This window comes from Meles meles, chromosome 20 (genome assembly GCF_922984935.1).
Source record: "Meles meles chromosome 20, mMelMel3.1 paternal haplotype, whole genome shotgun sequence".
Lineage (NCBI taxonomy): Eukaryota > Metazoa > Chordata > Mammalia > Carnivora > Mustelidae > Meles > Meles meles.
The window spans coordinates 2,021,154-2,074,551 of NC_060085.1; the positions used below are offsets into that span (position 1 = coordinate 2,021,154).

Genomic DNA, 53,398 nt, shown 5'->3' on the forward strand with positions numbered 1-53,398 from the left:
GGAAAATTTTTTCTGTACCCTTAAAGGTTCTTCTGGCCTGTCTTAGAATTACATTCACATGAGATCAACTAATAAGAGGAAATCAAATTTAATTCGGAACATTGGAACCCAGCATACAAGAGAAGTTCAGAGACAGGTAAAATGAGGTACCTACGCCATCCTGAGCATAGGAATGGGATAGGGACCTGGGGCTTCAGAGGGAGGAGGGCAGTTCACAGGCCCGTAAGAAGAACAGGTGTTTGTTAATCAGACATTTTCCCTGCCATGCAGATGGGTCAATCAGATAGAATTTATCTCTGGTAATAACTCTTATTCCGGGAAAGACCCCCAACTTGGATTTTCCTAGGTAGTTAAGGGAGGGACAACATTTTCTCTTGAACTCGCAGGGTCTCAACTGCCTTCATTTCAAAATAGTCCACATGCCGAAGTAACATGTTTTGGGGAGATTTGACCTGAACCCCTTCAGGAGTAAAATATGTTGGGTAAATCTAGGACAGCAGAACAAGGGCCTTGAGCCTCTGGGATGTCATCTGTCATCTCTGTAATGTCGGGAACGGGAAAATAAATGGCGAGAACCTACGCATCTAAAATTCCATAGTCAGTTGTTGAAGTTCGGTCATTGCCACCCAGTTTTAACCCGGCAGATAGGCTACTTCAGAGTGGGGTCGGTGGTAGACTCGTGACCCCAGCACTGAGCATATCTCTAACGGTCGGTGAAGGCCCTCTGTACCTTGCTCCAGCTGACACATGCTGCGTTTACTGGTCGCGTTGGCCGAGGCAGGTGATAACACCATTTGGCCTTCCCCATGGGTGATTAGAAGCATGACCCAGGCCGTCCTGTCTGTCGTGCCCGCAGCGACACTGTTAATTCGCATTTGTTACGTGGAGCCCTAGGGTTTCTGAAGAGTCCTGGTTCTGTGCAAGTCTGCCGGGGAACGGAAGTAGAACTCATCACCCCCAGTCCTGGAAGTGGCATACGGCGTGCTTGAGGGGCGGGGTGGCAGCCTCTTGTTGGGCTGTGTGGTCCGATCACACTGTTATCATCGCTGTGGCTGTCTCGTGCCTTTGTTTTGTTTTTGTTTTTAAATATTTTATTTATTTGACACAGAGAGAGAGAGATCACAAGTAGGCAGAGAGAGGGGGGAAGCCACAGAGAGCCCGATGTGGGGCTCGATCCCAGGACCCTGAGATCATGACCCGAGGCGCCCTTAAAGATTTTATTTATTAATTTGTCAAAGAGAGAGAGAGAGAGATGGAGAGAGAGCACAAGCAGGATGAGCAGCAGGCAGAGGGAGAAGCAGGCTCCCTTCAGGACTTGAACCCAGGACCCTGGGATTGTGACATGAGCCGAAGGCAGACGCTTAATGGACTGAGCCACCCAGGTGTCCCTGTCTCGTGCCTTTGTTCCTATATTCCTCTACTACTTTGTTTTGCATTAATATTTTCCAGTAAAGCATTTCAATTCGTTTAATTACATTTTTCAGTATTTTTTTAAGATTTTATTTATTCATTTGACAGACAGAGATCACAAACAGGCAGAGAGGCAGGCAGAGAGAGAGGGAGGAAGTCAGCTCCCTGCTGAGCAGAGAGCCCCATGTGGAGCTCGATCCCAGGACCCTGAGACCATGATCTGAGCCAAAGGCAGAGGCTTAACCCACTGAGCCACCCAGGCGCCCCATTTTTAAGTATTTTTTAAAAGATCTTTAAATTGGTTGCTTTAGGGTTATAAAATACCCCTGATCAATTAGCTTCAGATTTATGATTGCTTAATCCCAGTGCAGTACAGAAATTGTGCTCCAATGTAGTTTTATTCCCCCTTTGTAAGGCATTATTTCCCTGTATGTTACAAGTTAGTGTTGCAAAGCCAACCGTGCATGCTTTCATTGACGCTTTATCATCTCCGTCACTTCCGTCCCTCTCCCACCGCAGTGTTACTCCTACCCGCCTGCTTTGTGCCGTTACTGGGAATTAGTTTACAAATATTTTACGCCATAAGTTTTATATACCCAACAGTGCATTTTAGCACTATTTTACATCATTGCCTTTGGAATCAGTTAAGAAAATGAAGCAGAAAAATATGCACTATGTCATTTTTTAAAAAGATTTTATTTATTTATTTGACAGAGATCACAAGTAGGCAGAGAGGTAGGGAGAGAGAGAGGGAGGAAGCAGGCTCCCCGCTGAGCAGAGAGCCCGATGCGGGGCTCGATCGTAGGACCCTGGGATCGTGACCTGAGCTGAAAGCAGAGGCTTTAACCCTCTGAGCCACCCAGGCGCCCCAAGATACGCATTATGTCATTATCTTTGCCATTGTTCTTTGCTTTTTCACGTGGATTCAACTTTCCTTCTGGAAAAAATTGCTATCAGTTTTTTTTTTTTAATTAAAATTCCCGTTAACATACGGTGTAATATTAGTTTCAAGTGTGTAATTTAGTGATTCATCCCTTATACACCCCGTGCTCATCACAAGTGTCCTAGTTAATACCTATCATCTGTTGCCCCACCCGGCCCCCTCCCCCCGTCTTCTCACCATCAGTTCATTCTCTGCACTTGCAAGTCTGCTCCTGGTTTCTTGCTTTTCCCCCCACCCTTGTTCACCTGTTTGTTTTCTCTTTAATCCCACATGAGGGAAATCATACGGTGTTTGTTTTTCTTTGACTGACTTATTTTGCTTAGCATGATACACTCTAGCTCCATCCACATTGTTGCAAATGGTGAGATTCGATTCTTTTTTATTCCTAAGCAATATTCCAGTGTGTGTGTGTGTGTGTGTGTGTGTCACAGCTTCCTTATCCATTCATCCGTTGATGGATATTTATGCCCTTTCCATAATCCGGCTATTGTTGATAACACTGCTGTAAACATTGGAGGCATGTGTCCCTTCAAATCCGCATTTTTGTATCCTTTGAGTAAATATCTAATGGTGCAGTTGCTAGGTCCTAGGGCAGCTCTATCTTTAACCTTTTAAGGAACCTACACACTGTTTTCCAGAGCGGCTCAGCAGCTCGCCACCAGTAGTATGGGAGGGCTCCCGCTTCTCCACATCCTCAACCACACTTGTTCCCTGTGTTAATTTCAGCCATTCTGACAGAGGTGAGGTGATACCTCATTATCCTTTTGATTTGCATTCCCTGATGAGCGATGCTGAGCATTTCTTCATGTGTCCGTTAGCCATCTGTCTGTATGTCTCCTTTGAAAAATGCCATTCGTGTCTTCTGCCCATTTTTTTAAACTGGATTATTTATTTTCTGGGTGTTGAGTTTGGTAAGTTCTTTATGTACTTGGGATACTAACCCTTTCTTCATCAGTTAAATCATTTGCAGGTATCTTCTCCCATTCCAGAGGTTGCCTGTTAGTTTTATTGATTGTTTGCTTTGCTGTGCAGAAGCATTTTATCTTAATGAACTTTCAGTAGTTTATTTTTGCTTGTGTTTCCCTTGCCTCAGGAGACATACCTAGAAAAAAGCAGTTGCGGCTGAGGGCAGAGAGGTTGCTGGCTCTGTTCTCTAGGGTTTTGATGGTTTCCTATCTCACATTTAGGTCTTTCATCCATTTTGACTTTATTTTTGTGTGTGGCATACGAAAGTCCTCCAGGTTCATTCTTCTGCATGTTGCTGTCCAGTTTTCCCGACACCATTTTTTGAAGAGGCTGTTTTTTCTCCGTTGGATATTCTTTCTTGCTTTGTTGATGATTAGTTAACGAGATAGCTGTGGGTTCATTTCTGGGTTTTCTGTGTCTATTTTTGTGCCACTACCATACCGTTGTGATGATTACTGCTTTGTAATACAGCTTAAAGTCTGGAATTATGATTCCTCCAGCTTTTCCTTTCTTTTGCAGGATTGCTTTGACTGTTTGGGGTCTTTTGTGGTTCCATACAGATTTTAGCAGTATTTGTTCTAGCTCTGTGAAAAATGCTGGTGATATTTTGATAGGAACTGCGTTAAATGTGTAGATTGCTTTGGATAGTATAGACATTTTAGTAATGTTTGTCCTTCTAATCCATGTTCCATTTCTTTGTGTCATCTTCAGTTTCTTTCATCACTGTTTTATAGTTTTCAGAGCACAGATCTTTTACCTCTTTGGTTAGGTTTATTCCTCAGTATCTTACGGTTTTTGTTGCAATTGTAAATGGGATATACTCTTGATTTCTCTTTCTGATGCCTCAGTATTGGTGTATAGAAATGCAATACATTGCTGTACACTGATTTTGTTTCCTGCAATTTTACTGAATTTTGTGTATCAATTCTAGCAATATTTTGGTGGAGGTTTTTGGATTTTCTGTATAGAGTATCATGTCATCTGCAAATAGGGAAAATTTTACTTCTTTCTTGCCAATTTGGATGCCTTTTATTTCTTTTTGATGTCTGACTGCTGAGGCTAGAACTTCTAATACTATGTTAAATTACAGCGGTGAGAGTGGACATCCCTGCCTTGTTCCCAACTGTAGAAGAAGAGCAGTGAGACTTTCCCCATTGAGGATGATATTAGCTGTGGGTTTTTCATATATGGCCTTTATTATGTTGAGGTATGTTCCCTCTGACCCTACTTGGTTGAAGGATTTTATCTTGAATGAATGCTGTATTTTGTCAAATGCTTTTTCTTTTTTTTTTTTTTAAGATTTTATTTTTATTTATTTATTTGACAGAGATCACAAGTAGGCAGAGAGGCAGGCAAAGAGAGAGGGAGAAGCAGACTCCCCGCTGAGCAGAGAGCCCGATGTGGGGCTTGATCCCAGGACCCTGAGATCATAACCTGAGCTGAAAGCAGAGGCTTAACCCACTGAGCCACCCAGGCGCCCCTCAAATGCATTTTCTGCCTCTGTTGAAAGGATCATATGGTTCTTATTCTTTCTTTTATTAGTGTCATGTATCATGTTGACTGAGTTGTGAATATTGAACCACTCTTGCAGCCCAGGAATGAATCCCACTTGATTGCAGTGAATGATTCTTTTAGTGTTAAATTTGATTTGCTAGTATTTTGTTAAGAATTTTCACATCCCCCCCGAAAAAAATGTTTGCAACCTTGTTCATCAGGGATATTGGCCTGTAGTTCTCTTTTTTAATGGAATCTTTGTCTGGTTTTGGAATCGGGGTAATGCTGGCCTTGTAGAACGTTTTCTTCCATTTCTTCCTTTCTTTTTCTTGCTTTTTTTTTTTTTTTTGGACCAGTTGGGGAAGAATGGGTATTAACTTCTTTAAATGTTTGGTAGCATTCACCTGGGAGGCCATCTGGCCCTGGACTTTGTTTGTTGTGAGATTTTTGATTAGTGATTCAATTTCTTTGCTGGTTATGGGTCTGTTCGAGTTTTCTATTCTTCCTGTTTCAGTTTAGGTAGTTTATATGTTTTTAGGAATTTACCCATTTCTTCCAGATTGTCCAATTTGGTGGCATATAATTTGTCATAATATTTTCATAATTGTTTGTATTTCTGTGTTGTTACTTCTTTTCTCTCATTTGTGATTTTATTTATTTGAATCCTTTCTCTTTTTTTAATGGTTTTATCTACTCATTTGACAGAGAGAGACACAGTGAGAGAGGGAGCACAAGCAGGTGGAGCGGCAGAGGGAGAAGGAGCAGCTTCCTGAACAGGGAGCCCGATGCAGGGCTGGATCCCAGGACCCTGGGATCATGACCTGAGCGGAAGGCAGAGGCTTAACAACTGAGCCACCCAGGCGCCCCTCTCTTTTCTTTATAATATGTCTGACTAGGGGTTTATCAATTTTATTAGGTTTTTTTCAGAGAATCAGCTCCTGGTTTCATTGAACCTTTCCACTGTTTTTATTTTGTTTCTTGTTTTTTTTAGTTTTGTATTATTTATTTCTGCTCTGATCTTTTTTATTTCCCTTTTCCTGCTAGCTTTAGGCTTCATTTGTAGTTCTTTTTCCAACTCCTTTAGGTGTAAGATTAGGTTGTTTTTCTCTGAGATTTTTCTTGCTTCTTGAAGTAGGGCTATATTGCTACAGACTTTCCTCTTATGACCACTTTTGCTGCATCTCAATTTTGTTTCCATGGATTTTTAAAGTTTTTTTTTTAATTTCCTGGTCGACCCATTCATTCTCTAGTAGGATGTTCTTTAATCTCTATGTACTTGTGGTCTTTCCAATTTTTTTCTTGTGGTTGACATCAAGTTTCATAGTGTTGTGTTCATAAAATTTGCCTGGTATGGTCTCAGTCTTTTTGTAATTGTTGAGGCCCGATATGTGACCCAGTGTGTGACCTGGGTCACACCCAGTGAGGCCTGATGAATGTTGCCTGTACACTCAAAGGGAATGCATACCCTGCTACTTCAGGTTGAAATGTTCTGAGCGTATCTGTTAAGTCCATCTGGTCCACTGTGTCATTCAAAGCCATTGCTTCCTTATTGATTTTCTGCTTAGGTGATCTGTCCATTTCTGTAAATGGGATGTTAAAGTCGCCTACTATTCTTGTACTATTATCAATGAGTTTTTTTAAGTTCGTTATTGTTTTATATATTTAGGTCCTCCCAAGTTGAGGGCATAAATATTTACAATTGTTAGATCTTCTCATTGGCACTCCCCTTTATTATGACATAGTGCCCTTCTTTATCTCTTGTTAAGACTTTGCTTTAAAACCTAGTTTGTCTGATACAGGTATTGCTACTCTGGCTTTCTTTTGATGTTGTTAGCATGATAAATTTTTTCTCCATCCTCTCACTTTCAATTTGCAGGCCTCTTTAGGTCCAAAATTAGTATCTTGTAGGCAGCATGTGGAGGGTTTTTTTTTTTTAATATTTATTTGACAGAGACACAGTGATAGAGGGGACTCAACCAGGGGGAGTGAGAGAGGGAGTAGCAGGCTCCCCACTGAGCAGGGAGCCCGATGCGGGGCTCAATCCCAGTACCTGAGGAACATGACCTAAGCTGAAGGCAGACGCTTAATGACTGAGCCACCCAGGCACCCCAGGGTTTTGTTTTTTTTATCCATTCTGACACCCTGTCTTTGATTAGAGCCATTAGTCCACTTACATTCAGCATAATTGTTGATAGGTATACATTTAATGCCATTTAATTACTTGTTTTATCATTGTTTCTGGAGTTTTTTGGTTTTTTTATTTCTTTCTAGTCTCTGTTACTTTGGGTCTGTTTTCCCCCTCCAAATAAGTCCTCTTTAATATTTCTTGTAGGGCTCATTTAGTGGTCATGAACTTTAGTTTTTGTTTTTCTGGCAAATTCTTTCTCTCTCCTATTCTGAATGATAGCCTTGCTGCATAGGGTATTCTGGGCTGCAGATTTTTCCCATTCAGCATGTTGAATATATCTTGCCACTCCCTTCTGGCTTCCCAAGTTTCTGTGGAGAGATAGCTGCTATCCTTATTTGTCTTCCCTTGTAAGTTAGGGACTTCCTTTCTTTTGCTGCCTTTAGGATTTTTTCTTTATCATGGTATTTTACAAACTTAAATACAATATGTCTTGGTGTTAGCCCACTTTTGTTGATTTTGATGGGAGTTCTCTGTACATCCTGGATTTGGATGTCTGTTTCCTTACCCAGCTTAGGGAAGTTTTCAGCTATTATTTTTTCCCTTAAATTCTGTTTCTTTTTCTCTCTCTTTTTCTGGAACTCCTATGATACGAATGTTATTTTGTTTGATGGAGTCACTGAGTTCCCTAAGTCTGCTTTCATGATCCATTATTCTTTCTCTATTGTGTACAGCTTTATTATTTTAAATAATTTTATCTTCTAAGGGCACCTGGGTGGCTCAGTGGGTTAAAGCCTCTGCCTTCAATTCAGCTCATGATCCCAGGGTCCTGGGATCGAGACCCATATCAGGCTTTCTGCTCAGCGGGATTCCCTCTCTCTCTCTGCCTGTCTCTCTGTCTACTTGTGATCTCTGTCTGTCAAATAAATAGATAAAATCTTTTAAAAAAATAAATTATCTTCTAGGTAAATTATTCATTCCTTCGTTTCTTCCATTTTTGTGGTCATTACATCCACTTGATTTCAAATCTCACATTGTTGGTTGTTGTTTTTTTAAGATTTTATTTGACAGAGACACAGCGAGAGAGGGAACACAATCAGGGGGAGTGGGAGAGGGAGAAGCGGGCTTCCTGCCAAGCAGGGAGCCTAATGTGAGACTCGATCCCAGGACTCTGGGATCATGACCTGAGCCAAAGGCAGACACTCAATGACTGAGCCACCCAGGAGCCCCCAGCCTATTTTTAGCTCTTTTATATCTGTGGTGTCTCCCTCATGTCTTCCACGCTTTTCTCAAGCCCAACGTATCCTCATGATTGTTGTTTTAAATTCAGCATCAAGCATATTACTTGTATCTGTTTCAATTAGATCTCTTACCATGACCTTTTCTTGTTCTTTCTTTTGGGGTGAATTTCTCTGTGTTGGCATTTTGTCTAGGTATCGATCTTCTTCTGTGTATTAGGAAAGCCTCTTATGTTTCCTGCTTCTGAGAGTAATGGCTTTATGAAGAGTCATATAATGTTTAGGGCCTGGTGTTTCAGGAATTGTCTCTGGTATGTGTTGCATGCACTGACTGTTGTGTTTTGGCTGCTCTGTCCCTCAGTTCAGTCATTTAGGGAGGCTCTCCTTGCCTGCAGTGGGGCAGTTTGGACCTTGGCCAGAGTTGGGTGAGATTCAACTAGGTGTGCTCTGGTCTGCTTGTTAAATGAGACCTGATGCTATTTCCACGAGAACTGGAGCTTTGCAGGAACTATTGTCAGTAGACATAGTGTGTGCATTGGGTGGGGGCCTTATGCTGGTCTTCGGGGAGAGGGGCCCGCTGTGCTGTCCTTAGCTGCACTTGTCAGAAAAGCCGTACCTGCAGAGTGCAGGGAGGCAGGACTTGGTGTAAGCAGATTAAGTCAGTGTGGCTGCTGTGCCATTTACTGCGGTTGGTCTGTGCTGAGGAGCAGAGTCGGGAATGGCACCAGGCAGCTCCTCTGTCCCAAGAGGGGAGTCTGTGCTTGTGCTCTCAGGGAAGCCCTCAAAGAAGAGCGAAAAATTCCCCCCATGTATCCTAGGTGTTTTTCAGATTGCTGTTTTGTTTTTTTTAAAGATTTTATTCATTTATTTGACAGACAGAGATCATAAGCACGCAGAGAGAGAGGAGGAAGCAGGCTCCCCTCCGAGCAGAGAGCCCAACCCAGGGCTCGATCCCAGGACCCCGGGCTCATGACCTGAGCCGAAGGCAGAGGCTTTAACCCACTGAGCCACCCAAGTGCTCCAGATTGCTGTTTTCAAACTGTGTCCATGTTGATAGCATGAAGTAGTGCAACATATCGGGCTGAGCTGTCTGATTTTTAAAACTCCAAACTTCAGGGACCTGGTGTGGAGGGGATCTGTGGTGGTCCTCTAGGAAAGAATCTCACTGTGCTGGGAGTGATGCTGGTGTGATCCAAAAGGGCCGTCATACCAGATCACAGGGGTGTGGGATTATGAGCAAGCAGGCTAAACAACCAGTTTCCAGCTTAGGGGCTCTCAGCAGGTGTCTCTGCTTCCATGCCAAGGGGCAGGAGAGGGAAATTGCACCCGCAGGCTCTTTTGTCCCTTGGGAGGCAACTCTGTGAGCATCACCTCTCACAGAAGCACTTCGAGAAGAGTGACCAGGGGCGCCTGGGGGGCTCAGTGGGTTGAGCCTCTGCCTTCGGCTGAGGTCACGATCTCAGGGTCCTGGGATCGAGTCCCGCATCGGGCTCTCTGCTCCGCGGGGAGCCTGCTTCCTTCTCTCTCTCTCTCCGCCTGCCTCTCTGCCTGCTTGTGATCTCTCTCTGTCAAATAAATAAATAAATTCTTAAAAAAAAAAAGGAAGAGTGAACAGCCTCTCCCTGTGCCCATTGGATGATCTTCAGATCACACTGTCTACCCTGGCATGTTTGCATGCCTTCGTTGCGGGAGTAGGGCAGTGCTCTGAGGACTGTATCCCAGTCAAGCCTGCCAACTTCTTTAACTCCAGTATTTGAGCTGCGCTGGTTGCAAAAACTCGGGAAAATCAGCCTGTCTCATTTTCCCAGCCAGTGGCTTTGGGGAAGTGTTCTTGTGCGTTCCCATGTGTTCTCATCTCACCTTTCTCTGCAACCATGGCTCCCTTCCCTCTGTAGCACCTGCAATCTGCTTCCCCCAAACTATAGCTTCACATGTCCTACCTTCCTCGGCGTGGCCTCTTTTCTCCTTGTACTTGTGCACCTGGTTACTACAGACTGATTTCTTGGGTATTCAGAATGATTTGATACTATCCAGCTGTGCTCTCGGGATGAGCCAGACTGGAATCCTCCTGTGTTGTCATCGAAGCTCCCCGCCTCAGTTGCTGTCAGTTTCAAGAATTTTCTTGGGGCGCCTGGGTGGCTCAGTGGGTTAAAGCCTCTGCCCTCGGCTCAGGTCATGATCCCAGGGTCCTGGGATTGAGCCCCACATCAGGCTCTCTGCTCCGCGGGGAGCCTGCTTCCTCCTCTCTCTGCCTGCCTCTCTGCCTAGTTGTGATTTCTCTCTGTCAAATAAATAAAATATTTTTTTTAAAAAAAGAATTTTCTTAGTATTTTCTTATATTGTGCTTCTTCTGGAAAAAAAAAATTCTCAGATTTTGTTACCTGGGAATGTATTCGTTTTGCCTTCACTTTCAAAAGTAGCTTTTGGGATGTAGATTCTTTATTGGCAGTTACTCATGCTCTCAGCATTCTGAATACATTACCCCGTTACCTCTGACCTCTGCTGTCTCTGCTGAGAATCAGCTCTTGTCTTATTGTGGTTCCCTTTTAGGTGACAGGTTTTCCTCTTGCTGCTTTCAGTATTTCTCATCTGGCTTCCACAGTTTTCACTACCATGTATCTGTTCTTGGACCTCTTTGTGGTTTTATTCTTTGAGGTCCATTAAGCATCTGGACGTGTAGCTGATCTTGAACAAATTTAGGATGTTTCTAATCATGATCTCTGGAGTATTTGTTGTGTTCCCTCCTCTCCCAATCCCATATTGCCAGCACATGTGTGTTGGTACACCAGACAGCACCCTACATTTCTTCTCTTTTCATTTTTGTTCTCTCTGTTCTTCAGATTGCATAACCAGTCTCTCTTCACGTTCCCTAATTCTGTATCTTGGCAGTTTCAATCTGCTGCTAGCCCCTGTAGTGAACTACTTTATATCCGAGGGAGTTGGTGGTGCTCAGTGTAAGGGGTCTCCAAGACCAACCTCGGATGTGAGGACTCACTACAGGGGCTCACAGAAATGTTTATTCCAGACGGATTTATTTCAGAAAAACTGTCACACACAGCACTCCGCTTGCTCTGGGGAAAGGGTCTGTATTAAAATTAGTGACTAGTAAAGGAACATGAAGCAGAATCCAGGAGAAATCAGGATCAAGCTCCAAGTCATCTCCTCTTGATGCAGTTGTACAGACAGAGCTTAATGTGTGACAACTTCTATAAAATATTTCTAGCCAGGGGAGCTCACCCAGGTCTCAGACTCTGGGGTTTTACTGAGGGTTAGTCATGGACACTCCTGTGTGAGTGGTCTTAGCTTCTCAGCATCCAGCTCCTCTGGAAGTCTGATACTGTGTGTCTTATGGCTCAAGGCCCCACCCATATACACAGACACTTGTCAGTGCATGTGTTCTGAGAGCTTGCAGATTTCCTCCCAGGGGCGGGTCAAGGGCTAGTCCTACAGAATATTCAGGGTTTGGACAACTGAGGTCGGTTACCCTTTTACTGCAGACTTTCCAACAGAAGTATTTACTTAATGTGCATGGCATATCTCCCTGGGCACTGGTGATAGAAAGGAGTAAGATGAGCGCGGTCATGATAAATGTTGTATTACAGTTGACTCCTTAGTGGTGCAGGTAAGCCTGTTGGAGTCCGAGCACATATTGTGAGACCAGAAGGTTGGATTTGAACTTTCTCCCAGTGCTTTTGGACTCACCTTCCTACTGCATGCATTTGTATGTTTCAGGACTTGGTGGTCTTTGAGGATGTGGCTGTGGACTTCACCCTGGAGGAGTGGGCTTTGCTGAATTCTATGCAGAAGAACCTCTACAGAAATGTGATGCTGGAAACTTTCCAGAATCTGGTCTCAGTGGGTAAGAATGGCTGCAGGCCTTCACTTAGTCATTTAGTAAACAAGTACCTCTTGTCAGTGCTTTTCCACAATTTGAAATGTGGAAAAGGAATGCACTGGAAAGTAAAACAGACATGGTCACAGCCATCACGGACCTGCAACATAGTAATGTCTCCGTGACAGTGGAAATGTGTGCATTACACTGAGGTTTTATTTTTGTCTTCGTTCAGACTTGAAGCTCCCTTGGCTTATCGGTAGTGGGGGACTGGTTTCATCTGTGGTTTTGGTTCACAGGGAAGTTTCTTGGAAAACTTGTGATAGTTAGTAAATTGCCTGCCCTTCTGGCCCCTCCTGCCTGCCACTGATGAAGTGCTGAAAGCACTAAAGTCCTCAGAGTCTTTCTTTACTCATAAGTTCCTTCTTCCTTTCATAGTTCATTCACCTTTTTGTTTCAGATTATGAAACACTGTTTAAAGCCAGTGGGTTGGTTTCTCAACAGGATACACTTAAGAAAAAAAATCTATTGAACAGAAAATGAAAAAATTCACAAGAAATCATTCTTGTGCCTACATTTTAGAAAAAAATTGGGACGACCACAGCATTAAAGATCAACATGGAAACCATGCAAGACATCGGAGGTGAGTTGTGTTCATAAGATAAAGCAGTATTAATCCTAGGACAGAGTTTTGGTATGTCATGAAATTTAAAAAACTAAAAACCAAGCTCCAAATCTATTTTAGGGAGAGAGGACAAGTAGGGTGGGAGAGGGACAGAGGGAGAGAATGAAGCATGACACAGGGCTTGATCCAGGACCCTGAGATCATGACCTGAGCTGACAGCAGGCGGTTAACTGACTGAGCCAACCAGGTGCCCCCAAATCTATTTCACATTCTAGGAAGGTTTTTTAAAAACTTGACCGAGACATTGAGTGTTTGAAGCATAATTCAGTTAGACACTCTTTTAGGAAGACCCCGTACATGATCTAAACAGTATGAACAGTGAATATGATAGAGGTCTCTTCTAGGGCATTTAGTTAACTTTAAGACAATCCGCAGAGTGTGGAAAAACTTCTGGATACTAAAATGCAGTTTGCCATCTGGTTCTAATACTTACTGGTTGCTAATAACAAATCATTAATAAACATAATATTGATAAAGTGTTTCTGACTCTTAACAGAAATCCTGCAACAGACAGATTCTGTGAAAGTAAAGAAAGAAATCAACACAGAGAAACGTGCAGCCGGCTTCCCCATTTTAATTTCTGCAAGAATATTTCCACTGGAGTAAAACTCTATGAATGCACCAAATGTGGGAAAGGCTTCATGCATCTTTCTTCCCTTAAAAGGCACGTCAGCTCTCACTGTGGACAAAACCCACACCTGTGTCAGGAACACCAGCAGGCTTGCATTTGTGGCACACGCCTGAGAACTCACACTGGAGAGAAACCCTACGGATGTAAGTTATGTGGGAAAACCTTTCCTTATTTCTGCTCTCTCACACAGCATATCAGGATTCACACTCCGGAGAGAAACTATGAATGCAAGCAGTGTGGGAAAACCTTCCAAGAGTTCTCTAGTCTTACTAGACACGTGAAAACACACACTGGGGAAAAGCCATATAAGTGTAAGGAATGTGGGAAAGCCTTCATTTATCCCTCAATCTTTCAAAGACACGTGGTAACACACACAGAGGAGAGGCCCTATGAGTGTAAGTTATGCGGAAAAGCCTTCCACCATTCTTACTCTCTCACTCAACATATGAAGATTCACACTTCAGAGAAAACCTATGACTGCAGGCAGTGTGGGAAAACCTTCCATGAGTTCTCCAGTTTTACCGGGCATGTGCGAACTCACACTGGAGAAAAGCCATACAAGTGTAAGGAATGTGGGAAAGTCTTTATTTATCCCTCCGTCTTTCAAAGGCACATGATAACGCATACTGGGGAGAAGCCCTATGAATGTAAGTTATGTGGGAAAACTTTTCGACATCCGTACTCCCTTGCTCAGCATAAAAAGAGTCACACGGCAGAGAAAACCTACGGATGCAAGCAGTGCGGCACAGCCTTCCACGAGTTTGCCAGTCTTACTAGACACGAGAGAACCCACACTGGGGAGAAGCCACATAAGTGTAAGGAATGTGGGAAAGCCTTCATTTACCCTTCAACCTTTCGAAGACACATGATAACACACACTGGAGAGAAGCCCTATAAGTGCAGACAGTGTGGGAAAACCTTCAGTTATCCCCAGTCTTTCCAACGGCATGAAAAGACACACACTGGGGAGAAGCCCTATGAATGTGAGGAATGTGGGAAAGTCTTCAGTTGGCCTGAAACCTTCCGAGTACATGTGAGGGTTCACACTGGGGAGAAGCTGTATAACTGTGAGTTCTGTGGGAAAGCTTTCAGTTCCCCCAAGTCCTTCCAGGGGCACGTGAGAACCCACACTGGGGAGAAACCTTACGAGTGTAAACAGTGTGGGAAAGCCTTCAGCTGGCCCTCAACCTTTCGAGAACATGTGAGAAGCCACACTGAGGAGAAACTGTATAAATGTGAGAATTGCGGGAGAGCCTTCACTTCTTCCAGATCCTTCCAAGGCCACGTGCGGACTCACACTGGAGAGAAGTCTTATGAATGTGCACAGTGTGGGAAAGCCTTTAGTTGGTCCTCATCGTTACAAAAGCACGTGAGGATGCACACTGGCGAGAAACCCCATAAATGTGAACAGTGTGGGAAAGCCTTCAGGTGGCCCTCATCCTTTCGAAACCACGTGAGGGTGCACACTGGGTAGCAGCCCCAGAAATGCATGTGACGTTGGAAGAATCTTTGTTAGGCCATGCTTTCTGGAGAGAGATTCGGTAATTGTAAGCAATGTTGGAATGTCTTGCGCTAATTCACATATCATACTCTGGGAAGGAAATACAGAAGTTATAAACATGGTATTGTGTTTGTCTTTACCTCATTTAACACTGGCCCCCTAAATAGTGAATTTCCGGTTCTTTCACAAATAAGTGCGCATGTAAGCAATCAAAGTCCTCTTTCAGCGAGGGTGTGGAAGTTTGACAAGTGTTCTGGTTTTTTGCCCGATTTTTCAGTTAATACCATTTTCTTTCTTGGTAGTTTATTTGTGCTACAGTAATGTGAAGTGTGCTTTTATGTGACACAGAGTTTAACTCTTACGTAGTGTATTGTAGTGTAAGTGCGTGACAGTGAGCGTCAGATGGTAACGTTGCACCGGACAGCGTTGGACTGCTGTGGCTTCTGTGTCAGAGACCTCCGTGTGGACTAAACATAGTTGGCTGTGGACTGCAGCTACTGGCAGAGCCACCCAGTACAGAAGCAGGCCACCCTCCACCAGTGAAGTTCTTACTAATCAACCTGCAAAACCCTGGGCATCCCACCCTTGACCCCTGAATAGGCAGAACACCAGGTCTGCAGTCACGCTCTTACAGCCTTGCTGTGTGGCCCCAGATGTGCTGTGGACGTCCCAGGACTTGCGAGTAATAAACCTTGTCCTTCTAGGTTCCGTGATGGCTACTGCTGAGGTGCATCTTCCAATTCTAGTAAAAACCACAGGGAGTGGAGGTGGGAGTATGCTTCAAGCTTCATTTCTTGATGGTTAAAAGGTTTAGGCCACGCAGTATGCACTTAGGACTAAATGGCCATCATGGAGCAGGGCTTTCCAGTGCTTTGCACACGGGTGTGGGTGTTTGAACGTCCTGGTAGCAGAATTCCAGGCTGCGTTCGTGACCAGCTCTGGCTGCAGCGGGCCACTCCACTGGCCTCTCTCGCATTCCAGCTGGGATCTTGATTGGCGGCCGTAATGTTAACACCGTAAATGCTGACTTTACTACTAGGGGTCTGAGTAAATTTTCAGTGATTAAGAAAAGTGGGTTTAGCAGTCTTTGTTTGTGCCCCTTGCACCAGGACGGATGGAGTAAATGGACATAAATGTTGAGCGTTTACAGTTATCATAAACACTACGGCAGTCATCGGATACAGACTGTTGTATTGCTGACTTGTAATTCCCACCCAAAGCTGTCTGGGGAGAGCTCAGCTCAGGCACAGTGGCCTCTCCACCCACTCCTGACATCGGGCTCAACCCCCTGCGGAGTTGTGCTCTGCTTCCTGGCAGGCTGAGCCGCCTTCCCTCCCCTTTCTCCTGGAGCAGACACTCTACTAAGGTGATGGAGACATCTCCAGAAACATCGTCATCTCTGGGCCACATCAGGACAAAGTGAACGAAAGGCAGTACAGATCTATTTTTGAAGACTTAACATTTCATCTTAAATGGGATGTGTCTGGGAAAGTGGTAGGAAAACATTTTTCTGTGGAAATGCTTTTATTCCTCTTCCATACAGCCCTTCCACAGGAAAGGTCTGGATGAGAGTGGGGGCTTGTGTCTTGCTTTCCCAGCGTGGGCTCACGGGCCTATTCCTCTTATCCTTTCCCTGTGAGAAATCTTGGCAATGATTGTGACCATGTGCTGAGTCCTGTACTTTGGGAATGCTGTGGCTACAAGACAAAAGACCAGCCAGTCTTCCCAGGGGGACCCTGTTTGGGGCATTGATCCTTGGGCACCAGCCGGGTGTCCGTCCAGCGCCCGGCCTGAGATCTCTCCCAGCTCTGAAGTTCCCACCTCAAGAACAGATGTGTCCTCCTCCTGAGAAGCGCCGTAGGAGATGCACACCTGCTCCCATTAGGGAGCAGGTCTCTAAGGCTGGAAACAGTGGCAGGATCCATGTCACAAGCCACCACAATCCCCAGAGCCAGACGGTCAGCTCAACACATGCACAATCACATACAACAGTGTCAAAACTACCAAGGATATCACAAAGGTACATCATGTGCCCAGCCACCCAGTGTCCCTCAGTCACCCACTACTGCTTCTCTTGCACACCCCAGCCTGACCGCTTTCTTTGTAAAACACCAAAGAGAAACATACGTGGGGAGAACATAAAAACTACTCATTCTCCAGTTTCAACTTAAATACTCTTTGAAACATTATTATTTTCTCATTATTTAAGTATTTCAAATTGTTACCACCTTTTTCAAACTCAGAGATGTGCACGGATGGACGTGGTACCTTTTTAATGGCACAAACTTTAACCTCATCATCATCCTTAACAGCATATGGTTCCCCTCAGCAGCGCCTTGTCTTGGACAGTAACAGTAATTATCATACTTTAAAGTAATCCGGCGCATGAAAAAAGGCATCCCAAGGGGAACTTAAAGGTACTTGAGAGAAATGAAAAGGAAAATAAAACTTACCAAAACATACAGAGTGCAGCAACAGCATTGCTAAGGGAGAATTTATCATCTACAGATACTTATATTAAAAAACAAGAAAAGGGGCGCCTGGGTGGCTCAATGGGTTAAGCCTCTGCCTTCGGCTCAGGTCATGATCCCAGGGTCCTGGGATCGAGCTCCGCATCAGGCTCTCCGCTCAGCAGGGAGCCTGCTTCCTCCTCTCTCTCTGCCTTCCTCTCTGCCTACTTGTGACCTCTGTCAAATAATAAAATCCTTTTAAAAATGACATCATTAGTCATTAGGGAAATGCAAATTAAAATTACAATATGACACCACTTCGAACACAATGGGGTTGCTTCTAAAAGCAAACCAGAAACAAGTGTTGATGAGGATGTGGAGAAACTGGAACGCTTGTACACTGTTGATAAAATGGGAAAGCCGCTGTGCAAAATACTATGGTAGTTGCTGAAAAATGTAAAAAAGGAGTTACTGTCTGATCCAGCAATTCCACTTCTGGGTATATACCCAACAGAACTAACAGCAGAATCTTGAAGAGATACTGGTACACTCGTGTTCATATCAGCGTTATCCACAATACCTAAAATGTGCAAGCAACTCACATGTCCACGGATGAATGAACAGGTAAGCCAGATGGAGGCTATACATTTAACGGGCTATTTTTCAACCTTAAAAAGGAAGGAAATTGCAATGTGTGGTGAGACAGATGGATCTTGAGGACATTATCCTAAGTGAAATAAACCCATGAGACACAAATACCATATGATTCTACATGTATGACTAAGAGTGTCAAAATCATATTGACATGTAGTAACATGGTGGAGGCTGGGGTCTGGGGGAGGGGAGGGAAGGAGAGTGGGGAGTCAGTGTTTAGTGGGAACACTTTCAGTTTTACCCGAAGAAGAGTTCCGGAGATGGATGGTAGTGATGTTTGCAAGACAGTGTGAATGTATTTAATACTTCTGAACTTTACACTTTAAAATATCATTTTATGCATCTTTTACTGCAATAAAAAATGGGGAAGGTCAGCTGAAGGGCATAATAGAACTATATATCCATGTCCTGCTTTTACCTCATTTGTCAGGTTTTATATCCACCCCCTCATTTTTCACCAGATAATTTTGAAGAAACTGATACTACTATTTAATCCATGAATATTTTGGAATACAATTTTTCAGCATAACCCAAAGGCCATTATCACACCTAAAAATTAGCAGTTTTCCCTTACATGTACAGGAATTTCACTAATCATCTCCATAAGGATATAAGATCTGTACATTATCAATTTACTGAAGTTCTTTTATCTGATAAGGGTCTAGAATTCAGAATAAAAAAGCTTTCAATTCAAGCCAACCCTGTTCAAAAATGTTCATTCCAGTAGGTCATTTATGAAGTGCAAATCAAAACCATGAGCCATCACTTCACACCAACCACGATGGCTGCTGTTTAGTAAGAAATGAAAAATAGGTTTTGGCAAAGATGCAGAGAGACAGGAACCGTCACACGCTGGTGGGAACGTAAACGTACCTCAGTGCTGAAAACACAGTGTTTTCTCCGAGTTAATCACAAGTGTTACCATATGACCCAGAACTTCACTCCGGGGTGTGTACCTTTGTGAAAATAAAAGGAAACCTCCTTTAGCATAACGTTGGGAAGCCAACGTGGGACGGTGGGGGCTCTCATCACTTCCCAATCCTAGACCAAATTGGGGGAGAGGGAACTTAAGTGCAGACACTCTACCCCAGCTTGAGGGAGCAGGTTTTCTTCCTCCCTAGCAACAGCCCAGCCAATGGGAGGCCATCACAGCTCAGCCAACGAGAAGCTACTACAGCGGAACTCCCTTCATTCCCACCAGATTTCCTGCACTTGCCTACACTGCTTGTCCCTGCTTGCAATCCTGTGCTATTTCCAAATAAACCCACTGTTTTGCTGGTAAGGTAGCTAGCACTTTTATATTTTAAGTTTCCATTATTTGGTGATCAGAATTGGGACCAGTAGACCCCGAGAGACTCTGAGCCTGGTGAGCAAACCACGAACTCACAGAGCCTACTAGGCTCACTGCCTTCTCTCCCAGCCTGGAGACTGATAGTAAGTTTTCTTCTGGACTTTGAGCGCTGCTCCCCTTGTGTTTCACCTCTCGGGCTTTCTTCAGGATCTTCAGGTTTTACGGCCTTGTCCTTTCTCGGGAGTACCTGCAGCCTGTGGAGGTTGGTAACAATGTGATGTGTCGCTCGGAGATCCCAGACAAACTATCCTTGACCACTGGGTTTTGTCACAGGTAAAATAATAAGAGTTTCTCAGAAACGAATGCAAGGGATAATGAGGCCTTGAGCCTTAGAATCTTCTTTTATGCTTTGATGCCTTGAAGAGCTGCTTTATTTACAGGGTATTGATTAATTCTGGGAAGAATTTTTTTTTAAGATTTATTTATTTGCGAGAGTGCGGAGCGTGAGGGGCAGCGGGAGAGGGAGAGAGACTAAAGCAGACTCTGCTGAGTGCAGAGCCTGACCTGGGGCTCCGTCTCACAACCCTGAGACCACGACCTGAGCCAAAACCAGAAGTCACCGAACTGACAGTGCCACCAAAGTGCCCCTTCTGGGGGGAACTTTTGAGGGATCTATTTGAATCTTGATGGGAGGCACACTGTGGAGTCTATCAGTATCAGTTGAAAATTTTGCTCAGAAAGGACGGTAGGGGATCTATCCCGTAAGAACAAATGGTCAGGGGCGCCGGGTGGCTCAGTGGGTTAAAGCCTCTGCCTTCGGCTCAGGTCATGGTCTCAGGGTCCTGGGATCGAGCCCCACATTGGGCTCTCTGCTCTGCAGGGAGCCTGCTTCCTCCTCTCTCTCTGCCTGCCTCTCTGCCTACTTGTGATCTCTCTCTCTGTCAAATAAATAAGTAAAATCTTAAAAAAAAAAAATGCAGTGCAGCTGAAACCAGGAGTAGAGAGGCACCAGGCACATCAGCTAGAGGCAGGGAGTATTTGCTGGTTTTCACAGATTGGACTCTTTTTTAGCCTCTTCCTGACAGGACCTTGACATGATCATCACATGCCTTGACTCACCCCTGACAAAGAAGTGCCTCGTCTGAGGACAGGTGGGTGGAACTGACTCTGCTTAATGAACACTTGCTCCTCAGCAAACTCTTTAAGGCAGATACTGGTTTTTTTTTTTAAGATTTTATTTATTTATTTGACAGACAGAGATCACAAGTAGGCAGAGGCAGGCAGAGAGAGAGGAGGAAGCAGGCTTCCCACTGAGCAGAGCGCCCGATATGGGACTCGATCCCAGGACCTGGAGATCATGATCCGAGCTGAAGGCAGAGACTTTAACCCACTGAGCCACCCAGGCGCCCCGTGGCAGATACTGTTTTTATCTCCTTGTATGAGCTACCTGGGGCCTGCAGAGGCAGGTGATTTTTCAAAGGCCACTGAGCGAGAAAGGAACCACGTCAGGATCATGATTCAAATTGAGCCTTTCTTTCCCAGACCCTATGTTCAGTTTCAGGGGCAAAATACTGAGCGTCCCTCGTGGGCTACGCACTCAGCTCAAGGCAATCAGTGGCAGTCCACATCGGTCTAGACACTGCAGGCACTTGCCCACGTCCTCACGCGCACTGCTTCCCACCCTCCCATTCCTGCTTGCTCCCTTGGTGCTCCCCAAGTCACCCCTTCTTTATAAGTAGTGACTGTTCCTCTAGGACCTGAGTCTAATCACCTGCCTCCCTGGACCTTCCTATGTCCCCGGTTTGGCCACCCATGACTGGCCAACCACTAAGGGACACAGGACAGGTATGGATTCAGAGCCTGCAAAAAGCATCACGCGGGCACCCCTGGACTTTGCTCTGAGAACTGGAAGCAAAAGCAGCACAAAGTCACAAGGAAAACTACCTCTGGGTACGTGGGAAGGTTAACAATTTGTAAAAAATTCGAAACAGGATTTCATGGTCCTGCTATGAAAAAGAGTTTCCATGGAAAATGTCACATACGGACTCTTTCCCACCGGTGGTGACATCAAAACGTGGTTGCGACGCACACCTTCCATGCTCTCCAGTTCGGTGCAGCTGTATGGACCCTTATTAGTGCGTGGGAGCCGCACGGTCACTGGTCATCCTGGTGAACTGAGGACAGTAGAGAGGAAAGCCCACTCCGCCAGCGGCTGGGATAACTAGAGGCACTGCTCTCTGCACTGTCCGGAGTCTTTGTTGTGCGTTCACACTGCCACGTTCCTGTCCGGTTCCTTCCCCTAGTCCCAGCGGGGCTGCTCACGCCACACACCCCCTCAGACATGAAGCCCGACCAGCTCCACCCAACATACAACCATACTTGCACCATGCCCAGGGCCAGAGGGGCATCGGAGGGCCATCTGATGGAGACAGACTGGCCTGTGTCCACTGGGGGCAGATCAACAGAACCACGAGTGGTCTGAAGCAAAGAGAAAGGCACGGCCCATCCTTCCTCCACCGCCGTTCGTACAAGGAGACGCCCCTGGGTGAAGCATGACCAACCTCTTACCCATCCGTCATGGGAAGAAACGTCTTGTTGAGCACAATTCAGCACAATTCCCCTCCATTCTAGTGTGGACTTTCATGTAAACGCCTCAGAGCTATTTGGACGACAAACACTGAGCGGCAGCATTTCCAGAAATTGGGAATTTCCTCAAGGTGCCTATGCCTGGAGCACCAAGTCGTAAAGTCATCCCCACAGCTACGACTCCCCTCACCACGAATGTGGTTTGTTTAGCTGTTAACAAGTAGGGAAGCGGCGTGAGTCTGGCTCCCTCTCCCGCACCCCTGAGCTGCGAGACCATGACTGCTGGTGTTCTCTGCCAGGGACCGTGACGTAGGCAACATTAAGGATTTCACCACTGGGAGTAAATAATCTTTTCAGAATACTTCTTTGAGAGAGACAGAGCGCGTGCGTGAGGTGGGGGAGGAGCAGAGGAAGAGGAAGAGATTCTCAGAGGTTCCATGCTCGGCGTGGAGCCCAAGTCGGGGCTTGATGCCACAACCCGGAGACCACGACCCGAGCTGAAACCCAGAATCGGAACTGAACAGACTGCAACACCCAGGTGCTCCAGGAGTAAGTCATTTTATTTTATTTTAAAGATTTTATTTATTTATTTGACAGACCGAGATCACAAGCAGGCAGAGAGGCAAGCAGGGGTGGGGGAGAGCAGGCCCCCCACTGAGAGCCCGATGCGGGGCTCGATCCCAGGACCCTGAGACCATGACCTGAGCTGAAGGCAGAGGCTTTAACCCCCTGAGCCCCCAGGCGCCCCAGCAGTAAGTTATTTTAATGAGACAGTGACAGCAGCTGCCTGGGTATTGAAGAAACACACACCAGAAGGAAAACGTCAACTGTACTTGGTCCTATTCACCCAGAATAGGTATTTTTTTTTTTTTAAACAGACACAATCAAGAAAAAGTTAATCCTGTAGAACGGGATATTTTAAAAGAACTCAGTTGTGAGGGGCGGCTGGGCAGCTGAGTCGGTTAAGCGTCTGCCTTCGGCTCAGGTCATGATCTCGGGGTCCTGGGATCGAGCCCCGCATCGGGCTCCCTGCTCCGTGGGGAGTCCGCATCCTGCTCATGCTCACTCTTTCTTGCTCAAATAAATAAAATCTTAAAAAATAATTAATAGAGGACACAAAACATCCTATCATTTGCAAGTATGCCACAGATTTGAAAACCTCAGTAATGTGGTTTCCATGAAGCAATGCGGAGAACCACATTTGACAAAACAAAGAAAAAACCATTGTTTTGAATTACATGTTAAAAAAACCAACAACCCTGGGAAATTACATGTACCAACAGAAAGGAATGAACATGCTGGGACTTCCTCTGAGATAGCGGTCAGCTAGTGAGCTGTGGGGGACAATTGCCACAATCTGCCATACACTCACAAGGGCTTATTCCAATTATAGCAACATCCAGAAGGAAGAAATACGGGGTTACTGGAGCCTCTCTACAGTGCAACAAGGGAAGGAGGCTCCCCGCGTCTGAGGCTGCAGCATCAATTCTGTCGGGGAGGCACGACACGGATCTATCCTGAGACGGACATGACGCTTACCACAGATCACGTGGTAGAAAAAGCATGGGAGATGAAAGGGTGCGGGGATGAGAGATCCCTACACACGATGGCCGGAAGAGGTGGCCTCACGGACACAAGGAGCCACAGGGCAGCGCCCGGAACCATGTGGACCTGAAAGCCGAGCTGGTCCATGACAGGAGAGTTGTGGAAAAGTCTCTGGAGTACGCCACCTCACAAAAACTGATGTCCAACTTGTTGGGTCGGAGGCTGTTCCAGACGACAGATCAGTAATCAGGAAAATGCGCTGTGACCCGAGCCCATGCGGGTCCCCACGCATCTGTGTCTCCTGCCGGAAAAGCACGGCTTCTTCACGCAGTTTCTTTCCTCATGGCCTTCACCTCAGAACCACAGAGAGAAGGACTCTGGGACACATGGTCTCCCACCTCACCACGCTCACAACGAAATTCAGTAGAACCAGCCAGACGCCAGCTTTCCTCTTCATGCCACAGGGTTTCTCTTCTTCATGCATCATGACTGATGAACCACCAAGATGACGGGCGATCAGCAGAGGCCAAAATAGGAACGTAATTGGGGGAGACTGTCCTCTTTCGACATCCCTGCACATTTACTCATTGCTGTGGGCCGCAGAGGTGTGGTAGACAGCAGCGATACGCATCCAGTCGTGAAGACCGAGAGGAAGGGTAGCTAAGGAGTCGGAATTTCCAGTGTCCCCAAGAGAGGACGAGATATAAATACAATCACTTATCGCCCCTGGGCCCAAAGACACTGTCATGGAAATGAGAAATTTCAAACAACTATACAATTTTCATGTGTGCAGTAACAAAACAGATCTCATACAAAGCGCACAGAGAGGACTATCTGATCTCAGGGGTTCCTCCTGGCAACATGCGGTGGAAATCAGTATGGCTGGGATCCCTGTCGCGGACGAGGCACTTACAAGGCACAACCATGTTTGTAACAAAGAACGACTGCTGTCCAGCCCTGAGTTGTTACGTACAAAACAAAGGAGGAGCTCTACCTGAAGGATTCCCACCGATCTCTACATTCATCAGACTTCCTGCCAGTGTGTCGGATTGGACTTACAAGATTTTAAGGACAAATGAAGGCTTTCCCACGGTGCTTCCAGTCAGAGTTTCTCCCCAGTGTGCGTCCTCACGTGGGCTCGCAGGTTTGTTGGGTACCTGAAGGCTTTCCCGCACTGCGGACACTCGTACGGTCTCTCCCCGGTGTGCGTCCTCACGTGGGCTCGCAGGTTGGCCGGATACCTGAAGGCTTTCCCGCACTGCGGACACTCGTACGGTCTCTCCCCCGTGTGCGTCCTCACATGGACCCGCAGGTTTGCGGGGCACCGGTAGGCCTTCCCGCACTCCTTACACTCGTACGGTCTCTCCCCCGTGTGCGTCCTCACGTGTGCCCGCAGGTTCACGGGGTACCAGAAGGCCTTCCCGCACTCCTTGCATTCGTAGGGTTTCACCCCGCCGTGCTTCCTCACGTGCACCTGAAGAGAGGAGTGACAGCTGAAGGCTTTCCCACAGTGCGGACACTCGTAGGGTCTCTCCTCGGTGTGCGTCTTCACGTGGGCTCGCAGGTTGGCTGGGTACCAGAAGGCTTTGCCACACTGCTGACATTCATAGGGTTTCTCTTCGCTGTGCGTCCTCACGTGCTTCTGTAAGGACGAGGACCAACGGAAGGCCTTCCCGCACTGTGCACACTCGTAACGTTTCTCCAAACTGTGTGCCCTCACGTGTCCTTGAAGGGAGGAGTGACGAGTGAAGGCCTTCCCGCACTGCGGACACGCGAAGGGCCTCTCCCCGGTGTGCGTCCTCACGTGCTCCTGCAGCGATGTGGAGCTACTGTACGCTTTCCCACACTCCTTACACGCGTAGGGTTTCACGCCGCTGTGCATCCTCACGTGTCTTTGGAAATATCGGGGATGTCTGAAGGCCTTCCCACACTGCTGACATTCGTAGGGTCGCTCTTCACTGTGCGTCCTGACGTGCTCTCGAAGGGATAAGGAACAACTGTAGGCTTTCCCACATAACGTACATTCATAGGGTTTCAGTCCACTGTGCGTTCTGACGTGTCTCCTGAAGTATTTGGGACAACTGAAGGCTTTCCCACACTGCTGACAGAGATACGGTCTCTCTCCAGTGTGTGTCATCATGTGTCCTTGCAAGGACGCAGGATACTTGAACGTCTTCCCACACTGCTTACATTCATAGGGTTTCTCTCCACTGTGCGTTCTCACATGTTCTCGAAAATATGAGAGGCAGCTGTAGGCTTTCCCACACTCCACACACTCATAGGGCCTCTCCCCAGTGTGAGTTCTCATGTGACGTGTAAGGTAGGACTGATACATAAAGGCTTTCCCACACACGTCACAGGCATGGACTCTCTGTCCACAGCGATCCTTCACGTGACCCCGAAAGGACGACACGCAAGTGAAAGTTTCTCCACATTTCTTGCACTCTAAAGATTTTTTACTACCACGACTCTTCGAGTCTCTCTTCGATGCTCCCCCAGTGTCCTGAGGTTCATAAGGTTTCTCTACAAGGCCTGTGTCCACGTGAGGGCTGAGGCTCGAGACACAGCTGCAGGCCGGCCCACATCCCTCACAGGGACTAGGTTTGTGTCCAGGGTGGGGTCTTTGTGGATTCTCAGGGAAAGACCCATCTGTGACGGCTTCTCTACACTTAGTGCACTGACAGGACTTGTCTCCAGTAGGACGATCCTCACGCACGGGAAGACTTGTCCTCTGCCTTCTGGTTTCTCCACATCGATTATCTTCATTGCTTTCCCAGACCCGCTCCACCAAATGACTTCTGTTCAAAACGGGAAGGCACACTGTTATGGAATAATGATTTTAACTGATCTCTTTATTAATTATCTACGGATCCATATTAATGATTACTCGATACATAATGACCGCTTCCGAGGAACCGGCACGTTTGGGTCACTGTCCACACTGCTATGACGTAGAAGCCAAATGCTCAGAATAAGGGCCCAGTAATAGCCGTAACTGTCAAACTTTCTTACATGTGGGTTTTCCTGATAAATGTCTGGGGCTGAATTATACATCTGCTGATCAATACCACATCACATTTATGAAGAACCTGTGCGATTCCGAGCGCGCAACTGCTGAGCTACGTTTATAACTTTACGCCTTCTTTAATTCCAAGTTAGTCTAACAATTTGCCCAGATCCCCCTTTCTCCTCTGGGGGAGAGAGGCACTCACCTCAAACACCTCTCCTGGGATTGGGACTGATCTCCGATGTGATGAAACACCCAGTTTTCTCCAAAAAGTGCCCAGGGGTCATTTCTTGTAAATGTTACTATTTTACCTTCACTGGGTAGTTCGTTCTCCAAGATACTCAGCTGAGTGCCAGATCCGCAAGGGTTAACTCGAGTGCAACAATCTGCAAGAATTGGAAGAAAAATTTAATTTCTTGGGAATGACCTGATGTTTAAAGGTAAGAAAATTCAGTAAACAGATCATATGGGGATTTCTCTTCATATACTGATCCCCAATGTAAATGAAGTTCATCAGGAAGAAAGAACATGTGACCACAGAAAAATTCTAAGGAGCTTAGTGCTTTGGGACTTTGGCAATAAGAGGAAAAGCGTACGAAAAGGCAGCCTGTTTATGCAGAAACGCTTTAAACTCAATGGCGACTAATGTGGACATAGTATTATCGGAAAAGTAAAGTAGGAAGGAACTGGGCAAAATCCTCACATCCACACACTACCTCTGTAAGAACACAGAAAGGCTTGCCACGTGGGTGAGGATGGATGAAATGTCCGACAGGGAGGCCAGGTGAATGACAAAATCACCTTCTCAAAAGAAGGATGGAGTCACATTTCCAAAGGGCATGTGCAATGCCATTCCCTTCTCCAGAACCTGGTCCGACTGAGGGCTGCTGGACTGTTCTGATGGCACCGAGGCCCTTGGTGGAACCTGCCTGCACTGCCCCAGCTGCCACGGGGAGGTCGGATGGTGGGTGCGCCTGCCACCCAGCTCCCTGAGAAGAGCCCAGCAGGAGGGAGGATTTGAAGGGCCACAGGCAGTCTGGAAGATGGGCTGTTGATTTGGTCTTCAAGGTCACTAAAGAGGACAGAGTGCGAGTTTAACCGCAGCGTGATTACCAGGAGAAATGGCCGTTGACCACGGCGCACCTTTCGCAGAACTGAAAACCACAAAGGAGCCTCCTCACACTATAAAATTAGGGAGTCTCAGACTTTGATTGAAGCAATAGTCAATTTAACACATGAAACTTTGTATTCACCAAAAGGTGTGTGACCCTTGGTAGTTTCCATGAAAGCTTGGACCACGTCTGTCTCCTCTCCAGCGTATTCCCAGTCCTCGGCCCCAGGAAGATCAGACACGTGTACGAAACACTCGTTCCCTACAACTCCAGAGACGGGGTGGAGCCACGCTTACCCAGGGAGGCCAGGTTCCTGCAGGTCTCCAGCATCACGTCCCTGTAGAGCCGCCTCTGACCACGATCCAGCAAAGCCCACTCTTCCGGGGTGAAGTTCACAGCCACATCCTCAAAGACCACCGCGTCCTGGAACATCCACATGTTCTGTTGCAGCATCGCTCCTTCCTCACCCTTGTGTGTGTGTGGGGGGGAGATTGGGGGGGGCCGATGCACAGGGAACTGCATTCCACTCCTAGGACCCCAGTCACACCCGTGTGGGAAGTGACAACACGGAAACACATCCACGGCGGTGCCCTCAGTGACGGGAAGGGCTGGGGGATCCCGAAGCAGAGGGCGATGACGACAGCTCGTACGGACGTACGTACACCCAAATACAGCCTGTTTGTGCTGGAAATGAGCAGATCTGAGGACATTTGTAGGGTAAAGAATGAAAAATCAGACAATACATCTCTGACTTGCTCAAAGACAATTACTGCCTTGTCAGCCCCAAGAACTGGAACCAGATGTCAGGATGCTGTGAGCACGGATTCCAGTGCTGCTCTCACTGGAAGGAAACAAGGTCAAGGAGCCTAGCACAGTCCCCTCCATCCCGGCAGAGGCAGACACCACCCTGTCCCTGGGTGAGGTGGACAGTGAGCACGGACACAGGGCCCAGGAGCCTGGCACAGGTACTGCGTAAGAGGAGCTCCAGTTCCTGAAGAGTCACGGAAATCAGCAGGGCCTCGACCATATACCCCAGTGCCCAGAATGCAAGCAGAAGGGCGCCAGAAAGGAGCCCCTCAGAGACTGATGGTAACAGCCTCTGGCGACTTTAGCAGAGAAAGAAAACAAGGCTAATCCGTACCATCAGAGCAAGAAGGGACGCCGCCGCACTCATGAAATGCAGAGTTTAAAAATCTTTTTTTTTTTTTTTTTCCAAAAAATCTGAGATTGTCCAAACAAAAACTATGTTCTCAGGACTTAAAGGAAAAAAAATCCCAAATGCCACCCATGTCACTGAATAAGAAGATCGATTCTACCTCAACTGTGGTTACTGCGGTTTGCTTATCACACACCCGGTAACTCCTGTAATTGAAACATGTTTTAAAATCCATATGACAACCATGAAAAATAAAAAACAATAATATAAAAAAAATAATGCGATCAAATCATGGGGAATGAGTATGAGCAGGTACCTTTCTAAGAAGATATGCCCGCGGCCAGCAGGTTCCGGCAAGATGCTAGATGTCCGTTATCAGGGGAACGGATGTCAAATGATAAGCGGAAACCCCGTCAGACCCCCTGGAGCGGCTATGACGAAACAAGTAAGTGCTGGTGAGGACCTGAGAAAGGGGGACTGTCTGCGTCTGAGAAAGAGCACAAGCAGGCGGAGCAGCAGATGCAGAGAGCAGCAGGCCCCCCGCCAAGCAGGGAGCCCAGTGCGGAAGTGGATCCTGGGAGCCCAACAGAGGACTCGATCCCGGGACCCCGGGGCCACTACCCGAGCCAAAGGCAGATGCTCCACCAGCTGGGCCACCCGGGTGCCCTTCTCCTGCATTTCTGCTGCGGGGGATGCAAAACGGCACAACCCGGGAGGAGCCCGGCGCGTCCTCAAAACGGTGACCGTCCAGTTACCGTGCAATATAGCAATTCCACTCCCACGATCGCTCTACCCAAGGCAAGTGAAGGTGAGCACCCAACTATTTCCACACGCTCGCAGCAGCTTGACAGCAAGTGAAAACCACCCGAGAGCCTGCCAACTCTCTGCAAGCGAATAAAGGAGAGATGACTCCAGTGAAACAGGAAGACCACAGGGGACGCTCCCACAGTGCCTCCGGGCAAGAGACCATCTTGGACACATTACTGCCCCAGCAGGACAAAGGAAGGAAGGTTTTTCTCCTCCCCTGGCAACAGCCCAGCCAATGAGAGGCAGTCACAGCCTACCCTACGAGAAGACAGTGGGGCTGGAACCCCAAGTTTGCTCCCGTGGATGCCATGTGGAACAGCCCCTCCCAACATCCCTTTCTCCTGGATGAAAGAGACGTCCTCCCTACAGAACAGAACTGCTAATCTCGGGGCGCCTGGGTGGCTCAGTCCACTGAGCAACTGCTTTTTGTGCAGGTCATGATCCCAGAGTCCTGAGACTGAGTCCCAAATTGGGCACCCTGCCCAGCGGGAGCCTGCCTCTCCCCCTCTCTCTTTCTTTCTAACAAATAAATAAAATCTTTTTTTTAAAAGATTTTATTTATTTATTTGACAGACAGAGATCACAAGTAGGCAGAGAGGCAGGCAGAGAGAGAGAGGGGGAAGCAGGCTCCCCAGCGAGCAGAGAGCCCGATGCGGGACTCGATCCCAGGACCCTGAGATCATGACCTGAGCCGAAGGCAGCGGCTTAAGCCACTGAGCCACCCAGGCGCCCAGTAAATAAAATCTTTAAAAAAAAAAAGAAAAAAGACTTGTAAATCTCTGCTATTACCAAGTAAACGCATTTTTGCTAGTACAGTAACTGACAGGTCACACTTAGCCACCCAGGTGTCCCCGGCAGGTTGGCTTTAAAAGTTAACATCACATGATCATCAGCCTTTCCACGACGATTACAGACCAGCTCCAAATTGTCTTTATAGAAAAGTCTGGTCTTCCTTTAGGTGTGGAATTCACCCAGGTAGCACTCAAGTCTATGTTTGTTAAAGACCAGAACAAGTATCTCTTTAGTCATAAGGACCAGGATAGAATGTGAAATACGTCCACTGCAGGTAAATTTGACAAACCAGTCACACACATCCTAGGTGAGTCACCTAAAAGAAAAACTGCTAAAATTCTTTTTTTTTTAACTTACTTTTTTTTTTTAAGTAGGCTCTGTGCCCAAGGTGGGGCTCGAACTCACGACCCTGAGATCAATCACAAGCTCTACTCACTGAGCCACTGGAATTCCTAATTCTCAAATCTGGCAAATGGAGGTTCCTAAACAAAACCAAAACCTGACTCGTTTATCCTATTCTTGCAGAGGACCAGGGCACTGGAAAAAAGATTGTTATCAACTTAAAGTGCTCCCGCATTTGCTTCCCTGCAGCCAGGCTTCCCAAAGTCCTCCTCCCTCCCAATGATCGAGCTGCAGGGAACCACAGGGACCCTTCCCAGTCTTCCCTTGTAATCAGCTCAAAGAAACCACTCCCCACACTGGGAATGAAATCTCTGTCCTTGTTGACACGTGCCCAGCCCCTTGCTGTACAGGACCCCCCAGCTAAGAGGACTACAATACAAATAGTATTTAGAGGTCCCTAACGAACCTCAACCAATTCCCGTGTCTGAACCCACTCCCTTCTGTTTAGGTCCTTTGAGAGACACACCATTTTCTACTTAGTTCCTATGCCCCATTCATTTCATTGGGCAGATATTTTTTAAATAACTGTCTCTGTCCCAGAAAAGGGAAATAATTCTAGAATTTGAGAACAGTAATCAACATAAAAGCAAAGAAAATAAATGACCCTTCCACATCTTTCATCTGCTCCATCTCTGACACACAACAGTAGAGTCTGGAGACACGGATCATTTGTCTTGATTGGATCACCTGCATCCTCTTCCTGCGCAAAAACCTCAACTCATATCGGCAGGGTCCACAGTGTGCCTCCCACCAAGATTAAAATAGAAATCTCAGGGGCGCCTGGGTGGCTCAGTGGGTTAAGCCTCTGCTTTCAGCTCAGGTCATGATCTCAGGGTCCTGGGATCGAGCCCTGCATCGGGCTCTCTGCTTGACAGGGAGCCTGCTTCCTCCTCTCTGTCTGCCTGCTTCTCTGCCTACTTATGACCTCCATCTGTCAAATAAATAAATAAATAATCCTTAAAAAAAAAAGAAAATTACAATTTCAGAGATTAAGCAGACTTAGGAGACATTATAAACTAGCTGTGGAGAAAGATTTTTAAGATTTTTAAAAAATGTATTTGAGAGAGCGAACAAGTAGGGGAGGAGCAGAGTGAGAGGGAGAAGGAGATTCCCCGCTGCGTGCAGAGGCCAGTCCCGCAACCCCAAGATCAGAACCGGAGCCAAAACCAAGAGTCAGATGCTCAACTGACTGAGCCACCCAACGTCCTGATTTTTAAGTAGGCACCAGGCCCAGCACGGAGACCAATGCAGGGCTAGAACTCACGACCCTGAGATCAAGACCTGAGCTCAGATCAAGCGTTGGATGCTTAACCGACTGAGCCACCCAGGTGCCCCACAACGAGAGGTGTTTTAGAATAAAGGAATAAATTTATACAAACTGGTAACATACCTGAGGTGACGCAAGGTAACAGAACATCGAAGGACGGACGTCCTTGGTCGTCGTTAAGGAAGCAAAATCAGTAGATTCAAATATCCCCACACTTGAAAGGCATCTCAAACAGTGCATAGGGCAGGTACCAAGCATTTATTATTTATTTTTTTAAAGATTTGTATTTATTTATTCGACAGAGATCACAAGCAGGCAGAGAGGCAGGCGGGGGGGGGGCGGGGGGAGCAGGCTCCCTGCTGAGCAGAGAACCCAATGTGGGACTCGATCCCAGGACCCTGAGATCATGACCTGAGCCGAAGGCAGAGGCTTAACCCACTGAGCCACCCAGGCGCCCCGGTGCCAAGCATTTAAACACTGGTGATTTCCAAATGTAGAAAGGGATCACAAAGCATCAGCAAGATGGGAAAAGGATGATTCACACAGTTTTGAAAGGCAACAGTCATAAATATAAAGGCAAATCTAATGTACGAGATTTCCTTCCTGCCTAGAAGAAAATCTTATACGTAAATGTACAAACATCAGAAGACAAAACCAAGTCTGTTCTCTTCTAGAAATGGATTCGATATTGACGCTTCATGAACATAATCTGCGCCACTGGTGGAAACAAGACAAACGAACCACAGGCTTCCAGTCCGTACCCGCTGAGGACATGCCTGTCTCACGTCCCCGTGCGCTGACCCGGCCGACTCAGAGACCGGATGGAAACAAGCACCATGAGGAAGAAGCCGTGTCTGGACGGAACCGAGAGCCGATTCCCCACGTGGCCGGTTCCCTCCGAGATCGGGAACAAGCAGCTGCGGAGTCGAACGGACAACTCCACATCCGTGACGGCCCGACCGGTGCGGCAACAGAAAACAAGAAAGATTAAAAAACGGATCATCAGCAGATTGGACGCAGAGTTCAGAAATCCCAGAATCCTACAGACAAATTATGAGAATGTGCAGATGAGCCCAGCCACCACCTAAGTAGTGTCTGCATCCGGCAAGGACAGTTCCCGGAGAAGCACTTCCCATGGGTCCTGCGACATTCCGAAGCGGGACGGTCAGAGCCCATCAGGTCAGGAAGGAGACAAGAACAACTTACAAAGCTGCGGCGCCGCGTGCCAGCAGAGGGAAGGGTCAGCAGCGAGAGCCCCAAGAACGGGCGTGCTGATGGGGGCGCGGCCTTGCAGAGCGGCACCTACGCTTGTCTCTCTTCCTGCTGCGCACCCCTGTGCCTCCCCGCCGTTTCTTCCCTCCGTGTCTCCTCCGCCTCCCCGGAGAACTGTGCCTCTGTCATCTGTCACCCAGACCCACAGAGCGCCGCGGAACACCAGCTGAGGGCTGTACCTGGACACTCACCCTGAGGCTGCCGACCTGGAGTCCGGGTCGGATCCCACATGTCAGCGCTCGGCCCCACGAGACTGTCCCCATCCCAAACCCACACGCGGTTCAGACGCCAGGCACAGGCCCAGCCATCACCCGCACCTCTGACCGACGGCAGGACAGCAGGGTCCCGAGCCCCCACCTTCGTCCCAGTGCCTTGCTGCAGGGGCTCAGAGAACTCAGGGAAACACTGACCTATGCTTTCCAGTGTAGGGAAGGACGGGTACAGGGTACAGAGGAGCAGCCGGGAAACAGAGGGGAGGGATGGGAAAGGAGTGTCCGTACGTTCTCTGGGTGCCCCACCCTTCCCGCACCCCGTGGTTACAAACCCCCTTCTACTGGGATTTCTTTGGAGGCTTCACCTCGTTGGCCTGATGGACCACTAACCCCACTTTCAGCCCTTCCCCTCCTCCAGGGAATGGGGCAGGACAGAAGCTCCAGCTTCTAATCACCGCGGGTCTTCCCGGGGACCGGCCCCCACCGGGAGCCACCAGGAGCCCACCCAGAGTCACCTGATGCGACAGAACATGCTCCTATCCCCCAGCAAGGACAAGGGTTTCGGGGGCCCTGGATCAGGAACCGGGGGCAGAGACCAACACGTACTTCCTCGTCTCACCAGCCCGAACACACAGCTGGCACCCCAGGCGAGGAATGTCATCGGGCCTGGAGACGAGGAAAGGGAGACCACGAGTCAACCGAGCCCAGCATCTCTCAGGATCCGTTCCTGGCCTGAAGGGGGCTTCCTGCCAAACAGCATCATTTCTCAGGCAAGAAACATTGAGAGCGCACGGTTCGCGAAGAGATGTGACTGTATTAGGTTACTTTCACAGACCCGCCTTAATACAAGAGGAACATGTCACTCTACTTGCATTTTTTCCAAAGCCCGCTGAGCTCTGAAAGCGGACACATACGGAGAAGAGCACATAACCAGTATGATCTTACTGTAGCGCACGTGGTGAGTTTTCAGAGACTGGTTGCGTCCATTTCCATCGCTCGTCTCAATGGAGCAAACACGAAGTGAACGATCATTGCGCTACATTTTCCGAGTCTCCGAGTAACAGAGCTCTCGTACCACAGAAAGCCTCATCTTGTCTTTCTCGTGATCCCTGGAGCACAGATTGCTACAGAGACAGTGAACCAGCAGCTTGGGCTTTGCATATAAATCCTCCTTATGGTTCTTTCTGAGTCTTCAACAGTGGACTGCCTCTCCCCAGTAAACAGATACGTGTCTACACTTGTCTCGTTTGGGTCAACACGCGCGTGCTCGGGAGAGCTTTGCCAGCGTGTGGGACGGGCCAATCTAGAAAACAGTCTGCCGAACACACCTGACGGGAAGGCCGGGTCCCGTTTCACACGTGTCTCTGCTGCATACAGCGGGCTGGGAGCAAAAGACCCCTTCACACGTCACTCTGCATTGTTAGGGACAACAAGTTTAATAACTCCCTCTTTATCTTCTCCTCTGTGTTTTTAAAGATTTTATTTATTTATTTGACAGAGACACAGCGAGAGAGGGAACAACATGGGAGGTGGGAGAGGGAGAAGCAGGCTGCCCGCCGAGTAGGGAGCCCGATGGGGGGCTCCATCCCAGAACCCTGGAATCAGGACCTGAGCCAAAAGCAGCTACTTAATGACTGAGTCACCCACACGCCCCTTCTCTGTGTTCTTAGCTGTTAGATAAGTTAGCTTTTCTTTTTTTTTTAATATCTTATTTATTTGACAGAGAGAAATTACAACTAGGCAGAGAGGCAGGCAGAGAGAGAGGAGGAAGCAGGCTCCCTGCTGAGCAGAGAGCCCGATGTGGGGCTTGATCCCAGGACCCCGAGACCATGACCTGAGCCAAAGGCAGAGGCTTTAACCCACTGAGCCACCCAGGCGCCCCTAAGTTAGCTTTTCTAAATGGATCAACATAAACCACATTTCTAGTCTTATTTCTTTCAGGTCTTTTCAAGCCTCCAAATGTACTTTTCACCCCGAGCAGCTAACCAGGAAAGACAGACACAGACATCTCTCTACTGCGGAAATGTAGTACGTGCTTGTAGAGAAAACTAATGATGTAGTTTTAGCTAAAGAAATACTGTAACTGAAAAACATTTTCCTTTACTCCTAAGTCGAATGATTTTGCAGGTCATGTCCAAAAAGACTAGAAAGATAATCATAGAATCAGATGTTTAGTAAGTTTCCAGAATGCAAACTCACAAATCTCAGGGTGCACTTAATCACCAGAACCAAGCAGTTGAAAATTAAATATTAAAAAGACTTTTTAAAAGACTTATTTAAAAAAAATAAAATAAAATAAAATAAAAGACTTACTTATTTAAGAGAGAAAAGAACGCAAGTTCGTGGGAAGGGCAGAGGGAGAGGGAAAAGCAGACGCTCTGCTGAGTGGGAGCCCGATGTGGGGCTCGATCCCGGACCCTGAGATCATGACCTGAGCCAAAGGCAGTGGTTTAACTGACTGAGCCACCCAGGCGCCCCCAAAAAGAGACTTTTTAACATTGACCTTTATAACTACTACCTAGCTAATTATCCTTATGTCTGAAAATATGTCTAATGGAGGATATAAATTGATTTAACGGAAAACCTACAAAAAGTTATTCAATGACACACAACATAAGGAAATAAACGGAGAGACCAAATTGAGACCATGATGTCTCTCAAAAGGCCAAGAGTTTGGGGCACCTGGGTGGCTCAGTGGATTAAGCAGCTGCCTTCGGCTCGGGTCATGGTCTCAGGGTCCTGGGATCGAGCCCCACATCAGGCTCTCTGCTCCATGGGGAGCCTGCTTCCTCCTCTCTCTCTCTGCCTGCCTCTCTGCCTACTTGTGATCTCTCTCTGTCAAATAAATAAATAAAATCTTAAAAAAAAAAAAAGGCCAAGAGTTTTAAGAAAATTTCACTGAATGTACAACCGGGTTTCTCTGGGGTATTGTTATGCGATTTGTTCATTTCTGTTCTGTTTGAACTCAAACTACTACTTTTTTCATTTTTGATAAAGATTTTAAGTCATCTCTATGCCCAACGCAGCTGCAACTTATAACCCCAAGACCAAGAGTCGCATGCCGGACCGTCTGAGCCAGCCAGGCAGGACTTCTCTGCTGAAATGTAAGAAACGTGGAGAAGAATAGCAGAGATGCGTTACAGAACAAGCTGGTGGGATTTTACCTAATGGAAGTCAAGGCTTTTGAAGTGCATTAATATGAAATTACAAGAAAAACTCCTTAGAAGTGAGTGGGGAGGCCGGCAGGGGAAGTTCTCAATCCCCAAACTTCAGACCAGCACCTTGCAAGTCTATACTTCAGGTACACTGCAGCCCCAGGAAGACCATGGAGGAAGGTTTCCTCCCGCCCCGGTAACAGCGCAACCAATGAGATGGTAACAGCTCAGCCAATGAGAGACACTCACAGCTCAGCCAATGAGAGACACTCACAGCCCAGCCAATGAGAGACACTCACAGCCCAGCCAATGAGAAACAGTCAGAGCATGCCAATGAGACGGTCACAGCTCAGCCAATGAGAGACACAGCCCAGACGGTGAGAGACAGTCACAACTCAGCCAATGAGAAGCCACGACACGTGGAACCCCAGCTTGCTCCAACCAACACTGACGTTGGAACGGCCCCGCCCACGTCCTTTCTCTATAAAAGAGCGGTGCTTCCTTCCTTCGCCACACCTGCCTGTGGTTTGGTCGTGGCGTTGGTGTCCCCTGTTATGATTCTCCGCTATTCCCAGATGAACCCAGTTTTGCTGAAAAGTAACTGGCGGTTTTATTTTTAGGGTCAAGTTCCCCGGTGATCATGCATGGGCCCAGAGAAGACCCCACGTCCCACCTGCTGGGCAAACAGGTGCGGGTCCCACAGAGCCCGCTGCGCTCGCTGCCTTCTCCCCCACCCTGAGCGGGAGCGTCTGTTTTGTCCTGGGATCAGAGCCCCGCGGCCTGTCTGCGCTCTGCAGGGCCTACGGGGTCCTGTGTTAGGGGCTTCCCGTCTCTGACAACTCACTGGCTTTTGTTCCTGCTCCTTTTCAGAACCGGCTGTTCCTCTGGGATCCGTGCCTGCTGGCAGTGTGCTGGCCTCTGCTCTGATTTCTTCTGTAAGGAGGCTACTCCTGTAGAAACAGGATCAGGGGCGCCTGGGTGGCTCAGTGGGTTAAAGCCTCTGCCTTCGGCTCAGGTCATGATCCCAAGGTTCTGGGATCGAGCCCCACATCAGGCTCTCTGCTCAGTAGGGAGCCTGCTTCCCTTCCCCTCTCTGCCTGCCTCTCTGCCTACTTGTGATCTCTGTCAAATAAATAAGTAAAATCTTTCCCAAAAAATCTTAAAAAAATATACATTAAAAAGAAACCAGGGATTGGAAATTCTTATCCAGAAATGGATTACAGTCACTACAATGCTATGAGAGGGTGTGCAACGGGGACCCTGGCCACTCTCAGGTTCCCAAACCACAGTGGCAGGACACCTGGGCAGCTCCCCTAATCAGCTGACTCCTGGCTTTGGCTCAGGTCACCGGACTGAGCCCTGGTGAGGCTCCGTGCAGGGCCTGGAGTCCGCCTGACATTCTTGCTCTCCCTCTGCCCCTCCCCTCCTCCACCAAGGCCAGCCAGGGCCTTCTCCAAAAACAAAACAAAAACAAAACCAAAAACACAGTCTCTCCTCAAACGCACTGCCAACAATTTAACCAAACGGATGTAAGTCAGAGCTGCAATGGCCTGTATGGGAACTTCCGGGCTCAATCTCCCAAACTTGTTTTACTGATCATTAAACCTGCAGGTCACGATCCCAAAACACAGAATCTGATACACATGTTAACGGGTCCCTTGAGACTCCCGAATCTTCAGGAAGTTGAGGGAGGCTCCTTACCGAAGACTCATTGGAATTAACTGAGGCAAACGACGAAGGAAGACAAATGACCTCAGACACGCCTTCTCGGCCGCTTTGGGGGCCACCGACCCGCGCAGCCCCCTGTACCGCGGCCCCCCAACAACCACCGGCTGGAAACTCCGCGGACCTTCGCTGCTCTGACCCGGTCCTGGCTCCCTGCTGACCTGGTGCAGGAGCCGTCTCAAGCTCTCACCCCCAAACGCCTCCTGTCCCCCGCACTGAGGCACGAGCGTCCCGAGGGACTGAGACCCCCACGATCCTGCCAAAGCACATGACACGGCTTTTTGACTGGCCCAACGGGTCCCCAGACTCACACCAACTCTCCCACGGGCGTGCGGGTGCAGGCCAGGCCACGCGTGGGGCAACACCGACCTGGAGAGGGACAGACGCCTCACGTCTGTAAAGACACCACGACACGCGCTGGAAACCCCTTCCGAGCAGCCACAGCCACGGCCCTGGCGCTGGGGGGAACAGCGGCCAGTCGCCCCCTGGGAGCCGGTCACCTGCAGGCCGAGCACAAAGGACCGTGGCGAATGCGCAGGACTCGGGGTCTTCGTCCCACGCGGCCCCCAGCCGGGCCGGGCGGACGGCTGAGCGGGGCCGCCCTTCGGACTCAGCGCACGGGGATGGGACGGGACCCCGCGCCCGCGGTTCCGCTGGCTTGAGCTCGCTCCGGCCCACGAGGAGGACGGACAGCGGAGGCTCCGCACGGTCACGGCGCCGCCAAAGGCCCGAGAACGCCAGAGCCCGCCGGTCCGCACGGTCACCACGAAGAGCCAGAACCGCTGAGAAAGGCTGCGGCCGCCTCGACGCCCGAGCCCGGAGCCCTCCTCCCAGCCGTTCCCATCGTCCATTCCCACCGGGGGTCCCCGGCCGCGGGGCTGTCCCCCAACTCCCTCCTGACAGGCTTGGAGGACCCGCTCTGCAGATGGGGACAGGCCCCTCCGTCCTCCCTGACCCCGAACTCTGTCTGTCAAATAAATAAATAAAATCTTAATAAATTGTAAAGGCCTGCTTAGCCAGAGCGAGCCGTTTTGTTGTTTATACAGTAAACTTAGATTGACCCTCCCCCCCAGAGGAACATACTTAGAAAAAGTCTGGGAAACCAGGAGAATATGACTGACCAGCCCTGATATCAGAGCCCATATACCAGGACGTGTCACGTCAGCGGGAGGGAACAGAGCCCAGAATCCAAGGACGAGTCAGGCCAGGCGGAGACATCCAGTCAGGAAAGCACCTCCCTAACGGCCCCAGAATGCGGGCCCTGCCTTTTGGGCGCCAATTCTGGCCAGACTGATAGACTGGTTCAAACAGCCACTGCAGGGTGAATTGTGACTCAACTGGCCACCAGTGTGTGCCCAGGCTCAACCACATGGCCTTTGCTCTATGAAAGTTGTCTGTGGGGCTGGGAGGGGTCGCCTCTTTGCAAGGGACGGCCCTGGCCGGTCAGTTTGATTCTCGATGCTTGGCGCGAAATAAAGCTTTGCTTGACCTTCGCTTTGTATCAGTCTCGCTCCTTTGACCATGGACCCAACACCCACACCCCCACACTCGCACGCACGCACTCGCTCTCCCCCTCTCTGAAACACAGCCGAAAACCAACAGAAAATGAAACGCTGCTCTAGGAAACCGCAGGCAAACATCTGTTTCCCCCAATGATGCGTGAGAACATGGGTGAGAGACACCCAACGGCCGGCTGAGAGAAGGACAAGTAATACTGGAAATCGAGTGTCCCTTAGTCCAGGCTGGTTTGGACATAAAAACCGTCTGCCCCACCAGGGACTCCACAGTCCCCAAGAGTCACCCCTGGACGTCGTGAACCCACTGGCCTGAAACAACACGGTTGCTGCTCCGTAACCAATCTTACTGCAGAATGTTCCCGAAGCCACGAAGAGCGCACCTGCCAGGTCCCACCCGTGCCTGGCCCCGGGACACCTGTCTGTGCGGACGGAGGTCACACCACTCCCTCCAGCGGGAGAGGAGTAGGTTTTAGCCACGGCTTACACGTTTCCTCACTGCACCCAGCCTTCTGGTGTAGACAGGCCAGCGCGTGTCCTGGGCCTGCAGTTCTGAGGAAACACTGTCCCTCCCCGGGGGACAGCTCTCACTGTCACCGGGATCGGGGCGCCCACGTGACCAGCCAGGGGCCTCACCAGCTCTGCTGACTTTGGCCGGGTCCACGCGGTCACTGTGCAACACCACAGTCCCGGGGCTTCGTGGAACCCACTTGTGTCACTACGGAGACTCACGGACACACTGCGGCGAGATCCCCCCACAGCCCGAGTCCGCAAGGCCTGCGGTCGGTCCCTCTGAACCTCACGGCCTCCCCGGCAGCCCCTGCACTCCCAGCGCCGAGACCTCGCAGGGACAGCCAGGTCGCTCCGCCCGCCTCCTTCCACCCTCGGCTGGAAGGACCCATGGCTTCTCCTGCCAAGACCCACCGAGCTCTGGGAGAGCCATCCCCGCAGCACCTGCCCAGGGGCAAGACCGCGGGGAGACCCAGGCCCCCGGAGATTCTGTCCCCCGAGGAGACACCTCCAGGTGCTCTCGGGATCTGCCCCCCACCCTCGAGCAGCCACACTGCAGGGAAGAGGTCCTGGATGCAGGGACACATCGGGACCCCAGCATCCCCACCCAGTTCCACACACTGCGTGCAGAGGCGACAGTCATGCGCCAGCAGGGGGCGCCCTCGGGTCCCACCGTGGTCCCCACCGGGGGCCCAGCAGGAAGCCCACACCCTGCATCTCCACACGACTCTCCCTGGGATCCACAGAGGAGACCCGCCTCCACCTCCCAGTGCCCCAGCCCATGAGCCCACCCCCTGCACTGGGCTTCCCACTCCCCGTTTCCTCCCACATCTCCGCGTTTCCACAGCCACTCCCGGCCCCTCTCCTCTGCACAGAGCCCTCCTCCCCTCTGTCCTTCAAAGGGCCTGTGATTTCGTGACCATACAAACTCCCAAGTGCAGTTCCCGCAACAGCAGAAAAAATCCAGTTTGGGGGTAAAGTAACCGACAGCTTTGTTTTTAATGAGGGATCAGAACCGTTGGCACTTACAGAGGACGGACGCACGGCCTGTCGGAAAACAGCGGGACGCACGCACAGGCCCCCGGTTTGGGGAAGGGACATGGGGGGGCGCGGCTGGGGCGGCCACGGGGAGGCGTGGACACGGGGCAGGGAAGGCTGCTTACGTGCGGGGGAACAAGGGACGGTTTCCCTTGACACGGGCACGGACCAGAGCCCAGTCCTGCAGATTCCATGTCCCCGAAACAAGGGACCGCACTGGGGGAAGCGCCTGCAGGGGTGCGTGTGACCGCAGCCACGGAAGGGGTTTCTCACAGCGGGGAGACGCACCCGGGGGGACGGGGACGCGCAAGTGTACTGAACACGCGAGGAGCCCATCCACGTGGACACAGAGAGACACGCAAACCCCTGAGCAGGACAGAACACGGACAACACACGGAAATGAGACCGCACGGACGTCCACAGAGTGAAGGAAGAGGAAAAGCCCATAAGCAGACACACAGGTGACAGGTGACAGCATGCGGGAAACGCTGCCCTAGAAGGGGAACCCCGCGATGACAGTGTCCACCCCAGCAGGGATCAGAGCGACCGCCGAGTGACCCCCAGCAGATCCCGGGTCCGCCCCGAGCTGGACAGAGCCGAGCCGGAGAGCGCCCGGGGCCGGGTGACAGGCATCCGACCCGACGGGTGACGCACGCGCCGCAGCCGCATTCACTGGTCAATTTTAACGTCCCGCCACGACAGCGCCAGCCCCCCGCGTGTCAGTGTTTCCTCCGGTGTACGCTCAGTCAGACGACCGCAGCCGCGGTGCCCAGACACGCTGGGATGAGCGTGGAGACCGCCCCCCCCCCCCAGGCCCCGACTCGCCCACACTGGAGAATGGAAGAGCCCACCGCACACACGGCAAGGACAGAAGTCATGTCGCCCACGCTGGCCTCACTGGGCAGCAAGAGCCTCCCCAGGACAGACTCGGGAGGAGCAGCAAGGGTGAGCGGCTCAGAGCAGGGGCTGCTGCCCCCACGCGGCACCGGAAACCCGCGGCAGAGGGTCAGGCCCGGTCTGGTGATGGGGACCAGCACGGCCGCTGCCAGGGACATAGGGAGGGGTCCCTGAGCCCCCAGGGGACAGAATCCTGCAGCTCCACACACCCTGCCCTCCCCCTCGATGTGGAAATGGCCCCTCCTCCAGGGCCCCAACTCTCACCAGGGAGGAAACCCTCAGAGTTCAGTTCGGACCCCTATAGGCTCTGCCTTCCTCAACCCTTCCAAAAGCACTTGAACCCTAGGAGCCTTCTCTGTGTCTGCCCTTCACAGACTTCCTCAGTTTCCACAAATCCAACTCCATGGCTGATGCCAAACCAACTCTCGAGGCACAGCCCCTGGGCGCCCCCAGCTCGGCCCACACGGCTGCAGATGCCTCTCCTGTTCCACACTCTGTGGCTCCTCCAGGCATCAACAGCTCCTTCTGCAGGGGTCCTGGGGCTGGAGCCTTCTGCAGGGGAGAAAGACTCCACTGCCCCTTCCCTACCTCCCACCAGGCCCAGCTTCAGGTGCGGCTCGCCCCAGCCCAGGTGTGGCACCTGCTTCCAGCACCCCGGGTCACTGAAGTAAGACAAAGACCCCAACCTAGAGTGTGCCCGACGACGTGCAGATTCCCCCTTCCACCCCGAGCTCAAGGATAAAATGGGAAGGGACGTCCCTGGGCACGTTTCCGGATTTATAGGAGCGGAACGTTTCACCTTTTTCACAAAACAGTTATCCTTTCGTTTTATCCTCATGGTGACAGATCATATGTTGGAACTCGTCACATCTCAGTTCCCAGAATTTCTCTGCATCTGACCGTCAGCTATTAACCAGAACTGGGTCAGGATCACACGGTGTCCCAACTCTGGACCCTGCGGGAACACTCGCTTGCATTTGGATGAATCCTTTCATCCATGCCTCTACCCACCCGGCATGAAGGTGGGGAACCCCCTGCATCCTCCCCCCAAATCTGATGAACAGGGACACTTCCTGGACTGAGACACTTTTCCCCGAGGGGACATTCTCTGGATAAGCCCCAGAATAACACGAGAGTCCGCAGGAAAGGGAAGACGTGACCCACTGACCACCCTCCCCGCTCAAGGGGAAGAAAGGAGGCAGAAAGCATTCAGTCTTTTTCCACTTGCTGCTCGTGAGGCCGCCTGAGAGCGAGCTGTCCGCGCTGAGCTCGACGGGGACAGTGCCGCCAGGCAGGTTCTCCCTGAGCCCGGAGCTCCTGGGCAAACATCCTGGAGGAGAAAGGCTCTCCCTCCCCCACCCTGTGGGGCTGTGGAAAACAGCAGGCTGCAAAAAGGGCCCCCTCCCCCTTCCACCAAGCCCGGACTCACAGGAAGTCCCCCTTGATCATCTGCCCCCAGGGCCGGCCACAGGCCCCCCAAATCCACACTCTGGGCCGCACCCACGATCCGCTCAGCTGCTGGTCCCCACGGACCCGTGGCCACAAAGTGCTTGTTGTTCCAGGCTGCCCTGGCTTCCCTCCTTCCTCCGGACCCTGAACGCGGGCCTGCCGCCTGCCTGAGCCACGACAGCCCCTCCCGTGGACAGGCTGGCCTCAGGGAGCCCCAGGTCGCCACCACACCTGGCCATGCCTGCGCTTCCTTACTCCTCTCTAGAAAAGAAACCGCCTCCCACCCAACCCTTGAGACGCTGGCGGGTCTCATGCTCACAGCCTGGTCCTACTGAGGCGCCCCCTGTCCCCAGCACCACAGTGCCCGCCCCCCAGCCTTCACCCTCATTCTTCTTCATACAAGTCTCTCCTCCCTAAATTCGCATGTTTCACTGGACACCGTGTGACCAGCTGCCCAGCACTGTCCCTTTCCCGCCCACACCTGACCCCTTTCCCTCCCCATCCCCACCTGGTCCCAACAGGTTCTGGGAAGCAGAACAAGCCCCGGCCCACGGGGCGGAGGAAGCTCGGAGCACAGCGAGGCCATTCCCCGAAACCACCTTCCTGCCACTGCTGCCCTTGGAGCAAAGCCCTGGATCTCGGACGGCAGGTGCTGGAGGGTCCCCGAGGAATGTTGAAAACAAGACAACAGACCCCAAATGGAGTCCCTCGCACTCAGCTCCTTGTCACCCAGCCAAGAGTCAACCGAACGGCAGTTTCGGCCTCTCCCAGCAAAGGAATCTTAAACCCGTCCATCAGGAACGAGCTGGTCAGCAGCCGCCAGGTCCTCCGGCGGCTCGACCCCGGCCACCCCGCCAAGGACACCTGGTGACCTGCCGACCCCCCGCTTCCCCCTGTCACCGGTTCCCGCTCCCACCGGGCCTCGCGCAGCTCCCCAGCCCCGTCCGCCCGCGGAGGGCACGCCGCCGCCCCGCATCACCGAACGACGCCCACCGCTCGGCAGCGCCCTTAACCCAGCGCGGATGTGGTACCTGTCATGGGGGACCCGGCCCCGGCCGCCCCGCCCCGCCCCCAGCCCCAGCCCGTCTGCGCGGGGCCCCCGCACCCCCCTCGGACCCCCACCCACGGGAGGACACGGCTCGGGGCCGGGGGAGGGGACAGGACGCTGCGGCCCCACCCCCTGGCTGAGGGCACCGACTCGGGTCGCGACCCCCAGGCGCGGGGCCGCCCAACCGGGGCCACCTCCAGCCGGTAGGGGCCGGCTCGCGGCGGCCTCTCCGGGCTCCGCCCGAACCCGCGCACTCACCATCTCGCGCTCCCGCTCGGGGCTCTCCGTGCGTCCAGCCCGCGGCCGCGCGACCGGGGCCTACGAGACCGAGGAGGCCGGGACGCCAGCAGCCGCGCGGGGCAGGTGCGCACCGCCGCCGGGGCCGCCGGGGCCGCAGGGGAGCGGTGGACACGCGACTGGAGTACGCCCTCCTCCGGTCTGATTGGACAGCGCCCCTGGCCCTTGCACCCTGATTGGTTCACCTTCCTGGCACCGCCCCCGGGAGCCGGGGCTTGCGGTTAACCACCCACTGGGCTTCCGCGCCTCGGCACCGCCCCTGCAGCCCCTGACTGGACAATCCTCCCAGACCCTGCCCCCTGCGTCCTGAGTGACAAGCCGTCCGGACACACGTGGCCTCCCGGCGTGGGCTCGGAGCCGTACCCGCTCCCAGCGCTCGGACCTGCCGGCGCCTGCGACCCCCCCTGGACCTTGGAGTCCTGACTCCGTTTACCCGCGAGCTCCCCTCCTTGGGAGCCGGGACGGGAGGGGACGCACCGGAGCGGGTGGTGAACCCTAGGGTCGAGGGTTGGCCTAGGGGCAAGGTCAGAGTTCAGGTGGGCCTTTTGTTCAAGAACAAAGGTCCTCGCCGGTGACGTCACTGCGCGCTGGGCGGGGTCGGCGGGTTGACGGCAGGGGCCCCCGAGCTCGCCCCCGCTCCCCACCTCTGGGGCCTGAAGTCGGCGAACCGCCCTCTCCTCCGCCCACCGCAGGGAGGTGGGACCCCGGCTCTGCAGCCTGGCACGGGACCCCAGAATTTGGGGTCAGATGTGCTTTTTCCCCTTCACAGCAAGACCGCAAGACTGGAAGCAACTGACAGCGTTTGGGGGGCTTTGGGGCCTGCGGCCTGGGAGACCGAGTCAGACTCCGAAGTGCGGGCTTGTGCGGGCGGGAACACGCGGTTACATAAGTTGTTTTGAAAGGCCTGTGATTGGCGCTGGCGGAGTCCGCGCCGGCCGCCCCGCCCGCGATTGGCTGCCGGGCTCGCTACAGTGTTTCTATTTCCGTCGCGGGGGGAGACGTTCCCGGCGCCCGGCCGTGCCCCGCGGCAAAGTCAGAAGTGCGCGGCGCTCTGAGCGTTGGAGCGGAGGTGTGCGCGGAGCCGGCTTCCTCCGCGTCCTTCCGACTTTTTTTCCGCGGGACTCTTTTGGGGACGCCCTCGTGATTTTGAATCTTCACACCATACAAGGAAATGTCTTTGGGGTTCGTTTCTGAGTGCATCCCTAGAGAACTCTGCAACATAAAAGGCTGTGATATCCTGAAGGCAATCGAATGCCTCTTTCAACAGATTTAAAAGCAGTAAAAGCTGAAATAATTTATGTGGCACCGGAAACTCTCAGTAGACCACCGGCAGCGTTTAATAGGACCGCCCGTTTCAAAATAGGTCCCCCAGTTTTGGACAGAGAAGATACGAACTCCGGTGACATTGACCGTTCTATCTACAAACGCAATTATAAAAATTCATTTTCTCTGTTTTGCAGAAAGCTGTTATTCGCTTCCATAAAAATGAGTGTTCTGAGCGTTAAGAACAAAATTCATCTGAGTACATTTGAATACGTAATTGGCTTTATTTAATGATTCACGAATCAGGCGACCTCCCATCTTAGCAGTTGGAAAGGAGCTCCGAGGAGCTATGTAATAGAAAGCTTTTATAGGCAGAAGGGGTGCGGAAAAGAAGTTTCTAGCAACAGCTGGATTGTTTCCGGCAAGGCCACCTTCCTTTGGCGGGAAGGGGGTCTGTCCAGCAGATGATCTCACTGGTGCTGACCAGGCAATCACGGTGACTGGGGGAAGCCAAACCTGCAGTTTGATTAGGTGTTAAGTCTCAGCGTCGGCACCAGTGGGGGCTCGGCACCAGTGACTCCATTTGGGTCCTGTTGTTTCTTTTGTAACAAGAGGAACATATCTGAGAATGATTTCCCATATAGAAAGGGACTTCCAGTTAAAAATAAATCACGCTTGGGTGCCTGGGTGGCTCAGTGGGTTGGGCCGCTGCCTTCGGCTCAGGTCATGATCTCAGGGTCCTGGGATCGAGTCCCGCATCGGGCTCTCTGCTCAGCGGTGAGCCTGCTTCCCTCTCTCTCTCTCTCTGCCTGCCTCTCTGTCTACTTGTGATCTCTCTCTGTCAAATAAATAAATAAAATCTTTAAAAAATAAATAAATAAATCACGCTTGAATTATAAACTATTTATAGTGTCATATAGACAAGATTTAGAAACCTAAGACTTGCTGGGAGTATCAGCAATTGGGTTTCTTGTACATCTGGTCAATGTTGATGTAAAAAGTAAGGAGTTCACTTACCAGTGTTGTTTTCTTTGTTATAAAAAAGTAACACCGTAAACACATTGCAATAGGCTTTGCTTTTTTGATTCAATGAAAAGTAAATCCTACAGCTTCTCATTTCAGTTGGTGACTTTTGCGATCTTCCTAAAGGGGTGGAAATGGATAGAAATTGATCAACCAGTTCTCTCCAAATATATGCTGGGCTTATTTCCAAACTCTGGCTACTCAAATATGGCTCTCTGTTGGGGAAATGTAATTGAATACCGAACCTCCTGCCAACCTGGAAAATCCCTCACAAAGCTATGAGAGAAAGGACAAAGTTTTATTTCTGAATCAGCACTAAACCAGAATGTGACCTGCGTCCCAGGCAGTCCTCTAAGAGATTGCAAAGACAAAGAAATCTCTCCCACTTACAGAGCCAAGCAGAGGCCAGTCTTGACATACACGGTCTCAAGTTGAGCATCACCGGTCTTAACGGGACAGAAACCCACAGCCTTGGTCATACAATCGTGCCTCCTCGAGCCACCTGGGAACTGGGTGACCCTCTGTATTAGTTAATCAGCTTTATGCAAAGGGAAAAAAAAACAAACTTCTGGGGCACCTGGGTGACTCAGTGGGGTAAGACTCTGCCTTCGGCTCAGGTCATGATCCCAGAGTCCTGGGATCGAGCCCCACATCGGGCTCTCTGCTCGGCGGGGAGCCTGCTTCCCCCTCTCTCTGAGTCCCTCTCTGCCTACGTGTGATCTCTCTCTCTCTCTCTGTCAAATAAATAAATAAAATCTTTAAAACAACAACAACAAACTTCTCTTATCGTTATGACAGGTAGTTTTGCAACTGAGAGAGGGGTCCCCACAGCAGGTTAGGTTCCCACCCTCCCTGCAAACTGGAGGAAACCCCCACCTTGATGATAGCTCCCAGCAAAGACTCCTGGTGGATTTTCCGGAGCTGTACTTACATTTCAAAGGACAGAGAAAGGGTTTATAAACACGAATTCTCTAAAGAAAATGCTAAAACAACAACAACAACAGATGGGAGGAGCAGGGGAGGGAGAAATCCGTTCCCTTACTTTCAAAAGAGAGAATGAAAAGTCTTCCTCTGGATGTGATTTGCCCTTACACCTATAAACAAAGTAAATGTCAAGGGACCCACGCAGGCTTGAGAACCTCTTCCAGACTAACTGAGAAATCAAAACTGGGAGATGGGAGCACCCGGGTGGCTTAGTTAAGCATCTGCCTCCAGCTCAGGTCATGATCCCAGGCTCCTGGGATCGAGTCCCACATGGGGCTCCCTGCTCAGTGGAGAGCCTGCTTCTCCCTCATCCTCTGCCGCTCTTCCCGCTTGTGCTCTCTGGTTGACTCTCTGTCAAATTAAAAACAAACAAACAAAAAAAAAAACTTAAAAAAACTACATAGACAACACTTCATTATCACAATGAAGAAAATGATCATTTCTTTATATCTAGTCTAAATCTATATTTACTTTAATTATCCCCAAAATATTCTCTAGAGATGGTCGTCCTAACCAAGATCGAACACAAGCCACGCGTTGTCTGGCTTCTTATTCTGTAAATATTAGACTCTACAATTGATTTTAATTTTGGGGTGTGCACGTCTCTAAGTCGCTGGTCCAAAGGAATGGGACAGCCTTGGGCCCTCAGCGCAGGGACAGTGGGGTCAATGCAGGATGGGGCATTAAAAGTGGAAAATGGGGCAGCCTGGTGGCTCAGTCCCCTGAGCACATTTGTGCCAAGGGGTGTGTGGTGACCAGTTCTCAAGAGATCTGTGCTCCTTCCGGGGGCTCCCCACGCCACACGTGCCCCCGCTGCACCTGCTGACAAGGGAGGAAGGTGTTTGCGGGGTCCCCACACAGCTGTTGCTGGGGCCCCGGGGGCTTGAACCCTGCCTGAGCCCTGGGGCAGAGCTCCCCCACCCTGGGTGTGTGGGTGGTTCACCAGGAAGAATCATCACTCTCATGACTATCCCAGCGCTTGGCTTTTGGGTCACTGTTTACTCCTGATTTCTCTTCCAAAGATTCATTCAGTCCGAGGAATGCTGTGGAAATGTTTACTTGTGAGAATGTTCCAGAAAAAGACCTCTGAGTTAGGTCAAAAGCTGGCCTGCTGGCCAAATCCGACCCACAGGCTACTTTGGTCGAAGTTGTGTTGGAACACAGCCAGGTCTGTCTGCACGGACTGTCTGTGGCTGATCTCAGGGTGCAGGGCACAGCCAAGTAGCTGCCCCAGAAAACACGCAGTGGCAAGCCAAGAGTTGCCCGCTGGCCTCTGCCGGGAGAAGTTTGTGTTTGTTTCCTCCCGATTCATGCTTTTCACAGACTTTCTCCCGAGATACAACAGCTCTTGAACAAAAGCCATGTCTCTCGCACGTCTCCCCTGCTCCTTTGCTTCCTTCCTAACTTCTGGTACCGGCTTCCCCAACAGCAAAGGACAAGGACCTGACCCATGGTGAATCTTACCATTTGCACGCCACTGAACATCTTTTTTCCAAGAACATCCTGTTTAAAAGTTGGCTCCTTGACTTTTTTTTTCCCTAAGCAAACTCTGCACCCAACATGGCTCTCAAGCTCATGACCCTGAGATCAAGAGTCCCACGCTCTACTGCCTGAGCAAGCCAGGCGCCCCTGCCTCCTTGATTTTAAGTTGTTTCTTCCACTCTAAAATAAAATGGACCAAAAAATATATACTTATGGTCTTAGAAAAAAGTAACAACACTTAACAATAAAAAGACCAAAACAGGGGTGCATGGATGGTCTGGTCAGTTGGGTGTCCAACTCTTAGTTTCAACACAGGTCAGAATCTCAGGGTCGTGGGGTCCAGCCCTGCATCGGGCTCCATGCTCAGCGGGGCATCTGCCTGAGATTCTCTCCCTCTGCCCCTCCCTGAGCTCATGTGCTTGCTCGCTCTCTCTCAAATGAATCTTCAAAAACTTTAAAAATAAAAAGACCAAAACAAATTAAAATGGGCAATATATTTTAATAGATATGACTCCTAAGAAGACATACAAATTGCTAATAAGCAGATGAACAGACGCTCACCATCATTATTCATTAGGGAAATGCAAAATTATAACACACTACTTCACACCCCCTGGGAAGGGTATTATCAAAAAGACTGATGATAACACGTGCTGACCCGGACTCGGAGAAGCTGGAGCACATTGCACACGGCTGGTGTGAGTGTATAAATGGTGCGACCCTTCGGGAAACAGTTCTGCATAGGAAGTCAGAAACGGAGTGACGACAGGACCCAGCAATTCCGCTCCCAACATTCCCTTATTCAAGTCCCAACCCCAGCATGGCTGTATTTGCAGATGGGCTTTTAGGGAGGTGACAAAGGGAGGTCAGAGGGGTGAACCCTGATCCAACAGGACAGGTGACCTCCTAAGTGGGGACAGCAGAGAGCCTGCCAGGTGCGTGCAGTCTGGGAACGCTCACCTGCCCAGGCACCACAGACAGTTCCTCCCCCATGTCCTCTGCTCTTCTCAGAGACCCCGGGAGGTCAGAAGCACTGATGCCCTGATCCTGCGGGAAGATGTCGGATATGGGAGGCCACGGCAAGAAATCCCACATCTTCCCCAACCTGGAGCTGAAACCCCGGACTCCAGGGATCGGGTATGGGCAAGTCTGACTTTGGAGCAGCAGGGAGGGGCCACACCCGTGTGGACCACAGCTCATGGTTCACACGGGGCCCCGGCGTCAGGAGGACGCCGTGCCCTGTGCTTCCCAGAGGACAGGACCCTGGGCTATTACCCCTGAGCTCCTCACCCTGGCCCATGCCTGTGAGAACTGTGACAGCTATTCTCACAGGGTAAGCCTGCCCCCCGGGAGACACTCATGGTCGTCACTCCTGGGGGGCTGCTGGCATCCACATGGGCAGTGCCGGCGTGGAGAGACCCTGGTCTGGGTGACATGGGGCGAGGGCGGCCTTACCAGGCGGTGCCGGGTTCCTGTGGATCTCCTACGCACTCCTACAGAGAGGCTGCCCAGAAAGAGCCCAGCAACCCCACCGGGGGGGGGGTGTTCCTGGGGAGGACACCCAGTCCTGCCACACCCCACGGGCCTCAGAGCCTTCCCTGCATGGTCTCTCCAGGCTCTGGGCGCCTGGGTGGCTCAGTGGGTTAAGTGTCTGGCCCTTGATCTCAGCTCAGGTCACGGTCTCAGGGGCGTGAGATCGAGCCTGTGCGGGGCATGGAGTCTGCTGGGGATTCTCTCTCCCTCTGCCCCTTCTCCCCAGCCCATGTGCGTGCTCTAAAGAATAGATAAATATTTTCAAAACTACAATGAATAAAGGTTGCTCCAACACCTGCTAGGAAACGGAATGTAGCACTCTGCCTCAGCCGGGGGCTTGACCAGATGCACCCAGACCTGTCTGGGTCCCCCAGGGGCCGAGGACACTGGGGGCCTGGAGGCAACGCTCCAGACATGGAGGCCCCTGGGCTCCCGTCCGGGCTCCCCACCAGGACGTGGCACAGCACGTGGGCAGGGACAGGTCTGAGCGAGACCCCCACATCTGGGCAGAGCGGTCCTTCCACCCCTGTGCGGCTCCAAGACGGGAGGGGAGTGGAGCCCAGCCCCGGCTGGCTGCCCATCTCCAGGCCTTGGCAGGAGGCACCTGCATCTTTGGAGGAAAAGGAGGTCATTTTGAGGAAGGAGGGGTTGATTTTGCCCTCACCTGTGACCAGCTCTGGAGAAACCAGCAACCGTCCATCTCCTCCGTTCACTTCGTGGGGAAGCACAAGGCCCAGGGCAGGCAGGGCCAGGGGGCGGGCAGGGAGAGAGGGGCCTCAGGGCATGCACAGTGCATGAAGGGGCCACAACGTCCCCATTTGGCAGATTAGCTCAGAGTGAACTGGCTGCTGACTAGGCCAAGAAGGCCAGTGAGCTCAGAAATGGGGCTCCGGGATTGCCCCCCACCCCAAAAAATAACTCCTTCCGCATCTCAGACACCAGCCAGCGGGGCGCTGGGGCTTTCGTCCAGCCAGCCTCTGACATGACCACGAAGCATCCCCCAGCCTGTGATGGGACGGTGCCTACACACCCTCACCACCAAGCCCAGGGACCTGCTCCGGGCACCCATCTGGGGACATCAGCAGCCGGATCGCTGCAGGCTGGACAGTGGCGACGCTGGGATACCCCATTCGTCCTGCGGCCCCTCTGGGAAGTGTGCTTTCTGGAGTTGTGTGTGTAACACTGATCTACCGGCCGCCGATCAGACCCAACCTCAGATCCGTCCCCATCCCGGGCAAGCGGGTTTAATGTGAAATGGAGCACAGGCTTGTGAGTGAGGCACCCCACTGAGCGGCCAGGAGGCCACGGGGCGGCCACCGGGCACAGGCGGGCTCATTCAACTTCCGTAATAAGCCAGTGCAAGTGGTCAGCCTGGACCACCAACACAGAATCCCACGGACAGAACAGCTTCAACAGTAGACACTTGTCGTCAGGTTCTGGAGGCCTGGAGACCAGTGGACAGGGCTGGTTTTCTGGAGGCCCCCACTGGCTGGCAGACAGCCCCTCCCATGCCTCTCTGCCCCGGGAGTCAAGGTGTACCCTAACCTTTTTCTTCTAAGGACACCAGTCAGATTGGAAGAGAGCCCACACGAACTGCCTCATTTTACCGTAATCACTCTTCGAAGACCCATTCTCCAAGGCCACACTCCGAGGTCCTGGGGGGTCAGGGCTTCCACACAGGAATTGTGGGGGACACAACTGAGCCCGTACTCCCTGCAAAGGGGAGACTAGGATTTGGGTTCAAGAGCGAGCGGCACCCGTCGGATGAGAAGCGGGCACAGCCCAGGTGGGAGGCCAAGTCCAGGTCTGTCCGGCCGCCGGGATCAGCTCTGCCTCGCGCAGCAGCTCCGCGTGGGGCAGACGGGCACACAGACTTTCCCCATCTGAGAAATGGGTTCTGTCTCAGTCCTCTCCGGCCGCTATCACAGAATCCTGCAGACTGGCGGCTTACAGACAGACTGGCCTCGTGGTTCTGGAGGTTGGGAGTCCAAGATCAAAGCACGGGTGGCCCCTTGTCTGGGGGGAGGGGGTCCGCTTCCTAGTTGATGCCCATCGCCGTGCGGTGGCCAGCGTGAGGGAGCTCTCTGGGATCACTTCCCGGG

At 50.6% G+C, this 53,398-nt stretch overlaps 1 protein-coding gene across 2 annotated transcripts; it reads right to left on the bottom strand.

Moving 5' to 3' along the window:
• Positions 1–22,484: 22,484 nt before the first annotated feature.
• On the bottom strand, positions 22,485–45,118 carry LOC123932365 (zinc finger protein 77-like). Of its 2 annotated transcripts, XM_045990441.1 has the most exons (4): positions 44,973–45,118; positions 27,767–27,893; positions 26,564–26,744; positions 22,485–26,149 (listed from the first exon to the last, which is right to left on the bottom strand). In XM_045990441.1, exons 1-4 carry the CDS (start codon positions 44,973–44,975, stop codon positions 24,454–24,456), a joined length of 2,007 nt encoding a protein of 668 aa, XP_045846397.1. In that variant the 5' UTR covers positions 44,976–45,118; the 3' UTR covers positions 22,485–24,453. The 2 variants fall into 2 exon arrangements, with proteins under 2 accessions (XP_045846397.1, XP_045846396.1); XM_045990440.1 differs by lacking the exon at positions 44,973–45,118 and having other exon boundaries at positions 27,767–28,646.
• Positions 45,119–53,398: the final 8,280 nt, after the last annotated feature.

Coding starts and splice junctions, on each gene's coding strand:
- LOC123932365 (XM_045990440.1), bottom strand. CDS start 27,992: ATGCAGTTCCCTGTGCATCGGCCCCCCCCAATCTCCCCCCCACACACA. Junction 26,745..27,766: donor CAGGAACCTGGCCTCCCTGG/GTAAGCGTGGCT, acceptor CAATTCTTGCAG/ATTGTTGCACTCGAGTTAAC. Junction 26,150..26,563: donor TCCCAGGAGAGGTGTTTGAG/GTGAGTGCCTCT, acceptor CGTTTTGAACAG/AAGTCATTTGGTGGAGCGGG.